A 72,089-nucleotide genomic window follows, 5' to 3' on the forward strand; every position below is an offset into this window, starting at 1 on the left:
GTGACTTTGAGAGACATTTCTGAAATCATTGAAAATAATGACACTCTAAATCTTATTGCAGCTAATGGCGAAGACATACCATATTTAGGATGGATAGAGGTCACGTTTAAACTAGGTGCAGATGACGTCCCAACAACAGAAGTTGTTGTTCCTACACTAGTAATTAGAGGTAACAGTCTTGCTCGTCCTATTATTGGTTCAAATGTTATTGGCCTGATAGTGGACACTGAGCTACAACAAAATAAAGACACCAGCAAACAGCAGTTAATCAAGGCTGTTCAAGCATCCTTTTCTGATTTTGAAATGGATGACGCTGAAGTGTTTGTGGCTAGAGTTGTTGCTGAACAGCAATCCATGGAGTTTAACGTCAAAACCACCAGAGGACAAGTGCGTATTCCAAAACACACATCAGTAAAGGTAGAATGCCGCATCATGACATCCCCTTTTTCGGAGGACACGACTCTGATCTTCGAACCTAGTGTTAATCCACAGTGGCCGGAAGGCCTGGAGTTCGCTGATACCCTCATGAAACTACAGAAAGGTGCAAAACCATTCATGATTGTGGATGTGCAAAACCCAACAGACCATGACATAGAACTCTCTGGGAAGACTGTTATTGGGACAGCACAACCAGTCCAAGCAGTTTACCCAGCAACAATCTTTGAGCAGCCCAGCTCTAAATCTCCAGTGACAGTAAATACTGTGGGGGTGAAGGAACAACAAACCTCAGGTAGTGACTGGGATCCCCCAGTGGACTTAGACCACCTCAGTCCCCCTGAAAGAGATTTAGTTAAAAATATGCTAAGGGAAGAGTCGGGCTCCTTTTCACGTTCCGATGATGACATTGGCTGCATTGAGAATCTGCGATTGTCCATCTCATTAAAAGACACGGAACCTGTGGCTAAAACTTACCTCTCCGTACCAAAACCATTATATCAAGAAATGAAGAGTTATCTACATGATCTTATCACACAAGGTTGGGTGCGCAAATCTACTTCCCCCTATGCGTCCCCAGTGGTGTGTGTACGCAAAAAAGATGGAAGCTTACGCCTGTGTATAGACTACCGTGAATTAAACCGTAAGACTGTACCAGACCGCCAGCCCATCCCCAGGGTACAAGATATTATAGATGGCCTGGGAGGCAATTCGTGGTTCTCACTGTTAGATCAAGGTAAAGCTTATCATCAGGGTTTTATGGCAGAACACAGTCAGCCACTCACTGCTTTTGTAACCCCCTGGGGTTTATACGAATGGATTCGTATACCATTTGGTTTAATGAACGCACCAGCTGCCTTTCAGCGGTGCATGGAAGAATGTTTGGAGGGGATCAGAGACGAAATTTGCATTCCATACCTTGATGATATCCTTGTGTTTAGCAAGTCTTTTGAACAGCATGTTGAACATGTCAGGACTGTGCTTAGACGATTGAGAATGCATGGCATAAAGTTGAAGCCGGCTAAATGTGAGCTTTTCCGACGCGAGGTTCGGTATCTCGGGCGTGTCATTTCATCAGAGGGTAGTAAAATCGACCCTGCTGATACCATCGCGGTCAGGGCCTTGAAAGACAAGCAACCAACCACAGTGGGAGAATTAAGAGCCGTTATGGGTCTCCTGAGTTATTACCGTCAGTATATCCGGGACTTTTCTCGGATCGCTGCACCTCTTTATGACCTCATGAGCACTCCGGCAGATTCAAAGCAAAGTGATAAACATCTTACAAGAAAAAGGCGGAATAACAAAAAACAAACTGGAACCCCCTCCAACCTTCCCATTGTGTGGACAGAAAAACACCAGCAGCTGCTAGAGGAGCTTTTGGACCACCTGGTGGAACCACCAATCCTGGCCTTTCCCGATTTTAGCAAGCCCTTTGTTCTGCACACAGATGCTTCCAACCTGGGCCTGGGGGCAGTTTTGTATCAAGAACAGGAAGGAAAAATGCGTGTAATAGCGTATGCCTCCCGAACTCTCACTAAAGCTGAAAAGAACTACCATTTCCATTCTGGAAAGTTGGAATTCCTGGCTTTGAAATGGGCTGTCTGTGAAAAATTCAGAGACTATTTGATCGGCTCGTCATGCACAGTATATACAGACAATAATCCGCTCACTTATGTCTTGTCCACGGCGAAGTTAAATGCAACTGGGTATAGGTGGGTTGCTGAATTGGCAGATTTCCACCTCACCATCCGATACCGACCAGGGAAAGAAAACATCGACGCCGACTGCCTCTCAAGGCTGCCAGTGGATATTGACACACTGATGAAACATTGTACTGAGGAAATGTCATCTTGTTCAGTTCAAGCGGTTGTACAGTCAGTTGAGGACCCAAGCTCTCATGCAGTATGGTTCATGGCACTGTCTGCGCAGTGTAAAGAAATCAGCAGTTCACAGCATTCACCTCTCTCGCTGGGAGAGATTTGTGAAGCCCAGAGGGAAGATAAGAATATCGGCCCAGTGCTTAAGTGTCGTCAGTTGGATAAGAAACCGGAAAACAAACAGTTGAAATCATTCAGTACAGAGAGTAAAAGACTGTTACGTGAATGGGAAAAACTCTCTTTGGATGATAATGGGATCTTGCAACGAAAGACAACAAAACGGACACAACTTGTTTTGCCTGAAAAGTACAAGGCAATTGTTATGAAGGGTCTGCATGATGACATGGGTCATCAAGGAGTTGACCGGACCACGTCACTGGTTAGAGAACGTTTCTTTTGGCCGTATATGCAGCGTGATATTGAACACTATGTGGCTCGCAGCTGCACATGTCTAAAACAAAAGAAACCGAGCCGTGACACTAGGGCGCCACTAACTAATATTGTTACAACCCAGCCTTTTGAGTTAGTGTCTCTTGATTTTCTGCATGTTGACAAGTCTTCAGGCGGCTATGAGTACATATTGGTTGTGATTGATCACTTCTCAAGATTTGCTCAAGCTTATGCCACAACATCCAAGTCAGCAAAGACTGTAGCTGATAGACTTTTTAATGATTATGCGTTAAGGTTTGGATTCCCCCAACGTATTCACCATGATCAAGGTGGTGAATTTGAAAATCAGCTCATGTCACAACTGAAAAAGACTTCTGGAGTTTTAGGCTCACGGACAACACCATACCATCCTGAGGGTAACGGACAAGTTGAACGTTTTAACCGTACACTCATACAAATGCTGAGGACGCTGACAGAGAAAGAGAAATCTAATTGGAAAGATTCTCTGAACAGATTGGGTTTTTGCATACAATTGCACAAAATGTGAAGTCACTGGCTTTTCTCCCTTTTATCTCCTCTTTGGAAGGACCCCAAGACTGCCCATTGATGTACTTTTCCGCTTGAGACCAGAAACAGGTACAACAGATCACAGGGAGTACATGCAAAAATGGCGAGAAGGGATGCAACAAGCTTATGACATAACAAGGAGCAACGCAAGAAAATCAGCTGAAAGAGGCAAAAGGAACCATGACCGTAAAGTAAAGAGCTCTGAGTTGGAACCCGGAGACCGTGTCCTGGTCAGGAACTTGACCCCAAGGGGCGGGACCGGCAAGCTTCGTAGCCATTGGGAAGACACCATCCACAAGGTTGTGCGCCGAGTAAATAAAGATGCTCCAATATACGAGGTGGTACCTGAACAAGGAAAGGGGAGACAAAGCCGGATACTACACCGCAATCTTTTACTTCCCTGTGACCACCTACCTCTGGAGGTTCCCCTGAAAGTTGCCAGGTCACAGAAGACAAGAACAAGAGAGACAAGTAACATTGGACCCAACAGTCAGCAAAAAGATGACAGTGATGAGGACTCAGAAGATGAATGGTTTTACAACCCATGCCCTGAGCCACCCGAGGATGCATGTTCCACTGCTGAGAAGGACCATGTTGACCTGTCAGAAAACCCTAAACCAACAACAGCACATCACGGACAAGGAGAAAGACAAGAGAGTGTGTTGCACCTGGACGAGGAGCAGATCACGACTGATATGCAAGCGAGAGATGGAGATAAAGTACCTTTACAACTTGACAATTGTGGAGATGGCCCTTTACTGCCACCCATGTCACCTCCTTCATGTGAGAGCCACCAAGCCAGCGAGCAAGAGCATGATAGGCATGTAATGTTACTTTTGTAGCTATGGTTGTGTTTAGCACTTGAAGAGTGTTGCCTTTTCAGAATTTATGTTTTAAGCGTTTATCTGTAGATCTTGCCTCGATTGGTTAAGTCTGAACTGAAAAGGGGGAAGCGCGTTACTTCTGCTCGTTCATTACGGCATTGGAAACGACAGCAGTAACACCGTGTCCGTGTCGGTTTTTTCATTATTCCCCTTTTCAGGTAAGAGTTTTGACTGTTACAAGTTTTACTAACTATATGTGTGTTTACTAAGTTTGGAAGGTGAGCAGGGAATGTTTGTAATGGCTGGAACAGCTTGAAGTAAATATGACTTTGCTTAAAAAGTTATACTAGCTTAGTTTTCTGGTTAGCTGTGTCCCAGGTCATAGTTGCTGCCACTGTTGCGGGGCATAAATGTTTGGGTGAAATGTGGGGCATTCAGGGAGGAAGCATGCTGTGATTTATGAGGACATTATATTGTTTTAGTTAAAACAGAAATGTTAATGACTGTAATTTTTGTCAGAAAACAGTCCCAATTGACATGACTAATGTATTTTTCCAATGTAGCATATATATACGTGGCCTGTATATGGTATTGTTGTCATATAATTTTGTGTAAATATGAAAACATGTACCAGTCTTACTGTGAGGCACAAAGACATGTTTAGTAGCTTATGTGCTGTATTTTTTCCTCATTGTATTATCATTTCTTTATTTGTCCATGTAAATTGTTTTTTTTAAATAACATTACGGCATTGGAAACGACAGCAGTAACACCGTGTCCGTGTCGGTTTTTTCATTATTCCCCTTTTCAGGGGCGTAACATATACACACATATATATATATATATATATATATATACATATATATATATATATATATATATACACATATATATATATATATATATATATATATATATATATATATATATATATATATATATATATATATATATATATATATATATATATATATATATATATATATATATATCGCTGTACCGATCCGTTGTGGTGAAGAGAGAGCTGAGCCAAAAGGCGAAGCTCTCGATTTACCGGTCGATCTACGTTCCTACCCTCATCTATGGTCACGAGCTTTGGGTCGTGACCGAAAGAACGAGATCCCGGATACAAGCGGCTGAAATGAGTTTTCTCCGTAGTGTGTCTGGGCTCTCCCTTAGAGATAGGGTGAGGAGCTCAGTCATCCGGGGAGGACTCAGAGTAGAGCCGCTGCTCCTCCACGTCGAGAGGAGCCAGTTGAGGTGGCTCGGGCATCTGGTCAGGATGCCTCCTGGACGCCTCCCTGGTGAGGTGTTCCGGGCACGTCCCACCGGGAGGAGGCCCAGGGGAAGACCCAGGACACGCTGGAGGGACTATGTCTGTATATATATATGTATATATATATATATATATATATATATATATATATATATATATATATATATATATATACACACAGCTTACTGCCTTTTCGGTCCGCCATCTTCCCCGCGGCCAGGAAGATCCCTTGTCTGCTAACAGACTACAGACAAACCACCTGATTTCCTGTAAATGGGTCTGCGAGGGGCAGGCTGAGCACTTCCTGGTTCTCGTGTTTACTCGTAGCAGGAAGAGAAGCTCAGGCTCCATTTAGTCGCTGAAGAACAAAAAGAAGAAATTGTGTCAGAATTAAAGGTGAAATTGTTTTATTCTAACTTTTCTTTTGCTCACTGAGTTTTCTTTGGGAAAACAAACTTTGTTTCTCTGCAGAAACAAAGGTTGTTGTGTTGATTTCTGTCCTGCCTCTGGTTCCAGCAGCCAACCATAAAACAGTTTATCAGAGTTCCTGAGAACAGGAACAGACTTTTTAGTGATGGTACCTGAGCGCTGAGCTATTATACTAATATGGTTTATGTCTTATATCAAAAGAAAAAGATCATTTCTCCCTTCTTTGACTCTTAAGGTGCATTTCTTCACTTCTAGCCCTGCTGTAGGCCAGTCTGTCTCCTGATCTGCATCCACTCTGCAGGTCATGCTCTGTGGATACAGGAACCGCGCTTCCTGCCTTCAGCCTGCATCGTCCACTCATGGTTTCCGTTTAGGAAAAACTCTGATTGCCCCTGGTGTAGGACTGCATCAGTTCAGAAGTGACTATATGACAACACAGATGATGGGAAATCTTCCAGATCAGCGTCCTCTGTGGACACTTTTCAGTCCCTGTGTTCAATACAGGCCTGTAATCATTTCTGTTTCTGTCAGAGTTGGACCTGGTCTGCTAAATAAAATCTTAAGCAAAGGGTTGTGAGCAGAAAATGTGGAGGAACTGTTAAAAAGAGGTTTTTAGATAGAGATGGAGGCTATGATCTCATATGGAAATCTTAAGATTCTTTATTGTTAGAAGAACTCTGGAAACTTTTTGTTTCCATCTGTGGAGTGAAACTGTGGATGAGACGCAGTGTAGAAATGTCCAGCATTTTTATATTTAGCTAAAACTGTGTTTAATTAAGGGTGCCCTGACTAATTTATGGCTCATGTGTTTCAGTCTGTTGTATATAATAAATGAGAGGGATGTTTGTTTTGCTGTGTATATATTCATGTGTATGTTTGCATGTATAACCTCTTTTCTGTTGCCACTGAAAAGCCTGGAGCATTCAGATCCCTGGTAGCTTTTCATTCACATTTACCGACTAATTTCACTTTCTGGGGCTTTGGTCCCTCAGCTGACCCAGTACTTGGGGCTTGTTGAGGGAACGGGGTTGGCTGGAGCCAGAAAACTGTCCACCACAAGGGTGGAGTAAGGAGGAGTAAGGAGTTGACTAGTTTACAAACCCTTCATTTATGAAAAATTTAGTTTTAAAAAGAGTGAAGTTATGTTAAAAGTTGCCGGTGGTGAGAAATTGAAAAAGTTGTGGCACACAGAAAACGTCAAGTGTATAAAACCATACGTAGGTAAATCCAGATGGAGTAAGCTTTCGGCTTTACAGGACTTTTATTGGACCTGAACCACTGGGAACTGACTGGTTCTGGTTTCTCTCAGACTGACTGAAGTCCAGAAGATGGAGAACAGTCATCGAAAGAGGAAAAGAGCAGAACCTCCAGGATCCAGCTGTCCGTCTATGAGGACTGACCGGTCCAAAGATTACCATCCAGGCTTCAGTGAAGAACCTGGACCCTCAGACTCAGAGTAAGAACCCAGTTTCTAACTGATCCATGTGACTCCACAGAGATATAACATCTAGAACATTAACTGGTTGATCTTCAGCGTCTCATTGGTTTCAGCTTTGTTCTGATTCTAAGGTTCTGCTCCATGGTCCGTTCATGGGTTCTGTTCTTTAATGACGGCCACATCAGCTCCTCATTATTTAATGAACGCATCACAGACCAAACACCTTGTTCTAGCCAAGTATGTGCAACGATTGATTTATTATTCATTTTTATGGAACGGCAATTCCACAAGGGAGTATTGTGTGGGCTATAGTTATATTTATAGATCAATCTCCAATATAATGAGACTTGCTGGTGAAAGAAGGAAAGTTTAACAGGCAGTTTTTTAACGTCAAAGTTACATCTAAGAAGAAAACTAACTCTGCCCAGATTTGAAAATATTTTGCATGGAATATGGAACCATAATTTATTTTGATTTGTTAAAAACGACCAGAGCCAATTTATTTTTAAAGTGCCGTTCAAACTGTCAAATTCAATAGCTTGCAGTCCTCCATCTTTAAACTGTTTAATTAAATTACCTTTTCTGATATAGTGAGTTTTCTGTTTCCATATAAAGTCAAAATTCATTCTGTTGATAGATTTGATTGCTAAATTGGGTATTCCTAATGTATATGCAGGGTAGATAAGTCTAATATACTTTCCATTTTGGTGAGAAATATTCTTCCCAGAATAGATAAATCTCTGTGTGACCATTTATTTAAATGAAGCTTGAGCGGAAGTTCAATTGAAGAAACTGAATTACTTACATTCATCCAATCAGAGGCTCATCCGCCTCCCACACAAGCCAATCAGCTTTGAACCAGACCTCCACGAAGCCCAATCAGCATCCAGAGTTCATTTTAAAGGTCTTCAAATCACGTCTCAGCCTGCTACCCAGCCAAAGCTCAAGCAGTGGTTGCCCAATGTCTGATTAGGACTCAGATGACCCTGATTCAACCCACCTCCATCTCTTCTCCACCATGGTAGCCAAGCTCCATCTGGCTTTCCATGGTGCTCCTTCAACCTCGTCCTTATCAGAGTGTAATTCCTCCTGGACTCTGACTGCATTCCCTGTCACATCTCAATGGGTCCGGCAGAAGACCGCCATATTGGGCCTGGTTCAACATGGCGGTCTAAGTCCAAAATGGGGCGAATGTTATGTATAGAGCGTCATTTTTATAAATCCAGATTGAGTGTCAGAAATAATTTCGCATATGCCTGATTTTAATCTGTTAGCAAAGATGCGTGTCAGAAGCTTGTAATCATTATTTAACGGTGTTATCGGTCTTAAATTAACAAGAAGAGTTGGATCTTTACCGGGTTTAGGAATGAGCGTGATGACACCTTGTTTCATAGTGTGGGTTAAACAGCCGTTTTGTAATAGTTCTGTAAGCAGTCCAAACACAAGGATTCTGATGTGAACCCAAGAATGTTTATAAAAGTTACTCGTTAAGTCATCGCAGCCCGGAGCTTTGTCCTTGGATAAAGCTCCCAAAGCTTTATCCAATTCCTCTATGGTGATGTCTGCCTCACAAATCTGTTTAAAATTGTCATCCATCTTTGGAATCAAATGTTGAACAGAATGATAGAATGTTTCTGTCATTGAGTTATCGTATGTGGAAGAATATTATAAATTGCTATAAAAGGTGAAATTTTCTTTGAATATTAATTTTGTGTAAGTGCATGGTTTATCATTAATTTGCAAGCAATTTATCGCATTTCTTTCTTGTCTAATTTTTTTCTAGTCTACAGAAATATGCAGTTCTTTTCTCACCATCTTCAATCCACTGAGCACCGGACCTCAGATATGCTCCTTTGGCTTTTTTAGTATAAAAAAAATCTAACTCAGACTGTAGAATTTTTTTGTCATCATCATTAAAAAAAGGTTTAGAGCAGATGTGACTAAGTTCTTGAATGATTTCTAATTCCTTTTCCTTGTTTTGAATAGCTATTAATTTACTGTATTTCATTGAGATTTGGCGGACTTTCAATTTAAAAAAATTCCCATTTTTTTGTGTAAGAATTCAGATTTTTATCACTACAAATTAAATTGAGATGCTCCAGGATTTCGTTATTAAACCTTTCATTGTTAAGCAGGGTTGAGTTAAACTTCCAGTAACCTTTGTTATGGGATTATTTCAATTGAGTTGTGATACTTTTTCAGTTGAGTTGTGATAGTGAGTTGTATCAGGCAGTGATCAGATAAAGGTGCAGGTGAAATTCCAGCATTAACACTATTTTGCATCAGATTTCCTGAAATTAGCCAGAAGTCGATACGGGACTTTGCTGAGCCATCAGATTTAAACCAGGAGAAGGACTGACCGCGCTGATTTGCTTCTCTCCAAGGATCCAGCAGATTAAGGTCTAAGCAAAAGTTTTGTAAAACCACATTTATATGATGAGATTGGGATTTAGAGGGTGATCTATCAGACCATTCATTATACACTATATTGAAATCTCCTCCCAATATGAAATTGTTTGTGAAATTTTTGTGAGCTAGTTCTTTTAAATTACTTGTTATTTCAGACAATAAGCGTTTATTCTGAGAAACACTGTTGTAACCATAGACGTTACAGAGAATCAGAAAACTAGTTTCCATTTTGAGCACACAAATAATCCAGTGGCCCTGGGTGTCTTTCCTATGAGTTTCTAGTTTATTCTGAAAATTGTGAAATAGTAAAGCAACACCAGCATATTTATTAGTACCATGAGACAAATTTATTTTTCCCTTCATTGATTAGACCAGAAGTTCTCATCTGCCTCAATAGAGTGTTTCTTGTAAAAATATGCAGTTAGCTTTAGCATTTTTACAAAAAAGAAATATTAATTTTCTTTTAATACTATCTCTCAAACCGCTAACATTTAAAGACACACTGTTAAAGTTAGAAATAAACACAGACATAAAAGGGAAGCACCAGAAAAAATAGGAAGAAGGTAATTAAACCTCTAGTGTTTAGGAAAAGGAACGAATGAAACACTAACTCCCTTAAACTGAGTTCAGAACAGAGTAACTGACCTCTAACCAAATAACAAGATTAGAATGTATTTATCAAAAAGATTTAGCAAATCTCTGAATAATTAACTTTGCCTTTTTTAAATAGCCCTATTTATTGAAATTGGCCTATTTAACCAAAAGGAATTTTAGAAATAAAAGAATGCAACTTTCCTTGAACCATAATCTAGCACCTTGTGTTCTTGAGCAATAGTGTGTGGTTACTGACCACTAGCACTGGATCTTCAGTCAATCAGGGAATACCCGAACACCGCTGATGTAGCCGACATGCCCTCGGTAGTAGACACTTTTTCCCTCGTTCCTGGCTCACTCCATTTTGGGCCAGACTGCAGCTCTTGCCTCCCGATCCAGTTTGCAGAGATCTTGCTTGAAGTGGATGCCCAGCTCCTTCTTGGAGTCTTTAGGGAGTTTCCAGAAAGCATCTCTGTATTGTCGCATGCTGAACTGAATAAGTATTTGCCGATGTCTTCTGTCTTCTTTTTTCCCCAGACGATGCGCGATGTCCACTGCGTTGCCAATGGACGAGGCCCAGTGCCGTGCTATTTTGGTTAAGATGTCGATGACTTCTTTGCGGGTATCTTCGTTATTTTTTTCTCTTAAGCCCTGAATTTTTAAATTCCAGCGGCGTTTATAGCATTCTAGTTCCATCAATCTTTCCTTTTTTTGATGAGCGCAGGAACCTCTTTTTCCATGTCAGATAGTTTGGTGTTGCAGTCTTTTATGTCAGCTGTGTTCATTTCGGCTAGCTTAGAGATGTTAGCAACCATTATCATGTTGTCACCTAGCTGTACGCTGAAGTTATCGATCTTGTCTGTTAACTTGTTAATGGCTTCCACCATCGGGTTGATGACTTCCTCATTTTGGGACACAATTACCTTGCTGGGTGGTGTCGGTGTTTTAATAGGCGTCGGGGCAGATTTCCTTTTGGTTGTTGGCAGCAAAGTCTCCATAGCATACTCGTGGTCAGGGACTGGAGAGCACGTCTTGGAGGCTGTCGCTGGCTTGGCCACAGTATCAGCTTTTTCTAGTTTCATATCTTTTGTTGTTTGAAGATTGGTAAAGAGAAATAAACTGGAAAGAAATAAACTGTATAGATAAGTTTTGTAACCTTTTGGGAGCTCAAAAACAGAGGTCTTAACTATCAAATGGGAAGTAGTGCATTAGAGCTTAAAGGAAGCTGCGTTTTCGGTCCGCCATCATCCCAGCAGCCAGGAAGATCCCTTGTCTGCTAACAGACTACAGACAAACCACCTGCTTTCCTGTAAATGGATCTGGGGGGGGGCAGGCTGAGCACTTCCTGTTTCTCATGTTCACTCTCAGCAGGAAGAGAAGCTCAGGGTCCATTTAGTCTCTGAAGAAGAAACACGTCTGTGTCAGAATTAAAGGTAAAATCATTTTATTCTAACTTTTCTTCTGCTCACTGAGTTTACTTTGGGAAGTCAGAGTTCAGTTTGCTCCTCTGTTGACACCCAGGTCTTTGTTCCAGAGAGTACTTTCTACCTGTGTCAGCAGCTGTGTTCAGTGTTTGGTGTCAGCAGCTATAAATGTGTTTAGAATTATGGTTTCTGGCTGTAAAGGAACAAGGACACTCAGATCTCTGCAGAAACAAAGGTTGTTGTGCTGATTTCTGTCCTGACTCTGGTTCCAGCAGCCAACCATAAAACTGTTTATCAGAGTTCCTGAGAACAGGAACCAACTTTTTAGTGATGCTTCCTGAGCGCTGAGCTATTATACTAATATGGTTTATGTCTTATACCAAAAGAAAAAGAAAATTTCTCCCTTCTTTGACTCTTAAGGTGCATTTCTTCAGTTGACTTGTAGCCCTGCTGTAGGCCAGTCTGTCTCCTGATCTGCATCTACACTGCAGGTCATGCTCTGTGGATACAGGAAGCGCGCTTCCTGCCTTCAGCCTGCATCGTCCACACATGGTTTCTGTTTAGGACAAACTCTGACTGTCTCTGTGGGTAGGACTGCATCAGTGCAGAAGTGACTATAGGACAACACAGATGATGGGAAATCTTCCAGATCAGCGTCCTCTGTGGACACTTTCCAGTCCCTGTGTTCAATACAGGCCTGTAATCATTTCTGTTTCTGTCAGAGTTGGACCTGGTCTGCTAAATAAAATCTTAAGCAAAGGGTTGTGAGCAGAAAATGTGGAGGAACTGATAAAAAGAGGTTTTTAGATAGAGATAGAGGCTATGATCTCATATGGAAATCTAAAGATTCTTAGTGTTAGAAGAACTCTGGAAACTTTTTGTTTCCATCTGTGGAGTGAAACTGTGGATGAGACTCAGTGTAGAAATGTCCAACATTTCTATATTTAGCTAAAACTGTGTTTAATTAAGGAGGCCCTGACTAATTTATGGCTCATGTGTTTTAGTCTGTTGTATATAGTAAATGAGAGCGATGTTTTTTTTGCTGTGTATATATTCATGTGTATGTTTGTATGTATACCCTCTTTTCTATTGCCACTGAAAGGCCTGGAGCTTTCAGATCCCTGCTAGCTTTTCATTCACATTTACCGACTAATTTCACTTTCTGGGGCTTTGGTGCCTCAGCTGACCCAGTACTCAGGGCTTGTTGAGGGAACGGGGTTGGCTGGAGCCAGAAAAACTGTCCACCACAAGGGTGGAGTAAGGAGCAGTAAGGAGTTGACTAGTTTACAAACCCTTAATTTATGAAAAATGTAGTTTTAAAATGTTTTTAGGCAGAAAGTACACCTCCAAGCTTCATGTGTGCAGTCAGTTCTTGAGGATGATTAGCCGATGCTAATTCTGCTGGGACTTGCCGGGGCGGCAGAGACCCGCCAACAGGCTGGTGTCTCCAGGGAGGCTGCAGGGAGAAACCCCCGTTGATGCTGCTGCTGTGTTATTACATATACTGACCTTGAAATAAGATAATTAGATATACTGACCTTGAAATAAGATGATGGAGATGAGTTGATCCTGTATTAAGTGCTAAATCATATTCAGTTGGCAGATAATCCTATTTAGCTGCTCAGATCAAGGGCAAAAACACTCATTTCAATACAGTTTTACGTCCTTTTAGTTCCTTTTAGCAGTGGAGCTGCAGCATTTTTGTTCATCTTTGAGGGCCGCTGTGTTCAGAACCAACACATCAGAACTTCAGAGGAAATGTTCCCTCCTTCATTCACTCTGGATGTTTCTACAGACCTGGAACAGGATTCCAGTTCAGACCTGAAAAGGTTTCACCCTCAGTTTTAGCTTCATTTTCTGAAGAAACCAGAACTTCTCCAGATGGTTCTGAGGAGATCACCCAGCAGACATCAGGAGGTGCATGAAGTAGTGAAGGAGAGGACAATCCAGACCCAGATGGTACCTGCTGAACTCAGGTTCCTCTGGTCCTCTACACACATGATGGGAACCAGCTTTCTGCTCTACAGAACACTGACTGGACCTGAACCACTGGGAACTGACTGGTTCTGGTTCCTCTCTCAGGCTGACTGAAGTCCAGGAGATGGAGAACAGAGCAGAACCTCCAGGATCCAGCTGTCCGTCCATGAGGAGTGACCGGTCCAGAGGAGAACCTCCAAACTACAGTGAAGATCCTGGACCCTCAGACTCAGAGTAAGAACCCAGTTTCTAACTGATCCTTGTGATTCCACAGATGTTATAAAACATAATATTTACTCAGTCTTCAGTTTTTAAAGTGAAAGTAAATTAGTTTAGAACTTTAACTTAACTTAAAGCTCCATAATCATCAGCTGTTAGTCAATAAAACAGTAGTACTATTCACTGAAGAAACATTGGGCCTGGTTATACACACAAGTACAATGGTCTTAGTCACATTGGCTGTATGGAGAAGTGTTGGCATGTAAATGTGTAAATATATGTTTAGAAGCATATTCATTCATTTGTTTAAAAATGGACCTTAGAGTTTTATAACCTCGTAAATAAAGCATGAATTGGGAAGACCATTTATGTTAAGATCGAAAGGAAGGAGAAGGGGTGTGATTACTTTTGTTTTGCTTCTTCAGACCAGGACCTGGACTGCTGGCAGCCAATCAGAGCAGCTGTGCTCCAGGTGAGACTGAACATCTCCAATCAGAACTTCCTTCTATCGTCTCTGTTGGACTAATTCCTCGTCTTTAGTTGGCATTTGGGAATCTAAGTGTTTAAAGTCTTTCTGGGATCGATTATTTGCCCTGAATCTCTGGATTTCCAGCTGCTGTAAATGTAACGTCTGTGTTCAACCCAACAACCTATTGGGTTTGCTTTGAAGTGGTTCTGTTTTCAGCCCTTTGTGCTAAATGCATTAAAACTGAACATCTCCTTAAAGCTGCAGCTCATTTTGATGGAAACAAAAAGGTGGAGAAAACAACCTGCTGCACTGCTGCTTTACAGAAAGAGGGAAGGAAAGTCTGAGAGACAGAAACCTTTATTTCCTCTGACAATAGATCCCAGATTACAGCAGATATATTTGTAGAAACATGGAATATTTCTATCTGCTGTTTACTTCTAAAGGACCAAATCAGTCCCATGTCATTTCTAATCTGTAATTATTCTCTAAAAACATCCAATCCAGTCTCTGAGGGAAAAAAGCATCTGAAATGTGAACACTACCTGATCCAAGGAGCTGTTTCTCTGGCAGATTAGAGCATTTCCTCCAGATTTCCTTCATTAAGGTTGAAAATGCTGCCAGGAAACATTTTCTGTCTCTCTGCCTCTTCTGTAGTTGCTGTGTTTGTGGGAGAAGGTCAGATAGAAGCAGAGAAATGAGGACAATGGTGACCTGATGCTAAAGAGTTGATGTTGCTGAAAGCTGCTGCATGTTTCTGTCAGCATTTCTTCATCTGATCTGCTTTGTGAATCAGATCCTGACAGTGAACAGATACTGGCCACAAAGCAGAGGCAGAACTCTGCTGTCTGACCATCTAACAAGGTTCTGCTTCTAAGGATGGATCCCATTGGTTAGCATCACATCATGTGAACTAAGAGACCTTCTAATGATGACACCTCCTGATGTTCCAGATGTTTCTGCTCCAACTTCATCACTAAATCAGGTTTTTCCTTCAGTTGTCTCTTCTTCTCTGTTCCAGCAGATGTTGGTCTGCAGGAGGTTCTAGAGGAACATAAGATCAGTCTGAGGAGGAGATGTGAACGTGTGACTGAAGGAAGTGATGAACCAGGAAGTAGAACCCTCCTCAACAGGATCTACACTGATCTCTACATCACAGAGGGACAGAGTGAAGAGGTTAATACCCAACATGAGGTGAAGCAGCTGGAGAGAGCTTCCAGGATCCAGAACCTCCATGACTCTCCAATCAGGTGCCACGACATCTTTAAAGCCTTACCTGACCAACATGGAGCCATCAGAGTGGTTCTGACCAACGGCGTCGCTGGTGTTGGAAAAACCTTCTCAGTGCAGAAGTTCACTCTGGACTGGGCCGAGGGCTTGGAGAACCAAGATGTCCGTGTGGTGGTTCTGCTGTCGTTCAGGGAGCTGAACCTGATCAGAGGTGAGCAGCACAGTCTTCTCACGCTGCTCCATGTTTTCCATCCAACCCTCCAGAAGCTCCCAGCAGAGCAGCTGGCTCGCCACAAACTTCTGTTCATCTTTGACGGCCTGGATGAAAGCAGACTTTCTCTGGACTTTAAGCACAGTCCGCTGGTCTCTGACGTCACACAGAAGTCATCAGTCGACGTTCTGCTGACAAACCTCATCAAGGGGAACCTGCTTCCCTCGGCTCTGGTCTGGATCACCTCCAGACCTGCAGCGGCCAATCAGATCCCTCCTTCATGTGTTGCCAGGGTAACAGAGGTACGAGGCTTCAGCGACGCCCAGAAGGAGGAGTACTTCAGGAGGAGGTTCAGTGATGAAGAGCTGTCCAGCAGAATCATCTCCCACATCAAGACCTCCAGGAGCCTCCACATCATGTGTGGCATCCCAGTCTTCTGCTGGATCACTGCTACGGTTCTGGAGAACATGTTGACCACAGAGCAGAGAAGAGAGCTGCCCAAGACCATGACTGACATGTACTCTCACTTCCTGCTGGTCCAGACCAGGAGGAAGAAGAACAAGTACCATGGAGGACATGGGAGGAGTCCACAGGAGCTGATGGAGGCTGACAGGAAAGTTCTCCTGAAGCTGGGGAGGCTGGCGTTGGAACATCTGGAAAAAGGAAACATCATGTTCTACCAAGAAGACCTGCAGCAGTGTGGTCTGGATGTCACAGAGGTCTCGGTGTACTCAGGAGTTTGTACAGAGATCTTCAAGAGAGAGAGCGTGATCTTCCAGAAAGCAGTCTACTGCTTTGTTCATCTGAGCATTCAGGAGTTTCTGGCTGCAGTCTACATGTTCCACTGCTTCACCAGCAGGAACACGCAGGTGGTGAAAAACTTCCTGGGAGATAAATACAGTGAAACATCTGTGGATGACTTCCTGAAGAGAATCATGAATAAATCCCTCAGAAGTGAAAATGGCCACCTGGACCTCTTTGCTCGCTTCCTTCATGGCCTCTCTGTGGAGTCCAACCAGAGACTCTTAGGAGGCCTGCTGGGTCAGACAGAGAACAGTCCAGGAACCATCCAGAGAGTCATCAACAACCTGAAGGAGATGAACTATGGTGGAATCTCTCCTGACAGAACCATCAACATCTTCCACTGTCTGATGGAGATGAAGGACCTCTCAGTTTATCAGGAGATCCAACAGTTCCTGAAATCAGAGAACAGATCAGAGGAGCTCTCAGAGATCCAGTGCTCAGCTCTGGCCTACATGCTGCAGATGTCAGAGGAGGTTCTGGATGAGTTGGACCTGGAGAAGTACAACACATCAGAATGGGGACGACGGAGACTGGTTCCAGCTGTGAGGAACTGCAGAAAGGCTCGGTGAGTCCAGATGTCTTCATTGACTGATGCTGATTCAGCATTATTGCCGTCCGGTTTATTCTTCATTATTCAGTCGGTTCTGGACATTTCTGGACCTTTAACTACTTCCTTTATACTTTGGACTATTTCAACCATCAGATTTCTAAATCTTCAGCTCATTCAGGTCAGCTCTGCTGCAGCTTTTGGTATTTAGAGATTTTGATCTTTTAGAAAGATACAATCATCCAGAGACACATTTTAAACTTTAAACAGCTCTTCACTCATTGGGCTGTTACCCATAATTCACCTCTTTAGAAAATCACTCTTTAGGTCAGGGCTATTGAACAGATGGTCTGTGGGCCACTTCTGGTCCACTGCTGATGGTAATCTGGGCCGTAAATGACTTTTTTGTAAAAACTAAATAAATCAGAGAAGATCAGAAACATTGTGTGAAAAACAGCCCAGATGAGCGGCATGGTTGAACAGCCTTGGTTTGTCTGCTGTTCAGTTCCTAACCTCTAAGTAATAGGTTAGCTTTCATTGTTCTCTGAAACAGTCCACAACTATGTTTGTCTCCCAGTGTCTACGACTGTCACTGACATCTTTAACCCTTTGAGTAAGCCCCCCCCCCCCCCACACTGTGTAAAGCCACAAAGGTGAGCGCACAAGAAGAGACATTTGGCTTTATTTGCACTTCAACTAGGGGTGGGCGATATAAAGAAATACTAATATTACGATACACGATATATATCACAATATATATCATGATACGTTCAAATAACCTTGAATAACATAGTGCCTAAAGTTGCACTGGTATATCTCATACTAACAAGTCAATTTTTTTTGTTTGAAAAATTGATTGCAAAATTAAAATGAATTTAAAATGTTTTATTTTAGCCATTTTTCCCACCACAGCTGCACATAGAAGCTTTTCACAAATTACAATATTGTCACATTAAAGCTCTTTCATGGTCAACACTGGACCTTAAAAACAGAATATCCCAGCGGCCAAAAGGAACAGCAAGGAAAAATCTGACACAAAATAAACCTGAAATAAAAGGTATCATAAAAATGTGACAATCCCAAAAACAAAAGCTTGTATAGCGACTATAAAATCAACTGACCAGTTGCAGCTACATATTCAGAGCATCTCATAAATATTTCCGTTGCTCTTTAGAAGCTGGGAAATTTTAAACAAACGTTTTTTTTCTGTCATATGGGATTTAGCAAAAGAAGACACCAGTTTCATCAGTTTTATGGCTGGTTTAATTAAATTTCCCTTCGGTGTGTGTGTGTGTGTGTGTGTGGGGGGGGGGGGGGGTCGACACGCAGAGTTTACAAGAGTCTTCATTTTGCACTGGATGACGTTTTAGGTAGAACAAATTTGTGCTACTGCTACCTTTTGTGGCAATGGTGTCACGGCATGTTTGGCAAATTACTGCGTTTTGTTCGATATCCTTCCACTGCCTGAAAAGCTGTCGCTGTAGTTCTAGCTGTCTCCATAGTTCTCGCTGTCTCCATAGTTCTCGCTGTCTCCATAGTTCTCGCTGTCGCCATAGTTCTCGCTGTCTCCATAGTTCTCGTTGTCTCCATAGTTCTAGCTGTCGCCATAGTTCTAGCTGTCTCCATAGTTCTCGCTGTCGCCATAGTTCTCGCTGTCTCCATAGTTCTCGCTGTCTCCATAGTTCTCGCTGTCTCCGTAGTTCTCGCTGTCTCCATAGTTCTCGCTGTCTCCATAGTTCTCGTTGTCTCCATAGTTCTTGCCATCTCCATAGTTCTCGCTGTCTCCATAGTTCTCGTTGTCTCCATAGTTCTCGCTGTCTCCGTAGTTCTAGCTGTTCTCCGTAGTTCACAGTTAACAGAACGCCAGACCAGGTGTACCTACTATGAAGATAAAAGAGAGAGAACAGAAAGTTAAAGCAGAAATGACAACACATAATGCATAATTGAAGAACAGTAGAACTCAATAGAGTGAGAAAATTAGATCCTGATATCCTCCGGTCGCCTAAGCCTATAGCAGTAAAACTATAAAGGTAGCTGAGAGTAACATGAGCCACTAGTTAAAATTTTTGTTAAAAAGAAAAGTTTTAAGCCTAGTCTTGAAAGTAGACAGGGTGTCTGCCTCATGGACCAAAACTGGGAGTTGGTTCCACAGGAGAGGAGCCTGATAGCTAAAGGATCTGCCTCCCATTCTACTTTTAGAGACTCTAGGAACCACCAGCAGACCTGCGGTCTGAGAGCGAAGTGCTCTGTTAGGAACATACAGGGTAATCAGAGCTCTGATATATGATGGAGTTTGATTATTAAGGGCTTTATACGTTAGAAGAAGAATTTTAAATTCTATTCTTGATTTAACAGGAAGCCAATGAAGGGAAGCTAAAATTGGAGAAATATGATCCCTCTTGTTGATTTTCATCAGAACTCTTGCTGCAGCATTTTGGATCAGCTTAAGGCTTTGAACTGCATTTTGTGGACTTCCTGATAGTAAAGAATTACAATAGTCCAGCCTTGAAGTAACAAATGCATGGACCAGTTTTTCAGCATCACTCCTGGACAGAATGTTTCTAATTTTGGCGATATTCCGGAGGTGAAAAAAGGAAACTCTGGAAACCTGTTTAATATGGGATTTAAATGACATGTCTTGGTCAAAAATAACACCAAGATTTTTTACTTTATTACCAGAGGCCATGTTGCTCACAGAGGTCAAGTGAACGCTGCAGCTTTTCAAGCTCTGCGTCTCACTGGTTATTAAGTGACTGTAGAACAAAAACACTATTTGGTAACGTCTGGCACCAGCATAATTTATACTTAATGATAGCGGTGGGGAATTATTGAGGTGGGAGGATTTCCCCCCATTTGTGCGCTGCGTGTCATAAATAAACAGTGAGGAAAAATGCATCAATAAAGAGTGTAAAGGACTCCTTTAGAGGGAAGAGGAGGAATGACGGTCTGAGCTGAAGCCCCTTCAGTTACAAGTCCCTTAAAATGAGCCTTAAAAGTGGGCACCTAAATTACATGTAAGGTAATTATGTGCACCTGCATTCAAGCACAAGGTGACACATCAACCCCCCCAGACTAAGTGGAGTTAACGGAGCTCAGAAAGCGTTCATTTAGAGCGTATAGACCCCTTGCATCTGACGTCACAGTCACGTGATCGGGGGTGCGCGCCTCCATCTTGGTGGGCACGCTAGCCTGACAGCCCATCTACTACATGACAAAACGGGTGATTTAGAGCGTACTTTTAGTTCATTTATTTTTGGAATCTAAGCAATGCCTACGACTTGTGCTCCCGGTTGCACAGAGAGGCATTCCAAATCGTTGGATGTACGTTTCTGTACATTTCCCGCAGAAATACGGAGGAGGCGGAGAGGATGTCGGGGCGGGAGGACGAAGCGGAGGAAAGGTTATTTACCATCGGTTGTCACGGGAAACGTTAGATCCTTACGGAACAAGATGGAGGAACTCACAGCACTAACCCGTTTCCAAAGTAAGTACAGAGACGCTAGCATTATGTGCTTCACGGAGACGTGGTTAGATGGATCTGTCCCGGACTCAGTGATCTCCACGGACGGCTTTAAACTTATCCGCGCGGACAGAACTTTTGCGGGGAGCGGAAAAAAGAGAGGGGGAGGGCTGGCGGTGTTTGTGAATGAGAGATGGTGTAACGCGGCGCATGTTCACGTGAAGCAGCAGATATGCTGCTCGGATGTTGAACTTCTCGCAGTGAGCTTAAGACCTTATTACTTGCCGAGAGAGTTCGGCCATGTGATCATGCTCTGTGTTTACATCCCTCCCTCCGCGGACGCCGCCGCCGCGTGTGAGCGGATCCACGCCGCTGTAAACAATCTGCAAACACAGCACCCCCGCGCTCTCCTGCTGATCACAGGGGATTTCAACCATGCCTCCCTCCGCTCCACCCTCCCCACGCTCACCCAGTACGTCACGTGTAAAACAAGGGACAATAAAACGCTGGACCTTTTTTATGCTAACGTTAAGGACGCTTACACCTCCGCCCCCCTCCCCCCTCTGGGACGCTCAGACCACAACCTCGTCTATCTGCTCCCCCATTACATTCCACTGGTGAGGAGACAAAAGGCACAGAAGAAGTCAGTGAAAGTTTGGTCAGATGAAGCCAGTGAGAGACTGAAGGACTGTTTCAGAACCACAGACTGGAGCATGTTTCAAAGCTCTCATGGAGAGGACATCAACAGCCTGACTGAATGCATCACTGACTACATGAACTTCTGTGTGGAGAGCATTGTGCCTACACGACGGCTACGATGCTTTCCAAACAACCCCCGCTGGGTGACCCCTGAGCTGAAAGTCCTCCTGAACCAGAAGAAGAGGGCTTTCTACTCAGGGGACAGAGAGGAGCAGCGTAGAGTCCAGCGGGAGCTCCAGTGGAAGATCAGGGCAGCAAAGAAGGACTATGGGAAGAAGATGGAGGAGCAGCTGGCACAGAACAACGTCAGGGATGTGTGGAGAGGTCTGAAGAACATCTCCGGCTTCGGGCAGAGGACCAGCAGGGCTGCAGATGGAGACACCAAGACTGCAGATGAGTTGAACTCATTCTTCACTCGGTTCGACTCCCCCCACACTGGCCCCCTCCTTGCCCTCAACTCTCCACATGTCTCCAACCACCAGCGCTCCAGAGACCTACCATCCCCCCCACCGCCACTCCGATCAACGACTGACCCATCCACACCTTCAGCCCTACCTTCCTCCCCCCTCACAGTCACACCAATGCAGGTGAGGGGACAGCTGACGAGGCTGAAACAAAGGAAAGCCTCAGGACCGGACGGCATCCCCCCCAGGCTGCTGAGGACCTGTGCAGATGAGCTCTGTGAGGTCCTCAGCTACATCTACAACCTGAGCCTCAGCCTGGGGGTGGTGCCCACCCTGTGGAAGACCTCCTGTGTGGTACCGGTTCCCAAAACACCGCACGCCAGGGAACCGGCCCACTTCAGACCAGTCTCCCTGACCTCCCACCTGATGAAGACCATGGAGCGCCTCATCCTAGCTCACCTGCGCACTGTGGTGAGCCCCACCCTGGACCCGCTGCAGTTTGCCTACCAGCCCAACATTGGAGTAGAGGATGCCATCATCTACCTGCTGCAGCGGGCGCTAACCCACCTGGAGACCACCGGGAGCGCTGTGAGAGTCATGTTCTTTGACTTCTCCAGCGCTTTCAACACCATCAGACCGGAGCTGCTGAGGGGGAAGCTGGAGGACGCTGGGGTGGACAAACATCTGGCTGACTGGACCATGGACTACCTCACTGACCGCCCTCAGTACGTGCGGCTGCACGGCTGTCAGTCAGAGGTGGCACTCTGCAGCACCGGGGCCCCCCAGGGCACCGTTCTGTCTCCGTTTCTCTTCACCCTTTACACCTCGGACTTCACCTACAACACGGACAGCTGCCACCTTCAGAAGTTCTCTGACGACTCGGCCATTGTGGGCTGTGTGTCTGAGGGGAACGAGCTGGAGTACCGGTCGGTCATCAAGGACTTTGTGGACTGGTGTGAGAAGAACCATCTGTGCTTAAACACCAGTAAGACCAAGGAGATGGTGATCGACTTCAGGAGAAGACCCCCACCTCACTCACCTGTGAACATCCAGGGGGAGGACATAGAAACTGTGGAGAGTTTCAAATACCTGGGTGTTCACGTCAACAATAAGCTGGACTGGACACATAACACCGACGCCCTGTATAAGAAGGGCCAGAGCCGGCTCCACCTCCTCAGGAGGCTGAGGTCCTTTGGAGTGAGCCGGCCTCTGCTAAAAACTTTCTATGACTCTGTGGTAGCCTCAGCCCTCCTCTACGCTGTCGTCTGCTGGGCTCCTGGCAGTGCAGAGCGGGACAGAAAGAGACTGAACAAGCTGGTGAGGAAGGCCACTTCTGTCCTGGGCTGCACTCTGGACTCTGTGGAGGAAGTGGCTGAGAGGAGGGTGTTGTCCAAGTTCACATCCATCATGGACAACACCTTCCACCCCCTGCACCAGACTGTAGAGGAGCTGAGCAGCTCCTTCAGTGCAAGACTTAGACATCCTGTCTGTAAAAAGGAGCGCTACCGCAGGTCATTCATTCCTGCTGCTATAAGATTTTACAATGCTGCACTATAACTGTGACCATAACTGTAATAATTAATGTGCAATAACCAAGGTGCAATAATCTATTTAATACACTGTCCTACAACCCGTGCAATAATCCTGATGTAGTGACTTCTGCTGCTATCATCACCTGAACATAAGTCAGCCCACATGTATGTATGTATGTATGTATGTACAAATGTATACAATGTATATGCACGTACATACGCGTAGGTGCGTATGTAAGTAGGCGCATAGATATATGTATATATTTAAGTATATAGATATGTTTATATATATATATATATATATATATATATATATAGACCACTAAGAATGTAAATGAGACATCATATGCCCATTCCTATTTCCTTTTTTTTTTTTTGTATTTTTTTTTTTTTTTTTGTATTTTTTTTTTTTTTTTGTATTTTTTTTTTTTGGTATTCTTTCTGATCCATTGTATATATGAAGATTCACTGTATATAATTGAATGCACCTTCCCTACTCTGCACCTTCTTGTATGAGCCGATGTGACGAGTGAATTTCTCCATTGTAAGATCAATAAAGACTATCTTATCTTATCTGTCGTTTACCGAAGGAGGAAGGAGGAAGAAAGAAATTGATATTTTCAATGAAAAGAGCGCAGGCAGACACTCCCAATGGACTGGGGGAGCCATCATACTACGAGAGAATTTGCAGTCTACACTTCATCTCCAGTAAATACAACTTAATTCTGCTCTAGTCATTGTTCTACTTAAATAGCGGCGGAGGGGAGGTGGCGATCGCTACACGGGCCGGAGAAGCGGCCCGTGTAGCGATCGCTAAAGCAGCCACTACACAGCTGCCACTACACAGCTGTAGCGATCGCTATACGGGCGGAGGGGAGATGGCGATCGTTACACTGGCCGGAGAGCCGGCTGTCTGGAGCAGTAGGAAGCGGGTGCTGCTCCAGACAGCGGCGGCTACAGCAGCAACAGCGGCTTCTCCGGCCAGTGTAGCGCTACAGCAGCCGCCGCTGTCTGAAGCAGCAGACAGCGGCGGCTGCGTAGCGATCGCTACAGCAGCCCGTGTAGCGATCGCTACAGCAGCCGCTACACAGATCGCTACACGGGCGGAGGGGAGGTGGCGATCGTTACACTGGCCGGAGAGCCGCCGCTGTTGCTGCTGTAGCCGCCGCTGTCTGGCAATCTGATACCATCAACCATCAACTTACTCTTAAAACGATCTTGTGATACGTTATCTAAAGAAGAAAAATACCTGGAGAACTCGTCATTTCGTCAAATGGCGTGCCAACCATTATGGCCGCCACGCAAGGGGTTCTGGGTAACGGAGTCACGTGGTTGCAAGGGGTCTATTTGATCCTGTCTACAGACACCAGGCTACAGACTTCAGCTGAGATGCTTTAGCTGCTGTCTAAGAGCTACTGGATGATTTTGTGGAGTTGGCTTTCATCATCAACCATGATTGACTATTTAATCATGTTCACCATTAGACTGATTGACTGAAGGTTGTAACTCAGGAAATAAAACCCGATTACTGAGTTACTAATTAAAAGGAAACAGTGATTTTATCAAGTAGCAGCAAACAGAAACAGAGCAAAAGTAAAGCCACCCTCAGCAGCGGTAGCAGCAGCAGCAGCAGTTGCTGCTACCGCTGCTGCTGATAGATTTAGTTAGTTCTGTGGTTTTACTCTAGATGATCTTTCTTCATCTTTGTGGTTAAATGAAGCTTTTAACCAAAGCAGAGACACAGCAGCTCTGCAGTAGAACCAAGACCTGAAGAGACTGAAGAGATTCTCTGTGTGGGTCAAACAGTGTATTATGAAATGTTTATTTCAGGATCGGGAGAGATCGGCAAACACAAATAAGGACTCAAACACTGTTTCTGTTAGAATATAAGGCACACATTTATTATTATTCCCCACAGAATACAGCACATCAAAACAATTAGCTCTTCACACACGCAAAGTAGCAAGCATTAAAGCAACAAGCTTTCAAACAAACGTGACGCTCAACAGATTCTCAGAATCAGCTCTTACCATTGACACGAACTGGGAGCCCTCAGTCCTAGGTTAAGATCAGCGTTCACAATGCCGGTATTCCACACACGAACTCACGGCAGACTCCCCGGGCTGAGGGCAGTCACCTCTTTATATACTTGTAAACAAAGAGTCAGATGTGGAGCGAGAGTGGCCATCTCACTCCACAGCTGCCCTGCCTCCCTAAGCATGTTTCCCAAAACATCAACCGTTCCCAGCACCTCAGCAGTGTGCGAAGCAAAATAATATTGCATACAACAAATCAAACAAAATAAGAATACAGAATCAGTCTTTCCCACAACACATTGTCATAGGTTCCCACCACAAGTTAAAACAAGTTATAGCACAATAACACATGTGGTTCTTAGTTTTATGTGAGCAACATAACAGGCACGAGCATGTATGTTGCTCTTAGTTTAAAACTAACCAGTTTTTCCCAAAATACATAGTCAAAGAACAAAAATAACTCTTTAATATATCAAACAGGACATTGATGTGAAGAACAGATGTTCATCTGATGATGACATTACTGTTTAGTCATCATCTTTTAGTCTGTTTATCAGTGTTTATTAAACTGATTTAACAACAACTGATCTGATTCTTTCTCTCATCACAGACTAGTGGGCGGTAGTCTCTCAAAGACAGAATGTGAAGTTGTGGCTTCAGCTCTGAAGTCCAACCCCTCCCTGACTGACCTGGAAATAGATCAGATCAGTGATGTAGAGAGAACCTTTGGAGACTCTGAGATGAAGCGTCTCTGTGACTCCATTTTGTAAAGTAAAGAAGCTGAGGTTGGTTTTATCTTCACTGCTGCTTTAAAACTTATTTTAATTAATAATTTTTCTTTACAGACAACCTGCTGTCCAAATGTTTTGCCTTGTCAATTATTTATTTTCTTCTTTGATATTTTCAGTCTTGAACATTTAACACTTAAAATGTTTTGGACTTAAGAACAAAAATTAGGAAAATAAGTCAAATGATGTGAATTATTGATGGAGAAGTTTTAATTTGATTTGGGAAAGATTTAGATAACCAGATCAGATCATTTAGCTTTATTTTTCATTTCTTTGTCACATCTTTACATGAAACATTAATTTTTGTTCCTCCAGAGTAGTGCCAGGATTACATTCATACACATAAACAAGTAAAATAAAAATAATACAATAGCATTATCTAAAAAATGAATGTTTGAGAAGAACAAAGAGAGAAAATTTAAACTAAATCAAAGCGACGGCACCAGCAGGTTGCATGTTCTCCCTGTGCATGCGTGGGTTCTCTCTGGGTACTCCGGCTTCCTCCCACAGTCCTAAAACATGACTGTTAGCTTAACTGGCCTCTCTAAATTCTCCTTAGGTGTGAGTGTGTGTTTGTGAATGTTTGGTTGTCCTGTCTGTCTCTGTGTTGTCCTGTGATAGGCTGCTTACCTGTCCAGGTGAACCCCGCCTCTCAGCCACTGACAGCTGCAGATAGACACCAGCAGCCCTCAGGACCCCAGCAGGGATAAGCCTGTTGGAAAATGGTTGGATGGACGGCACCAGCAGGTTCCAGCAGCTCAGCTTTGTCCTGAAGCTGCTGTTCTGTTGGTGCGGCTCAGAGAGGAACCGTCCTCTTCAGTCTGACAGCTCAATCAGACAGAACCAGGACCCAGCAGTGTGGCTATTAAAACTACAGCACAATATTGAAAAGTAAAAAGCTCTACTGCAGCAGACGCTCTCTGGACTCAGCGGTACCGTTCAGCAACAAGCCAACAAGTTTGAGCACCAAGAAGGAAACCAAAGAAAAACTGAAGAATCATCATTTCTATTAGTCTCCACTCCTCCTTCTCTCCTCCTCCTCTCATTTCCTCCTCCTCTTCTCCTCCTTCTCTCTCCATTCCTCCTCATCCTCTCCTCCTCTCCCCCTTCTCTCTCTATCTCTCCTCCTCCTTTCCTTCTTCCCCTATCCTCCTCTCCGCCTTATCTTTTCATTCTCTCCTCCTTCTCTCCTCCTCTCCTCCTCTCCTCCTTCTCTCCTCCTTTCCTCCTCCTCTGTCCTTCTCTCCTCCTCCTGGTTCTGATCACAGAGAGACGGTTCCACATGCTGACAATCAGACAGCTGCTGGAGAACGTTCACCAGAACCACTGGTTCTCCTCCATAGATCTGAAGGACTACTTCCATGTTCCATCATCCACAAACAGGAAGTATCTGCGCTTCTCCTTCCAGGGGATTCCCTGTCACTACAACCGCCTGCCGTTGCGTTCCTCTCTGGTTCCACGCACGTTCTCCAGATGCCGCTGCGCTCTGCAGGGATGAGAATCCTCTTTTATGTGGACCACCTGCTCTTGCTGGCTCGGTCCAGAGAGAAAGCGGCGGTGCAGACCAGAGCTCTGGCTCCACAGCTGACAGAACTGGGTTCTCCATAAAGTGCTAAAAGGTTCTGTTCTCCGTCCCAGCTGCTAGTTTCTCTGGGCTGGAGCTAAACTGGGCCACCATGAGAGCCCAGAGCAGACGCTGTCAGCGCTGCTCCGCCGGGTCACACCTCCACACAGTGACAGCTCTGTCCGTCATGCGGCTGCTGGGGATGACGTCAGCGGCCCACCTGCTGCTTCCGCTGGCTCTGCTTCATATGAGGCGCCTGCCTGCAGAGATGCTTCACCCGCCTGCGCAGAGACCCTGTGGCCAGAAGAGGTAGAGGATGACTGCAGTCCCTCCGTCAGTGGAGCCCACCTGGCCCACTGGGGAAACCCCCCCCCCCCCCCCCCACTGTGTCAGAGGGAGTTCCCGGTGTTCACAGACGCTGTCAGGCTGGGAGGAACGTGTCTGTCCCAGGTAGTGGCAGAGAAGTGGCCAGACCACATGTCTCTCCACATAAAGGTGCTGAAGCTGACTCAGCATTTTGCTCCTCTGCTGCGGGACCAGCAGCTTCTGATCCACACCGACAATGGCTCACAGCAGCGGCATAAAGGGGGCGTGGCTCAGCTCAGCTGCTGAAGGTGGCCAGACGGCTGCTGTGCTGGAAACGCACCAATCTGCTCTCCAGATGGAGTTTGTTATATAATGCTTAAACATTTAAATGATAGATCTCTGACTGTTATTTTAAAACTGTTTAATCTGGTGTGGGAGATGGGGATTATTCCTGCAGCATGGAAACAGTCAGTTATAATTCCTGTGTTGAAGCAGGTAAAAATACAGCAGAGCCTTCAAACTATAGGCCTATAGCTCTGACATCTCAATTAGGGAAAACAATGGAGAGAATTGTAACAGAATATCATCTTTTCTAGAAAGTAAACATTTATTCTGTCCTTTTCAAAGTAGTTTTCATAAAGGGAGAAGTACGATGGATGCGGTTCTGTGCCTGGAGTCAGAAGTAAGGAAAGCTCAAAGAAACAAAGAAATAGTGATAGCTGTGTTCTTTGACATAGAAAATGTGTATGAGATATTATGGAAAGAGGGATTATTGATTAAATTAGAAAAACTTGGCATAAGTGGTCAAATTTCTAACTGGGTTTTAGATTTTCTATTTGGTAGAGAAATAGAAGTTAGAGTTGGGGCTGATTACTCTACTAGATATATTGTTGAGAATGGTAGCCCACAAGGCAGTGTGTGTAGCCCAATTCTTTTTAATATTATGATAAATGACATTTCTGATGAGATAGATGGTAGTATAAGGTAATCTTTATTTGCAGATGATGGGGCTCTGTGGGTGAGGGTCAGAATCTGATATATTTGCAGAAAAAGATGCAGGAGGCCATTTTGAAAGTGGAAGGTTGGTAAATAAATGTGGATTTAGAATGTCAGCTGCAAAGTCCCAAGTTATTTCAATTCAATTCAATTCAATTTTATTTATATAGCGCCAAATCATGAAACATGTCATCTCAAGGCACTTTACAAAGTCAAGTTCAATCATATTATACAGATTGGGTCAGATTATACAGATTGGTCAAAAACGTCCTATATAAGGAAACCAGTTGATTGCATCAAAGTCCCGACAAGCAGCAGTCACTCCTGGGGAACCGTAGAGCCACAGGGAGAGTCATCTGCATTGTACATGGCTTTGCTGCAATCCCTCATACTGAGCAAGCATGAAGCGACAGTGGGAAGAAAAACCACCCATTAACGGGAAGGAAAAACCTCCGGCAGAACCGGGCTCAGTATGAACGGTCATCTGCCTCGACCGACTGGGGTTACAGAAGACAGAACAGAGACACAACAAGACAGACAAACAAGCACAGAAGCACACATTGATCTAGTAATCTGTTCTACATTAGATGGTAGTAGCGGGTGAGCCGTCTTCTCCGGATGATGTCACAGTTAACAGAACGCCAGACCAGGTGTACCTACTATGAAGAAAAAGAGAGAGAGCAAAAAGTTAAAAGCTGAAATGACGACAGTCATTTCAATGTAATACAATGCAAAACTGGAGAACAGTAGACTGAAGAACAGTAGAAATCAGTAGAGTGAGAAAATTAGACCCTGATGTCCTCCAGCAGCCTAGGCCTATCACAGCACAACTATAGAGATAGCTCAGGGTATGAGCCACTCTAACTATAAGCTTTGTCAAAAAGGAAAGTTTTAACATTAGTCTTAAAAATAGATAGGGTGTCTGCCTCACGGACCAAAACTGGGAGTTGGTTCCACAGGAGAGGAGCCTGATAGCTAAAGGATCTGCCTCCCATTCTACTTTTAGAGACTCTAGGAACCACCAGCAGACCTGCAGTCTGAGAGCGAAGTACTCTGTTAGGAACATACGGGGTAATCAGAGCTCTGATATATGATGGAGCTTGATTATTAAGGGCTTTATACGTTAGAAGGAGAATTTTAAATTCTATTCTTGATTTAACAGGAAGCCAATGAAGGGAAGCTAAAATTGGAGAAATATGATCCCTCTTGTTGATTTTCATCAGAACTCTTGCCGCAGCATTTTGAATCAGCTGAAGACTTCGAACTGCATTTTGTGGACTTCCTGATAGTAAAGAATTACAATAGTCCAGCCTTGAAGTAACAAATGCATGGACTAGTTTTTCAGCATCACTCCTGGACAGAATGTTTCTAATTTTGGCGATATTCCGGAGGTGAAAAAAGGAAACTCTGGAAACCTGTTTAATATGGGATTTAAATGACATGTCTTGGTCGAAAACAACACCAAGATTTTTAACTTTATTACCAGAGGCCAAGTTAATGCCATCCAGATTAAGGGATTGATTAAGAACTTTATTTTTTGAAGACTCTGGCCCAAAGATTACAACTTCTGTCTTGTCAGAATTTAAATGCAGGAAATTTAAAGTCATCCAGCTTTTGATGTCATCAAGACATGACTGCAGTCGAAGTAACTGATTGGATTCATCAGGATTTATGGATAAATATAGCTGAGTGTCATCAGCATAACAGTGGAAATTAATCCCATGCTGTCTGATAATTTTGCCAATCGGAAGCATATATATAGTAAATAGAATTGGTCCAAGGACTGAACCCTGTGGTACTCCACAAGTGACCCTAGAGTTTGAGGAAGATTTATTATTAACATGAACAAACTGGAATCTGTCCGACAGATAAGATTTAAACCAGCCTAATGCTTTTCCCTTAATCCCTACAGTATGCTCAAGTCTTTGTAGGAGAATATTGTGATCAACTGTATCAAATGCAGCACTGAGATCTAACAGGACAAGTATAGACACAAGTCCATTATCTGAGGCCATGAGAATATCATTAGTGACCTTCACCAGAGCTGTTTCAGTGCTATGATGAGCTCTGAAGCCTGACTGAAACTCCTCAAGTAGGTCATTACTTTGTAAATGTTCACATAGTTGATTAGCAACTACTCTCTCAAGAATTTTAGATAAGAAAAGAAGATTAGATATAGGTCTGTAATTTACTAACTCATCTTGATCAAGAGATGGTTTCTTAAGTAAAGGTTTAATAACAGCTACTTTAAAAGCCTGTGGTACATATCCATTTACCAAGGATACATTAATCATGTCTAAAATAGGACCACTGATCAGAGGGAATACCTCCTTAAACAACTTGGTTGGGATTGGGTCTAACATACAGGTAGAAGGTTTAGATGAAGCTAAAATTTTAGATAGCTCAGAAAGCTCTACTGCTTTTAAACAGTTCAGACACTGCGCAGGTTCTAAGGATTCCTCCAATGCTGCCTCACTTACTGAGGATGAGGTAATCATGTTTGGGAGGATGCCAATTATTTTATTTTTAATGGAATCAATTTTATTTATGAAGAATCCCATAAAATCATTACTGCTAAGAGCTAAGGGAATGGATGGATCAACAGAGCTGTGGCTCTGGGTAAGTTTGGCAACTGTACTGAAGAGAAATCTAGGATTATTCTTATTCTCCTCAATTAATGATGAAAAATATGCTGCTCTAACTCTGCGAAGGGTCTTGTTATACAACAATAGACTGTTCTTCCAGATTAAGTAGGATTCCTCTTGGTGTGTAGAGCGCCATTTTCTCTCCAATTTCCTAACATTGTGCTTCAAGGAACGCAGCTCTGAATTAAACCAAGGAGCCAGCTTCCTGTGAATAATCACCTTCTTTTTCAAGGGAGCTACATTGTCTAATGCAGAACGCAATGACGAAGTCATACCGTTTACAAAGACATCTATTTGTGAATTGGAAGAAACAACATTGCTGCCATCTACAGGGCATGTCTGCAATACGGAGGATATTAAAAAGGGGACAGACTCTTTAAGTTTTGATACAGCATTATCCGATAAAGATCTACTATAATGGAACCCTCTTTTAGGGGTGGAGAACTCAGTTAGATTAAACTCAAATGTTATTAAAAAATGATCAGATAGGACAGGGTTGTGAGGAAATACTGTTAATTCTTCACAATCAATGCCATATGTCAGAACAAGGTCTAAAGTATGGAGCCGAGAGTGCGTCGGTTCATGCACATTTTGAGCAAAACCAATTGAATCTAGGATAGTTTTAAAGGCTACACTAAGGTTATCACATTCTGTGTCAACATGGATGTTAAAATCACCCACTATAATAGCCTTATCAGTATTTAACACCAAATCAGATAAGAAATCTGACAACTCATCCAAAAACTGAGTGTAAGGGCCTGGTGGACGATACAAAACAACAAACAGAAGAGGTTTTATTGCTTTGCAGCTTGGATGAGGGAAACTGAGGGTTAAATGTTCAAAAGAACTGTAGTTATTAATTGGCCTGGGACTAATTAATAAATCAGACTGAAAGATAGTTGCCACTCCTCCTCCTCTTCCCACAGATCTAGGAATGTGGAAATTTGAATAATTGGAGGGAGTTGACTCATTTATACTAACGTAGTCCTCTTGTAGCCAGGTTTCTGTGAGACAAAACAAATCAATCTGTTTATCAGAAATCAATTCGTTAACTAACAAAGTCTTTGGAGGGAGAGACCTTATATTTAATAGACCACATTTAATTGTTTTATTTTTAGGTTCAAGGTGAACCGTATTGATTTTTATTAGGTTTTTATGATTTGTTCCTTTTAGATAAGTTTTTGATCTGTTAAGTTTTGGCCGTGGGAAAGACACCGTCTCAATAGGATAATGGATGGGTAACAGTACAGAAGCTGCAGAGAGGTGTGTTAAACTACGGCTCTGCTTCCTGGTCTGGACCCTGGGTTGTCAGCATTTAGGAGGACTAATAAATCCGGCCAGATTTCTAGAAAGAAGAGCTGCACCATCCAAAGTAGGATGGATGCCGTCTCTCCGGATCAGACCAGGTTTTCCCCAGAAAGTTCTCCAGTTATCAATGTAGCCCACGTCGTTTTGTTTTTATAGAAGACATAAGGAAGTTAATTTAAATCTTTATAATCAGAAGCTTGAACAGGTGAATAAAGTAAGGTTTTTAGGGGTCATCTTTGATGAAAAGTAAACCTGGAAACAGCAGATAGAATTAATTCAAAATAAATGTAAAAAGTGAATAATTTGTTGAGATGTCTTTCTGGACAGGAATGGGGAGCTTCAAGAAGTGCTGTTGGCAGTTTATCAGCCTCTCATGAGATCTTCCTTGGATAATGGGTGTATAGCATATATGGCAGCTGCTGACAGTCATTGGAGAAAACTTGATAGTGAACAAACACAAGGGTTACCAATATGTTGTGGAGCTTTCAGATCATCTCCTTTAGCTGCTTTACAGGTTAAACTGGTGAGCTTCCTTTAAGCTTAAGAAGATTGAAGCTAATGTATGTGTACTGGGCCTTAAGTTGGTTGCCATCTGCCAATAAAAAACAAAAACAAAAGAAGAAGACTTTTGACTTTTAACAAAAAGTTCAAACAATTAACCAACTTAGTTAAAAACAAGTATCATTTATATAAAATACTTAAATCAGGAACTTGTTAAACTTAAGTTCTCCTCCCTCAGACACTTCACATAAAATCTTGTTAAAACCCCACAACTGCATAAAATCCTCCATGTTCTGCGTGGCTCTGTGGAAGTGAAACTCCAGCCTAATCCTGGCTTTAACGTTTCACTTTCACAGAGCCACAGCATCAAGGTGAGGTCCTCCCTGCAGTCTGTCTCTGCGGGACAAATAAATAGCCATCTTTGCCTCACTGATTAAAAAGTTCAAAAGTCTGGCCTTTGGCTTATTACTTTTATTTTGGCACACTCCTTCAATAAAAAAAGAAGTAGTAAAAACTGTGACAAAAAGACTAAAAACATTTGTTAAAAGGCTAAAAACGGTCTTTAGTCTGGTGCAGTCCATAAAAAACATGAAAAACATTTTCAGACAGACTGCAGAAAGGACACTCGTTTAAAACACCCCGATGAATAACTAATAAAAATGAGTTTGTGGTGATGGCACCATGTAAAATCCTCCATTGGAGATCACCAGTTCTCTTTTTAATTGGAGGCTTGTATAAAGTCCTCCACTGGGGTGCTCTACCAGCAAGTCTATCAGTCCATAGACAGACTGCGCGGTTCTGGAGGTGTCTTTGAGTCTTTACTTTAGAACAAACTCCATAAACAGTTTTCTGGTCCATAGTGGATTAAACCATCTTCTGTGGGTCCAGGCTGGAGAGCAGAGGTCCACTTTGCTCCAGGAAACCAGGATCAGGCCAGGAAAGGAGTCCATGGGGTCTGGTTGGCTCTGTCCCTCACAGTAGTCACAGAGCAGAGCGTTTCTGTTAGCATTATTATTCATCTGGACCAAGGTTCCTTTTTAGTTTATTATTTGCTCTTTGAGTGAAGCCACCACTGAGTTTGGTCTCCATGTTCACAAGCATAGAAACAGGCCTGCAACGTAGGGTTAGCTTGGCTTTTACCGCCTTTAGCTTTAATTAATAAACATTTAAGCAAATATTATAGAACTGGGATCTCAGATTGACACCCTGAGGGTTTTTATTTTGCTGTTGTATGCAGAGAAGTGATTGTTACTTACTTATTTAAAGGTCCTAAAGTACATTTATTGTATTCACCGTTTTATTTTCCTAAATAAAGGGGGGGGGGTGTTAATACTTTATAACTTGTGTCAAATGGTGATTTAGTCTGTGCCTCATTATTCCAGTGTTCAGTGTTTAGTGCTACAACCTAATACCATGCATAGAGCTGTAGTCCACGTTTGCACTGCAAGTTTGCTGGTTCAAATCCCACAGGCTCCTGCCCTGGGTCCCTGAGCAAGACCCTTAGAGCCAGAATGCTCCGGGGCGCCACCCAGTGGCAGCCCATTGCTCCCTGAGGGACGGGTTAAATGCAGAGGACACATTTCATTGGTTTCCAAAGATGTGCTGAAAAATGCAGATGATTATTATTTAGTCCAAAGCTCTGAGCTGCCCTCAGGTCTTCAGGAAGGCTGATCCACAGCTGAGGGCCGCAGGTGGAGAAAGTCTCCTCATGGTAGGTTTTAGTTCTCACAATGAGCCAGCAGACACACAGAGACCCACTGAGAACAACTGAGCCAGGATGATGGAGAACATGTGAGCCCAGCAGCAGAACATGGGACCAATGTTCAGTGATCAGGGACTGAAGGAGCAGAACTTTAACCAGACGCCATGTTTCCTTAGAGAAAAGCCTCCATGCAGGCTGCTGCTTTAGCTTGAAGATGAATCCAGATCAATGTGAGCTGAAACTCTGTTAAATGATCCATGTTTAGAACATTGTGGCTCTGAGAACCACTGTTCTAGCAGAACCCTCAGCCAGACTAGAACACAGCAGCATTTTAAACAGACGCCAGAGCCATCAGACTTAAATATCCAGCAGCAGCAAGTGATCATGGATGGATTTATGTTCAAGTAGTTTGTTGTTGGCTGCTAATCTCCAAGCTCTAGTGCCGCCCCAACCCTAAGCCCAGAACATCTTTATCACCAGCCGCCACTACTGAGAACCACACCTTGATCTGGACCTTCACACGTCATGATAACATGTTCTGGTTCTGCTGGCTTTAACTCTTTAAATCAGTTCTACTGGATCAAATATCAGACATCAGTTTATCATGTTTCTGGGACTTTTACATTCAGGGACATTCATTTTCTACATTTTATCATTTATTTGTTCATGTTTCAGTTTTAACCTGCATCCTAGTGGCTTCAGCTCACATCTTTGATTCTTTATTCAGATTGTATAAATGCAGTTTGTCAGAGATCAGCCGTGATCATCTGGTATCGGCGCTGAAGTCCAACCCATCCCATCTGACAAAACTGGACCTGAGTGGAAACGACCTGAAAGATTGTGGAGTGAAGGAGCTCTGTGGTTTCCTCCAGACTCCCCTCTGCAAACTACAGACACTGAGGTCAGACTCCATGTTTTAGTTCTGATATCTGTGATGTGAAAGTTGTGTTGACACTAAACTGCAGACATCTGGCTGATATTCTACTGATCCACACTGAGGATCTTCATGGTAAAGTCTGCTTTCTTCTTCACTGCTTTGCTCCACTTAAAGTTTCTTTCTTTTTCTAACTTCCTGTCAGAATTTATTCAATAATCAGCAGAAAACATGAAACAATTAGCTGAATTTCAGTTTAGAGTTGCAGCTTTTATCCAGAACTGAGGAAGAGGAAGAGAGGGGAAATAAAATACTGATGTTTCATTTATTTGAAGGTTTTTAATCTCTTTAAACCTTCATCAGGTCAGTTTTTCTCCATTTTCTACATGATGATGTTAAAATAATTGAATAAGTTGATGTAACTTTGAAAAACAAAGTTCAGATCTTCTATTGTAATAAATCTTTGCTGAGTTTGTTCCTGGACTTGGAGCCAGTTTTTAATGTTGTCTCTCTGTGTAACTGAGTCTGAGCCCTGATCTCAGGTCAGAAGCGGACAGCATTGGGACCCCCAGTGTGTATAAATGCCCCTCATGTGAAGCGGTTCAGAGGGGATTCAAGCCAGTTTAGAAAAGTGAATTTCAGCTCCTGGAATCTGTCTGACAGGAACAAATCTATAATCCCTGATTGATGCTTCAGCACTTTTAGAAGCTCTGCAAGGATTTTACTGACTAAAACACTCAGACACAACATGTCACAGTACCAGGTTCTGCTTCTGGGAGCTTCAGCTCCTAAAGTCAGTTTACATGAAATATTCTCTATGACATCATGTTTTTATGGCTGTGGAATCATTAAAATAGTTCATTTATCTGCATTAATCTCCATTTGTTCATAGTTCCTCCACAGTTGCTGCTGACTTGTTTGTTTTCTGTGAAACTTGAATAATTTGGCTGCAGAAGCTGGGTTTGTATTGATGGAGCTGCTGGTGGAGCTGACAGAGGTGAAGAGCTGAAGTCAGCAGGTCTGTCATTTAGAAAGCTTGCTGACATTAAATGGAGCTGAAATGTGCGTACGCCACTTTCCACCAGAAGTTAGGATCTCTAAAAATGAACTTAGCGGAAAATGTGTGGTCCTCATGCCAGCTCTGACCCAGGCGTACGCTCATTTTGGAGACGGGGAAACTGGAGACGCAGATGGTGAAGTGCTGAATTACAGCCAATCTGCATGAGGATTCCTCTCAGACGTTCACTTTCACTCCATATCAGACTTTAATCAGAGATCATCTTGATCAGAAGCATTAAACCTCAGTATTATTCATTCTGCTGCTGGTGACTCTTAAATCCATCTGGGACATTTCAGATAAATCTAAATGCCCATAAGCCATCTCAAATCTTAAATCAAAGTCTGCTAACATCTTCTCTGGGTTTTCTACCTTCACATTCCTCTCTCCAATCATCACCAGGGTGACGTGTTCCACAGATTATTGTGACCAGGTGAGCAGCAATCACTTTAATTGCTGCAAACAGTCAAACACACTCGTGCGTAATGCTGCTGGCTGGATGCATTGGCACTGCTGGAAGACCATGCAGATGGAGAATTGAGGAAACGCGCTTTCAGGGATCAAAGATTTCCTGGCCAATAATGAGGACTGGCCAATATCCTGCTTCTGACTCCCAGCATGCATTGTGCTGTTCCCCACAGGGGAAAGTTGCTCCACCTCCCTGTGAGGAGCTGAAAGGCAGCTCTCCAACCCCCAGAGAGCAGAGAAGGAGGCTTTCTGCTCACACCCAGGCAGTGCTCACCTTTTTTTTTTTGGGGGGGGGGGGGGGGGGTTAATAATGGTGGGGGAACCTCTCTCCTCTGAATGTGGATCTGAACCCACCGCCACAGGGGAATTTCAACACGGAGCACAGCGTGGTTTACTCTTTAACAACTTATTTTAACAGCTTATTAACAACTTGTTTTAATGTGGACAACATCTGAGCTTTTAGCTCTGATTTCCACATTTAATAAACGCCTCTCTGGGGAATTTTCCCAACGTTTCTTTGCTTTTTCTCCGTGGCTGCCACGTCACCATGATGAAAAAATTATCAGCTGACACATTTTCTACACATTAACATTCATGAGGGGCTTTGCATCGACCGTTTCTGCTTGAATCTGGGCATGTAGAGGGCAGAACCTGAGCCAGAACCTGGTACCAAATGTATCGCTACAGCTGGGATCTAGAAAGGAAAATGACTGCTGCTGTGCCTGAGCATGGTTTGATTCATCTGAATATTTTTACCATACTCCATTTTCTTTTTCTTGGCGTTCACTTTTAGTACGGATTCCACACAAAGTTTCTAAATGAGAGCCAGGACTGTAAAAACTGCTAAACAAGTTTTAACTGTTGAAAGTTCTGATATTGTTGATTGTTGAAGAGCTGAAGTCGGCAGGTCTTTATTTAAGCAGCAGCTTGTTGTCATTAATATTAATGAGAGTTCTTTAACTGGTTCTGTTGGACTGTTAGAACCTGCATCCTGGTGGCTTCAGCTCACATATTTCATTCTTTATTCAGATTGATAGGCTGCAGTTTGTCAGAGATCAGCTGTGATCATCTGGTATCGGCGCTGAAGTCCAACCCGTCCCATCTGACAGAACTGGACCTGAGCTACAACAACCTGGAGTGGTCAGATGTTCAGCAGCTTGAGGATCTTGTAAAGAGTCCAGACTACAAACTGAAACGTCTGTAAGTAGATGGTTGGAGTGAGTCCAGCTGCTGTCAGCAGAACTGTTCTGAACCAAGTTGGTACCAAAGCAAAGATCCAGTGTTTCCAGTAAAGCTGCAGCTCAGTGGGAGGAGAATGGTGACAGGCTTCCTGATTGGACACAAAGACAACAATGAGCCAATCAGAGGAGCCAGCAGCTTGTTGTGTTCTTGTGTGTCCATGTGAAGATGACTGTTGTTGTTGTGTTCATGTCTCCAGGAAATGCAGCTGGATTCCAGCTGACAGCCTTCCACCATGTGTAGAGACAGTGGTCCTCATTCATCAAGCTGTGGAGCATCAGATCTGATCTCAGACTCTTTGTTCTCTCGTTTCAGCAGCAAACAGCTGATCAGTTTCATCTTAGTCACAGCTCTGAGATCAGTCTGACTGCAGCCTGCAAATCACTGATTTCACAGCCCATCATTACATTTAGTCACCATGTGGTCTGGACATGTGTCCTTCTCTCACTAGTTTCATCCAGATGTGTTCAGGGACAGCCTCCATGTTTCTTAGTCAGCTGATGTTTCAGGAACAGATGTTCATGTTCAGCTTCCAGAGGTTGAAACACTCACTGATCTCCTCTGTTGCTCCTTCTTCTCTCTGCAGGAGGTGGGAGTCCTGATGATCTTAGTGGAGGAGAGAAGCTGAGCTGTTCTGATGATCCAGAGGTTGAAGCTGCAGCAGTTAAAGAGACTCTGACTGGATCCTGATGATGAACTCTGACCTTAGAGATGTTGATCCTGTTTATCGGATCATGTCTGTCATTTATTGTCTGATATAGGGTAGTTCACGCGTGACGTCAGCGCTACATCCGGGTCACGGTGGTTGGCAAAAACAGTACTGTTCTCGTCTACTACATGAGAAAACGGGTGATTTAGAGCGTACTTTTAGTTCGTTTATTTTTGGAATTTAAACAATGCCTATGACTTGTTGTGCTCCCGGTTGCACACAGAGGCATTCCAAATTGTTGGATGTACGTTTCTGTCGTTTACCGAAGGAGGAAGGACGAAGAAAGAAATGGATATTTTCAATGAAAAGAGCGCAGGCAGACACTCCCAATGGACTGGGGGAGCCATCATACTACGAGAGAATTTGCAGTCTACACTTCATCTCCGGTAAATACAACTTAATTCTGCTCTAATCATTGTTCTACTTAAATAGCGGCGGAGGGGAGGTGGCGATCGCTACACGGGCCGGAGAAGCGGCTGCTACTCCAGACAGCGGCTGCATTACGCCCCCATTCACGGGCGCTAGTACTTCTGCGTTTACGCTGCAACGTCGCCGACACCCCCACCCATTTTAATGAGACAAAAACACTAAAATAATCCGTAGTGAGTCATGTTTTTTTTAACCTACCAGGCGGGTCTTCCTCACTGCTGAGACGCGGCCTGTGTCCGACGCCGCTTTGTGCTGTTGCACAAACGTGTGAACATCCATCCATCCATCCATCCATTTTCTGACCGCTTAATCCCTCATGGCGTTGCGGGCGTTGCTGGAGCCTTTTCCCCGATATAAAATAATTGTAGCCGTCCAGTGGTTTCAGGGGCTTTCATGCTGTCTCGTGTGTACTGGACTGCCGTGTTTATAAGGCAGCTGTATGTCGCGGTACGGAACACTTTGCCAGCATTTCACAGACTCGCTCCGTCCCTTCAGGCTTTTGCTGTGTGGATCTGGCAATCTGATACCATCAACCATCAACTTACTCTTAAAACGATCTTGTGATACGATATCTAAAGAAGAAAAATACGTGGAGAACTCGTCAGTTTCTCTGTTTGCATTCGCCATTGTGTTCATCTTTTGCCAACCAGTCCGGCGCGCATGCGCGAAAAACCCGCATCAAAACAATAACAATGAACTGGTCTATTGTTTGTCTCTGTGAGGATGAAATGAAAACTAAGCTGCATTTAGTGCCTCCATGGAGTTTTGATCTGAATCTGATGAAACTGCAAAATTGATCTTTTTTCTCTCTGCTTCATTTTCAGCCTGTAACCCAGAAATCTGAAATAAAGCTCAACTCTAAAGTTTTCAGGCTGCATGTTTGCTTCATTGTGATGCAGTTTCTGGAGGTTTTTTAGCATATTTCATTTGTTTTCTGCAAATGTTTGAGCAGCTCTGGTCCTTTTTATCTGTTGCTGCAAACAGCTCAGTGGGTAAATGATGGTTTATTCAATCAGAGGATGAAGCGTTTCTTCATGATTTTACATCAAATCTTTTTATTTCCTCCTTTCTGAAGGTAAAATCTAAAAGTGAGTAAAGATAAAGTTTGATCTGCTCCAGCTTCTCCTTTGGTGAGCATGGAAACACTTTCTGCAGCAGCTCAGAGACTTTTAGATCTTCTTTGGAGGATTTTCTCTGTTCTTCCTGCAGAACGGTTCTGGTTCTGTTGGATCTGAGGCTCATCATGCAGCTCTGCTCTGCTGAGGTCAGAACATAGATTTTAATCCTGTTTAGGGACTGTGGGGGTAAAACCTTCACCTGCAGCTCCTCATGAAGTCCACTGTGGACGTTGGAGAAGGAAAAGAGATTTTCTCTTTTCATCAGAAATTCAAACATGAATCATTTCCTTTTTTTCTCGTTTCCTGGACATTTCAGACGGACCAGAACCAGAACCTGTTCTACGGAACCTGGATCCTCAGATCGTCTCCCTGTTACATAACTAACTTTATAACCTGAGAAAGACGACATCTGGCATCCAAGCAGACATGCAGAAAGATAGAAAATAATTTTTAGATGTGTTGAATTTTAAAGTTAAGTTGGGTTAAAATGAGGAATTATTAAAATGATTCATGCATCAAACAGGGATTACTAGATTTATCCAGAACTGAGTTTAAAAGCAGAAGTTTAACAAGTTATCTGGATCCTTTGGTTCAGTTTCAAGCTTTAAAACATCCATTAGAACCAAAGATCAGCAGGTGGTGTCTCACTTGATTCCCATTAAAAATCCCTGAGTGGAAATGAAAAGCTGGACTGTCAGTGTGGTTCAGTCAGAGCAGCTTTAGAGACCATTCATCTGATGGAAACGTGGGAACCTTAGAAGAACATTTCTCTGTTCATTTGTTCTGAAACATTTGTTCTCTGGATGTTTCCTCTGGTTTCCAGCCTTCATTCTGTCTCCATCAGGATGGGAGACCAGCAGGTGGCGCTGCTGAGCAGCCTCAGCTTTCTATGGAGCCACATTAGCAGTTCTATTTCATCCCTCCTGACCGCCAGAGGCGGTGCTGAAAGCACTGAATGTTCCCTTCGGGCATGCGCAGTTTGAGTAATTATACCAACAGAGTCACACCTGTGACGCCGGATGACCACTCGGAGGCTATATAGCCTGCTGTCATCCTTGGCTCTGTTCCTTTTTTTCTTCTCGCAAGCGGTTCGCTAACTTCCCCGTTGTGTGACGCCCCAACGCGCGGAGTTGCGGTTTTTCCTCCGCCCTCCCAGGGCTGCAACGGGTTGATTGTGGAAGTTCTTTGGAAGGTAAGTAAGCTGTTTGTTGGTGACGGTAGCGTTCGCGCCCCCTCTCCCAGCTCACGGCTTTTCGTTACCCTGTTACCTACAGCTGGGGCTGTTGATTGTGTACGGCTAATGTTGTTAGCCTATTTCGGTTTACCAGTTTATACCTGGTGACGGCAGCGTGTTCGCCCCCTCTCCCAGTGTGACTAATAAGTTAATTTACCGAGGTCTAAAGATGACTAACGTTGTTAGTTCTTTGGTTTATCAGTTTATACCGGTGACGGTAGCGTGTTCGCTCCCTCTCCCAGTACGCCCAACATCATTTACTGAAGTTGTGTACGGCTAATGTTGTTAGCCCATTTCGGTTTACCAGTTTATACCTGGTGACGGCAGCGTGTTCGCCCCCTCTCCCAGTGCGACTAAGTTAATTTACTGAAGTGTAAAAGACGGCTAACGTTGTTAGCGCCTTTGATTTTTTGGTTTTATACCTGGTGACGGTAGCGTGTTCGCCCCCTCTCCCAGTGTGACTAATAAATTGATTTATTCAAGTGTGAAGTACGGCTAATGTTGTTAGCCCATTTCGGTTTACCAGTTTATATCTGGTGACGGCAGCGTGTCCGCCCCCTCTCCCAGTGCGACTAATAAGTTAATTTACCGAGGTCAAAAAAACGACTAACGTTGTTAGCTCCTTTTGGTTTACCAGTTTATACCTGGTGACGGTAGCGTGTTCGCCCCCTCTCCCAGTGTGACTAATAAGTTGATTTACTCAAGTGCGAAGTACGGCTAACGTTGTTAGCGCCTTTGATTCATTGGTTTTATACCTGGTGACGGTAGCGTGTTCGCCACCCAACTCCCAATATCAGCCTCCTTGTGTTTGCAGCCTATTTCTTGGCTCTGCCATAACTGGTGACGGCTGCGTTCGCGCACCCTCTCCCGATTTTAGCGCATTTTCATTTAATTGGGTTGAGCCTTGCCGACCTTAGACATGGATGGCTTCCATAGCTGCAGGGATTGTGGGGCTGCCCTCCAGGCAGAGGATGGCCACGACCTGTGCCCTACCTGCCTTGGACATGAGCACCTTGTGGAGGCGTTGTCCGAGAACCCCTGCATGAATTGCAGTTTTATGCCACATGCAGTGAGGGTGGCCCGGTTGGCACAGTTGTGCCCCCAGGAGGGTTCTGACCTTCCGCCCTCTGGACAGGTGGATCCCCCCAGGCGTTCTAAGCGCCGTGGTGGGTCTGCGGTCTCAGCACCCCCTCCTCGGAGGAGACGGGCCAAACTTGACCAGGGCCTGGCCACAAGGGTGGAACAGTTGTCAGCGGAGTTGGCAGGGATGAAGTCCTTGCTGCAGACACATCGGTCTGATACCTCTCTTCCAGTGGCTGGGCTCTCCTCCCCACCCATGCCTGAACTAGTTGCGGAGGAGGACGTCATATCTCTGGCTGCCTCTGCTTCTCATTTCAGAGATGAGGAGGAGGCAGGGTCCTCTCAAGCCTCTGACAATGGGTCGTTTTCATCCCGGAGTGCAGTTGGGGAGGCCAGTGACAGTTCCATGCGGGATGTCATGTCCATGGCCCTGAAGCAGCTGCAGCTAGAACTCCCGCAAGGAGAGGTGTCCGACTCCGGGAGTGCCTTTTTCAGGCGCGGACGGGCCCCTACTCCATTTTCTGTACCTCCATCAGAGGAGTACCTTAAGGAGTTGCACGCTTGCTGGCGGGACCCGAGAGCGTTATCACGGCTCTCCTCAGACGGTCGAGTGTTGGCTGCCATGCACGAGTCGGTGAAAGCCGGCCTGGACCGTATGCCAGCAGTTGAACCAGCTGTTGCTTCACTGATTGTGTCACCAGATGAGGCCCTGCGTCCTGAGGTCAGGTGCCCACGGACTCAATGCCGGGTTACAGATGACCTCTTGTGTAAGGCATACAATGCAGGAGCGCGTGCGGGACGTCTTGGCAACTCCCTGGCGCACCTCATGTTCGCCCTCTCTACATCCGTTCAGGACGCTGGTGGTGCAGCTGCAGCGGTTGGCTTTAGTGATGCAGCGTTGCAGGCCTTTGCGCTGATGACCAGAGAGCTCGGTCGAGTCATGTCATTCCTTGTCCAAGCTCGTAGACAGGTCTGGCTTGCACAGTCTCCTCTCACGGAGGCTTGCCGTAGGACCCTCAGGGGTGTCCCGGTCGTGCCAGGGGAGTTGTTTGGGTCAGCTGCCCTGGAGGCACTGGAGCGGACTATTCAGGCGCGTCAGACCAGCCAGCAGCTTTCTGGCCTTCGCAGGAGCGTACCCCCCTTTCCTCAGCGTTCAGAACGCCCTGCTACTACCCCCAGCGTTAGGCCACGGCCTCAGACTGGTGATGGATCTGGTGGTTCCTATCCCCGTGATCTGCGGCAGAGACCCAGCAGGGACTTTCGTAGGCCAGTCGGCCGCCCAGCTAGACCGACCCGGGCCTCAGATCCTGGACGTCCTCCCCCCAGGGCTCCCAGAGGCCGAGGGGATAGAAGATGACGCCACCGGGCCAGCCGTCGGACATTTTTCCCATCAGCAGCTACGTTTCTGGGCTGCTCACTCTGTGGATCCATGGGTGGTTGCCACCCTAACCCATGGCTACAGACTCCAGTTCCGACGGCGGCCCCCTCTCTCACGCCGGGTCAAAATGACCATTATTCAATTCAATTCAATTCAATTTTATTTATATAGCGCCAAATCATGAAACATGTCATCTCAAGGCACTTTACAAAGTCAAGTTCAATCATATTATACAGATTGGGTCAGATTATACAGATTGGTCAAAAATGTCCTATATAAGGAAACCAGTTGATTCCATCAAAGTCCCGACAAGCAGCATTCACTCCTGGGGAACCGTAGAGCCACAGGAAGAGTCATCTGCATTGTACATGGCTTTGCTGCAATCCCTCATACTGAGCAAGCATGAAGCGACAGTGGGAAGAAAAACCACCCATTAACGGGAAAAAAAACCTCCGGCAGAACCGGGCTCAGTATGAACGGTCATCTGCCTCGACCGACTGGGGTTACAGAAGACAGAACAGAGACACAACAAGAGAAACAAAAAAGCACAGAAGCACACATTGATCTAGTAATCTGTTCTACATTAGATGGTAGTAGCGGGTGAGCCGTCTTCTCTGGATGATGTCACAGTTACCAGAACGCCAGACCAGGTGTACCTACTATGAAGAGAAAAGAGAGAGAACAGAAAGTTAAAGCAGAAATGACAACACATAATGCATAATTGAAGAACAGTAGAACTCAATATAGTGAGAAAATTAGATCCTGATATACTCCAATAACCTAAGCCTATAGCAGTAAAACTATAAAGGTAGCTGAGAGTAACATGAGTCACTAGTTATAATTTTTGTCAAAAAGAAAAGTTTTAAGCCTAGTCTTAAAAGTAGACAGGGTGTCTGCCTCACGGACCAAAACTGGGAGTTGGTTCCACAGGAGAGGAGCCTGATAGCTAAAGGATCTGCCTCCCATTCTACTTTTAGAGACTCTAGGAACCACCAGCAGACCTGCGGTCTGAGAGCGAAGTGCTCTGTTAGGAACATACAGGGTAATCAGAGCTCTGATATATGATGGAGTTTGATTATGAAGGGCTTTATACGTTAGAAGAAGAATTTTAAATTCTATTCTTGATTTAACAGGAAGCCAATGAAGGGAAGCTAAAATTGGAGAAATATGATCCCTCTTGTTGATTTTCATCAGAACTCTTGCTGCAGCATTTTGGATCAGCTGAAGGCTTTGAACTGCATTTTGTGGAATTCCTGATAGTAAAGAATTACAATAGTCCAGCCTTGAAGTAACAAATGCATGGACCAGTTTTTCAGCATCACTCCTGGACAGAATGTTTCTAATTTTGGCGATATTCTGGAGGTGAAAAAAGGAAACTCTGGAAACCTGTTTAATATGGGATTTAAATGACATGTCTTGGTCAAAAATAACACCAAGATTTTTTACTTTATTACCAGAGGCCAGGTTAATGCCACCCAGATTAAGTGATTGGTTAAGAAGTTTATTTTTTGAGGACTCTGGCCCAAAGATTAAAACTTCGGTCTTGTCAGAATTTAGAATTTATCACCGACCCGGTGAAATCCTTGGCACTAGACCAGGAGCTTTCCGCCCTCCTAGCCAAGGGAGCAATCGAGGCTGTGGATCCTCTGCGGCAACCCAGGGGCTACTATTCCACGTACTTCCTCGTGGCAAAGAAGACTGGCGGTTTTCGCCCCGTTCTAGATTTAAGGGGACTCAATCAGTACCTGAAAGTCCTTCCATTCCACATGCTCACCACAGCAGAGGTCCTTCAGACTGTCGTGGCAGGGGATTGGTTTACGTCAGTAGATCTGACAGATGCCTACTTCCATGTACCTATTGCGGCAGAACATCGCCGCTTTCTCAGGTTTGCTTATCAGGGTCGCCATTGGCAATTCCGGGTGCTCCCATTCGGGCTCTCCCTTTCCCCGAGGGTGTTTACTCGTTGCGTGAAAGCGGCCCTCTCTCCTCTGCAGGCCTCCGGAGTCAGGATTCTGCCATACCTGGACGACTGGCTTCTTTGTTCTCCCACTCAGGTAGCTGCCTCTCGGGATACGTGAGGTATCCCGAGAGGCAGGTGTCACGGTTGGGCCTCAAAGTCAACCTTGCAAAGAGTTGTCTGGTTCCATCTCAGACAACCACCTTTCTTGGGATGCATCTGGACTCCACTACCATGAAGGCCCGTCCGTCTGTTCGCAGGGTGGACGACATACTCCAGTTTGTCGGTCGATTCAGGCTGGGCAGGCAGTTTCCTTACAGCATCTTCCTGCGAATGCTGGGCAAACTGACATCGGTCACTCGTGTCGTGCCCTTGGGTTTGCTCCTTCTGCGCCCTTTGCAGCGGTGGCTCAACAGCTTTCACCTAGATGCCAGGCTGCACAGACGTCACAGGCTCATGGTGACGAGGCTGTGCCTCCGTGCCCTAGCTCATTGGCAGGACAGGACCCTTTTGTCCTGTGGTGTTCCAATGGGGTTAGTGGTGTCTCGAAGGGAAGTGGTCACCACGGATGCCAGCCCCAAGGGCTGGGGCGCCGTGTGGCAACACAGAGCAGTTCGGGGTCTCTGGGGACCAAGGGAGCGCACCGAGCACATAAACGTGCTGGAGCTGCGGGCTGTGCACATGGCCCTCAGGTGCCTTCTGCCCCACCTAGAAGGATGGCATGTGTTGGTTCGAACAGACAACACCTCTGTTGTTTACCATATCAACCACCAGGGAGGCACCAGGTCAGCACGTCTCCTGGAGGTGTCCAGGGATCTCCTGGAATGGGCGTTTCCCCGTCTGTCCACCCTGCGCGCAGCATATCTACCAGGGCGGCAGAACCAGGTTGCAGACTCTCTATCCCGCCAGGCACCTGCTCCGGGAGAGTGGTCTCTTCACCGCGACGTAGTGCGCAAGATCTGGAATCTCTTTGGCCAGGCAGAGGTAGATCTGTTTGCCACAGAGGAGTCAACCCAGTGCCCCCTATGGTATTCCCTGACAGGGGTCGGGGGCGCACTGGGCCAGGATGCGCTGGCTCATCCATGGCCACAGGTTCTCCTGTATGCCTTTCCACCCCTCTCGCTGATTTAGCCTACTCTACGGAGGGTTCTCGAGGGAGGCCACAGGGTGTTGCTGGTAGCTCCGTTCTGGCCAGCACGCCCGTGGTTCCCGCTGCTTCGGAGTCTGTGTCTCAGTACTCCATGGCGTCTTCCAACAAGGAGGGACCTGCTGTCTCAGTTGGGGGGACAGATATGGCACCCCAACCCTCAACGTCTCCAGCTGTGGGCCTGGCCCCTGGGAGGCTGACTGGGTGTTCAGAACCTGTCAGACACACCATTTTGAGTGCTAGGGCGCCCTCCACTAGGCTGCAGTATGACAACAGATGGCGTCTTTTTTCTCAGTGGTGCTCTGCCCACAATGAGAATCCGGTTACCTGCTCGGTGCCCACAATTCTGGAGTTCCTCCAGTCTCTCCTTGATAAGGGCCGCTCTCCTTCGACCCTTAAGGTGTATGTTGCGGCAATTTCATGTCGTCACCTACCTGTCGACGACCGTACAGTAGGGCGCCATGATCTGGTCTCTCTTTTTCTGCGCGGTGCTCGTAGGTTACGCCCGCTGCCGGCTCCACGAGTGCCCGATTGGGACCTACCATTGGTTCTTGCGGCCCTGTGCCATCCTCCATTCGAGCCTTTGGCACAAGCGGACCTCAAGTGGCTTTCTTGCAAGACCGCCTTTCTGTTGGCTATCGTGTCGGCTAAGAGAGTCAGTGAGTTACATGCTCTCTCTGTCAGCCCTACATGTATCAGGTGGGCTTCAGATGACTCCGGTTATACCCTGTGGCCTAATACAGCATTTGTGCCTAAGGTGTTGTCTCCTTTTCACCGTAACGAGCCATTGCAGTTGGCTCGGTTTCAGCCCCAGTCAGGTGCAACCGAGGGGTCTGAGTTATTGTGCCCAGTAAGGGCATTGGAAGCATATATTTCTGCCACCGCAAGTCTAAGACGCTCAGACCAGCTTTTTCTGTGTTATGGGGGTCCGAGGTTAGGCTACCCTCTTTCCAAGCAGCGTCTGTCTCATTGGATAGTGAGTGCCATCTGCCACGCCTACGCTGTAGGTCGCCGCTCCCTGCCAGTCAGGGTGAGGGCACATTCCACCAGGAGTGTCTCTGCTTCCTGGGCGGCTTTGAGAGGGGTCCCTCTGGAAGCAATATGTGCTGCTGCATCATGGGCTTCCCCGACCACCTTCACGAGGTTCTACAACGTCAATGTGACTGTCCCTCATTTACTGGGTCAGGTCCTTTTACAAGGTTCTGCTGGGCCCTCTCAGTGAGGTATGTGCTCAGGATTCCTTGTGACATAGTTGGCATTAGTCATTCAGTGCTTTCAGCACCGCCTCTGGCGGTCAGGAGGGATGAAATAGAACGAAAGTTACGTATGTAACTACGGTTCTATGAATCCCGGATGACCGCCAGAGCTTCTCTGTCACTCAGAATCCTTGCTTCTGCGAGAAGATTCTGTAGGAACAGAGCCAAGGATGACAGCAGGCTATATAGCCTCCGAGTGGTCATCCGGCGTCACAGGTGTGACTCTGTTGGTATAATTACTCGAACTGCGCATGCCCGAAGGGAACATTCAGTGCTTTCAGCACCGCCTCTGGCGGTCATCCGGGATTCATAGAACCGTAGTTACATACGTAACTTTCGAACCTTAATGGATCCAAACTGTTAGGCCAGATCCAGGCAGCCTTCGTGTTCTCTACATGATCTGGAATGAAGAGAAAAGCTCGGAGCACACTGTTGGAAACCGTGGCACAAAGAATGGAGTGAATCATTTCTTCATGTGCAGGTATGTACCTAGGATGAAACATCTGCTACAATTTGGCTAAATAGTTTTAGTGCCAGCAAATAAAAAATAACCTGAGACAGCAGCTTATGTCCGTAAACATGAAATGCCACTACAGCCATGGAGTAACCTTTAGGAAGAGCTTCTCTGGTTTTCTAATCAACACAATACAGTGAGTTATTAATATGAACAGAAATATTGAGTCAAACATTCAGGAAGATGCTCACATGCATCTGTGAGAAAAGTTCCCACGCAGCGTCGTCTATGAAATGCAGATGAATGTTTTTGTCCTGACATCTTTTCAGCAGCTCACTGATGACACATTCTGGATCTGCAAGCCTGTTTCAAGAAGAAAAAACTGATAAATGCAAGAGAAAATATGAAAACAACAAAGAATTCAGCATTTGTGGACAGCATCTGAGGGTTTTCCATCTTTAACCACAGGTAATGACTTCTGCTCAGATTAATGAACGCACCTTTCTCCACCAGTTCAACAACATTAATGGTATTTCATGGCGGCAGCAGCTCCAGATCCACCAGTTACGTCACGTTTGCTTTGCTGATTCTGGATCAGAGTAAATTTGCAGCTTTGAAGTTGCTACAGTCCTGATCAATGGAGAAAACAGAGGTCGTCAGTCAAGCTATTAGAACTGGAACAAAATCCAGATTATGTCAAAGAAACTCAGGATCCCAACACTGAACACCTTTGAATGCAGAAATCAGTTTGTTCTCTATCAGAAACATAATTTAGAGGCAATGAGGACTAATGACAACAATGACAGCAGAAATATGACAATATTTTCTCCCTTCAGTTGGTTTGGAGCCATCAGCATGTGACAGCAGGTCTTCTTCTCCATCTTCATCACCCTCACAAACATGCTGCTACCATCAAGGCCTCTGTCCCACTTCTTCAAGTATGCAACTATGTGGCCTATGAACTGATGTGGGAAGTGACTATGAAGCTGTGAACTATTACCAAGTCCACATCTGCTCAGAATCTTCCCTTCTTTCCTTCTGAGGCAAAGCAGCAGTTGCTGTAATCTTTGTTCAGCTCCAGGCTGTCAGGCAGCAGTTTGTGGATGAAGAGCTGATGAAGACGCTGGTTGGACTTTGGAGACCAGAGGAGCTCTTTAGTCCATGGAGCTCTTTGCTGTATTTTGTTGCCTCCAGGTTAGGGATGAGTCTCTGCCTCCAGCCAAGGAGTTCACATGATCTTTGGTGTCTTGTTCCTGTGTGATGGCAGCATGGAGCAGGATGAAGGGCAGACAGCTGGAGGCTTCATCCGCACTAATCAGAATCAGCTGCTTTACTGCCAACCTTTGAGCAACAAAGCAGCAATCTGACTTTGCTTCCACTTTCTCTCAGTCTTCAGACGTTTTCAACAGAAATCTAAAGAATTTGTTGGATTTCTTCCAGTTTTTGTCACATGGAAACTTTTCAGATCATCAAATGAATTTTATTGTCAGACAAACAGAACCTGAGTAGATCCAGAAAGTAGTTTTAAAGTCACTTTTGTATTTCTTCTGCTTCAAGCCTTGGCGGCAGCAGCTGCCATCAAGTGGTTCTGATAACTGCTAATCAGTCTTTTCCATCAGCTGGACCAGTTTGGACCCGCTCTGCTTTGCAGAACTTTTTCATTCAGACACATTGGAGGCTTTTCCAGCATGAACAGCCTGTTTAAGGTCAGGCCACAGCATCTCAGTCAGCTTTAGCTCCAGACTTTGACTAGGCCACTCCACAACCTTCATCCCTGGCTTTGCTGCTGAGCTTTGGATCATTGTCCTGCTGCAGAACCTCAGTCAGCTTGAGTCTAAGGTCCAGAACTGCTTGCAGGACTTTCTTCTCCAGGATTTTCTGTCAAAGAGCAGAATTCATGCTTCCTTCAGTTCTAGCAAGTCCTCCAGGTTCAGAAGAAGCAGAAGCACCCAGACCATCACACTGCCACCACCGTGTTTGACTGTAGGCCTGATGTTGTGCTTCTGAAACGCTGTCCTAGTTCTTCAGCAGATGGAACGGAGCCACACCTTCCAGAAAGGTCCAGTTTGTCTCATCAGTCCCAGAATATTTCCCCAAAAGTCTTGATTATCATCCAGATGATTCTGGCTCTTTTGGCTCTGGTCTTGGACCTCTCCCATGGAGGCCATTTTTCCACTTTCTCTCTAATTGTTGAATGCTGACCTCTGACCTTAACTGAGGCAGTGAGTCCTGCAGAGCTTCACATGTTGTTCTGTTTCCTCTGGGACCTCATGGATGAGTCCTTGTTAAATCTCTCAGTCATTTAGATGTGACTCAGATTTTTATGCTAGATGTGCTTCGTTCCACCGCCTCCTTTTGTACCTCGGCTTTTTTCACTTCATTCCACTATCCAGTTTACAACATTTTAGGATTCTACATTTCAGACTAAAGACAGCTGACCACATGGACAATTGGCTTTTTCTGCTTCAGTTTCATGTGGCAAACCTTTCCAAATGTGCTAAAATTGAAGCTTTTGGCCTCTTTTAATGTTTGGTGTTAAAATGACTGCTATGCTGCTTAAGGCTAGTGTCTGGTGTTCTGGATTAAACCATTGCCTTTCTCCTTGATCTGACTTTCTAGCTTTATTCATGTGGATCTGTCTGCTGATTTCTCCATGGATGTCTAGTTTTTACAGGAACCAACAATCTACTAATCTGCTCAGCTGCTCAGTGCAACTGGAACTGACTCCTTTTTTTCTCTTCTCTCTGACTTTAGAGGCAAAAGTGCAGATGAGTGTCCGCTGCAGGACAAACAGGATCAAAGTGGAGCAGAAAAGCATTGGTGGTGGCCTTAAATCTTCCTCTCTCTCATCACATCCCAGCTCAAGTCATCCAGACTCCCCTGTGTCCACACCAACTCCACTGTGGTGGATGGGTGTGGTATTGATCACGTGGTGTCAGCAGTGATTGTAGTGTTCTCATCCAAAAGTGTAACAACTCCGACTAAACACCGAGGTAAACCACAGCCAATTGATGAGAGGGAGACGTGTAGTAAGATTGAGCATTTACTGTTGACTTCCCCTTATCATAAGCTGGGTGAAAACTGTAAACAGAACAAATACACAAACAATACAAACTTAGTTATGTGTCCAAAGAAAGTTACAGCACATACATAAACTCTGCAGTTATATGCAATTCACTATGGATGGTTAAACAAGAATATCCGCCCCATAACTAAACATTAGCATCTTAACAAAATGATATCTGATACATCTTAAACAACATGTCTTTTATCAGAAAATAACACTTACAGCATTGCTTCAACTTAATTTCTAGCGGATGGCACAGGATTAGATGCTGAAGACAAAACACATTCAGCCATGTTTGTTGCAGCTCACGGAGAAAACCGGAAATGATCAAACAGGAAGTTCGTTGCGAACAACACAGTAATCCTTCAAAATAAAAGCCTTCGAACTTATTGCAATCACAAATAACTTACAATGCCATTAACGCAATATCCTTAAAATATCAAAGAAAAAATGCTGTCAAGGCAGCACAGTGATTGTAAGATCACCAGGGGTCCGTTCTTCGTACGTCGCTAACTCAGTTAGCAGGATTTCGTTGTTGACGATTTGGCATGATCTTGGATCGTTTGGTTCTTCGAAAGACTTCCTGCACTCGTTGTCATAGCAACAAGTGCGCCAGCTTGAGCCTGCTCCAGAGCAGGCTTATTTCATGTAAACAAGATTAGATCACGGCTGTATAAGCGGAGGAGATGGGAAGTCTGACGTAGCCATGTCCATTTTTACGACTGCAACCTGTTGCGGAAGGTGCAAGAATAATTTGCAGAGTTTTTCGAATTAATCGCGTATTGCGCAATAGACAGGATCCTTTAGAGCAGCGCGACAGTGTAGATATTTTTCTTGGTGGCTGTTATAAACAGACAAACACATCATTTAACATTGGCTTTTAAAGAGGAAAAAGTGGTGTTGGCGCCATAAATCTAAAATTTTAAGTTATTTGTATGGTGGTTTGCTTTTTATTATATTTATCCTATTCAGTAAGAAGATTTGTTCAGGCCATTTTATTGTGAAGTTTAGTTTACTTTGAAAGGCTTGCTTCCTGTCGAGCCGTATATTGTATTAGAAAAAACTATGGTTGGATTATCTAGACACGGAGCAATACAGTTTTACCGTGTAAACTGTGGATGACTTGGAAAAGGAAGATTTTCATTTTTTATGGATAAAGATTTTTTTTGTTAAAATTCCCAGTTTGCACATGTCCTTACTTCCCGTATCTAAGGAATGACACTGAAATTTGGATCTCTTGACATAACAAGTGCCTTTTTAAAATACAGTATAATAATTAAAGGCTACCATTTTGTAGAATATTCTTGTATTTCACTTTTACTTGTCCCCATGTTCTAGTGGGTCCCGTGGAGGCTCTGACATAAAAGAACAAAGTAAATATGAGATTATTAAAATGCAAAAATTAATACTGTAGAAAGTGATAGAAACATCTACCATGGACGGTATTTACACATTAATTTGTCTGCTGCTTTTTGCCAGCCCTCTCTCCTGGCCTTAACAGATTTTTAGGTGTTTTAATTAATGACTCAAATTCGGCATAACCTTCCATTAAAAGCTTTTGTTCTGCTGGGAAAAAAACTGTGGGCGTTCTTTGGCCATGCTGAACAGCCAATAGCAGCGTTGCTGATCAATGTTTCTACTATCGATACATTTCCCCTTTTAAACAAACGCATGAACGCGCAGTTGTCTCAGATAACTCAATCCAGTGATACTAATCGTAAACAACAGGTGTGTTCGAAGAACCCAGTTAGCCGGATCATGATTAGCCGGATGAAATCATCTTGGATGTCTCATTTGATCTTGGATGTTTTAAGCAACGTACGAAGAACGGACCCCTGTTTTGCTCACCTGAGTAGTTGTCAGTGAGTGGGTGATGGGGGATGTCTACTTTTTGCTGACCGCTTTAAGCATTGGATGCCTTTTGTACTTTTTGCCTTTGATCACGGCTTGAACCTGTGGATTAATTTTTTTGCTTTATTGCAACTGGTGTTTTGAAGATCAACAACAATAAAAGGATCTTAACCGCAGCTTGGACTGAAGTTTTGAATAGCGAGCGCGTCAACAAGAATTCCCCTATTCACCCGCTCGGCGACGCAGAGTTTGTTTGACTGTCGCCTATATTTGTCAGCAAAAAATTCGACAGCAACGGAGCTTCTCGCACATCAGGAACTGTGACGCGAGCCCGCACAACCCCGCCATCCTACACCTACGAAAGCGGATCACTTGAGACGGAGAAGGAGAAGACAACGGGGGTATGTAACCGGCGCGTTTTTTGTGCCGTTTAAACCCAGCTTGGTTCCGCCAGGTGAAGCTGTTGTTGTGACACACCCCGCCCCCGCTACGTTTTGCTGTTGGACTGTGGCTGCGGGATTTTGGTGTGCGTGTGTGCGTGGCTCTGCGTGAGTTCAGCAAGCTGATGCTTTGAAGTTTCCTTTCATTTGAATTTTGGCAAATGACATAAAATGAGTGGATCATCTGCTGCATCTGTTGGTGAAAAACCTGAAAAGGATAAAAGAACTATCGTTCTTACTGAGAAAGCTCTCGCAAATAAAATTGAAACGATCCAAACAGAGCGGAAAAGGCATGTAAATAAAATGAAAGGTGTAATTGTGTCTCTTAAAGATCTAATGAAAGATGATGAAAATTATTCACAAGTAATGTTACAGTTGGATGAGTTAAGACACCTCTCCAAGGATGCCAATGCATTGCATGACTCGCTGCTGACTTTAATTCCACTTGATGAGAAACATAAGCAAAACACATGGTTCTCAAGCATCACTAAATACAACAAGGGGTTTATTGAAGATGTTGAAATATGGCTTTCTGAAAACAATAAATGCTCAAGCAGGCCATCCTCCGGCATGTTACAGTCAGAGAAAACTCGAGTAGACAACCATGAGGATGTGTTGCCATCTGATAGTGTTTCAAATCAAGGGAGCAGGTCAAGCTCTAAAGTATCATCAACTTCATCTGCACGTCTCAGGGCAGAAGCTGAAATGGCCGCCTTGCTCACGCGTCAAAATATGCTCAAAGAAAAACACGCTCTGGAAGAACAAGAGGAGCAACTGAGGAAAAGGAAAGAACAGCTTCAGCTTGAAGCAGAAATAGCTGCAACTGCTGCAAAAGTAAAAGTGCTGAAAACTGGATCTTCAGTGCAAAGCACAGCTTCACGGAAATCCAACGGAATGGAATCCTATTTCAAAACAGAAGGAAATGCTCTTGAGCTCCTTAAAGCAGATTCAAAGACTTTTGTTTCACAGACACTTCCCAGGAGAAGTAAAGATTTTGGAAATGCAGAGCTACAAGTAAAAACAATGCAACAGAATGCGACAAGGGAAAAACCTGCACCTCTTCTTATGGGGCCTGATCCTCTAACCAGGACAGCTTCATATATGCCTCTGCAGGAAGCAGCTCAACCAGTAGCCAATGAAACCCTGTTGTCCATCATGGAGAAACAAAACGAGTTAACTTGTATGTTGGTACGTCAGCAAGGTCTTTCTTCGCTGCCTAGAAGAGAAATTCAACCCTTTGATGGCGATCCTCTTCATTTCCAGGCCTTTATGCGTTCATTTGAGCAGGTTATTGAAGGAAAGACAGACGATCCGGATGATTGCCTGCATTATCTTGCACAGTACACTAGGAGTCAGCCCTGCGAACTTGTCAAAAGCTGTCAACGTATGCCTGATGGTGCTGGATATGTAAAAGCTAAGACTATGTTGTATGAGCACTTTGGAAATGTGCATATTATTGCATCTGCTTATCTGAATAAAATTCACTCATGGCCTTTGATTAAATCAGAAGATGGAAAAGCTCTTCAGGCATACTGTTTGTTTCTACGTGCATGTTGCAATGCGATGGAGGAGGTTTATGATCTTTCTGAATTAAATACACCTGCCAATATGCTTGCTGTGATTAGAAGATTGCCTTATAAGTTGAAAGATAAATGGCGAACAGCAGCATGTGACATCCAGGAGAAGCAGCATCGCAGAGCTACATTTATTGACATCGTTTTCTTCCTTGAGCGTCAAGTTAAAATTACTACAGATCCTGTCTTTGGAAATCTATGTGACGCTCCATCAACATATTTAACAGTCAAAAAAAGTGATGGAGAGAAATGTTGTCCTCGTCCAAGAACTAGAGGAAGTAGCTTTGGCACAACCATCTCTGCCGTCGAGAGAAATAATTCTTCAGAGGCTCAAGAACATCAGACTGCTGTGAAGATTTGTTTGTTTTGCAAAGGTGGACACAAACTGGATTTATGTTCTGTGTTTGATAAGAAACCTCATAATGAGAAGATTTTATTTCTTAGGAAGAATAATGTGTGTTTTGGTTGCCTGTGCACAGGGCACATCAGCAAAGAATGCAGAAATCGCCTTTTATGTAAAATCTGTGGTTTCAGACATGCAAGCATACTTCATATCCATCACAAGAAGAACAAGGTTAAACTTGACACTGAAGCAGATAACACTCCTGTCACAGTCCAGACTAGTGGTCTTACTGGGGCCGGGGAACAAGACTGTAAGCTTTCCATTGTGCCAGTCAAAGTAAAATCAAAGAAAGGTCAAAGAACAGTGGAAACATATGCCTTTCTAGACCAAGGGAGTTCAGCATCCTTTTGTACAGTGGGTCTTATGGACAAGCTGAATCTCACTGGGAGAAAAACAAAGATTCTTTTGCGCACCATGGGACAAGAGAAAGTGATGGACAGCTTTATTGTACCTGAACTGGAAATCACTGGATTGCACAGCAATATGTATTGTGACATGCCTGACCTCTTCACTCAGCACAGAATGCCTGTAGACCTGAGTAACATCCCAAAGCAACGCGACCTGGATAAATGGCCACATTTGAAGGATGTTCATTTACCAGAGATAAAAGCACAGGTGGAGCTTCTGATTGGCATGAACATGCCCAGAGCTCTAGAACCTTTGGAGGTAATCAGAAGTGAAGGTGACGGACCTTTTGCCATTAAAACGATGCTCGGTTGGACAGTGAATGGGCCACTTGAACAAGAATGCTGTGGAAAACCAAATTGTCCATTAACAGTCACTACCAACAGGATATCTGCTGTTACATTGGACAAGTTATTGAAACAACAGTTCAAGATGGACTTCCCTGAGAGCAGCTATGATGAGCATGTGGGGCTGTCACAGGAAGACTCTAGGTTTCTGGAGTTGGCTAATAAGACCGTGACCTTGAAGGATGGACACTACAGTATTGCCCTGCCTTTGAAAGACAGAGACATAAGAATGCCTGATAACCGTGTAATTGCTGAACAACGTGCCTTAAGCTTGAAGAAAAGGTTCATCAGAGATAAAGACTTCCACAAAGACCACACTGTGTTCATGAAAGATCTTATATCCAGAGGTTATGCAAAAGGAGTGCCAATTGCAGACTTGGAGCGACATGATGGGAAGGTTTGGTATATCCCTCATCACGGGGTTTATCATCCTACCAAAGGGAAGATTCGGATCGTATTTGACTGTGCGGCATCATTCCAGGGCATTTCTCTTAATGCACAGCTCCTAAGTGGTCCTGATTTGACAAATAATTTGGTTGGTGTGCTGACTAGGTTCCGAAAAGAGCCTGTTGTTTTGATGTCTGATATTGAAGCCATGTTCCATCAGGTGTACGTACCAGAGGAAGACGCTGACCTATTGAGGTTTCTCTGGTGGCCGGGAGGTGACTTCAATCAGAGCATGCAGGAGTATAGGATGGGCGTTCATTTGTTTGGAGCAACGTCCTCTCCGAGTTGTGCTAACTATGCTCTGCGGAAATGTGCGGAAGACAACAAAGCACACTTCAACCAGCAGGTGATTGACACCATTCTACATAATTTCTACGTGGATGACTGCCCTGCTTCAGTAGGCACTGAAGAGGAAGCAATCTCTCTTTACACAGACCTCAGACTCATCTGCGCCAAGGGAGGCTTCCATTTAACAAAGTGGATAAGTAATAGCCGCAGGGTCCTGGCAGTAATACCTGAGGAGGAGAGAGCTAAGGAAGTTAAAAATCTAGATTTGGATTGTGACCTATTGCCTATTGAGCGAGCATTAGGAGTTTGGTGGTGTTTACAGTCAGATGCGTTTAAGTTCTCCATTTCCGTCCCAAACAGGCCATTGACCCGGAGAGGAATTCTTTCTATGGTCAGCTCCTTCTACGACCCTCTGGGATTCCTTGCTCCTGTCATTTTCACAGCTAAAAGGATACTTCAAGATCTGTGTCAGAGGGGGATTGGATGGGATGATGCTATTCCATCAGATGTTGCTCAAGAGTGGCAAAGGTGGGTGGAAGAACTGCACCTGTTGGACAACATCAGCATCAAACGATCTTTAAAACCTACTGAATTTGGAGAAAAAACTACTGCTCAGTTGCACCACTTTGCAGATGCGAGTGAGAAGGGGTATGGTGTTGTTACCTATTTGCTGCTGCACAACAGTCTCTTACAGGCACACAGTTCCTTCATAATGGGGAAGTCCAGGGTGGCACCTTTAAAACCAGTCACAATTCCCCGTATGGAATTGACAGCGGCTGTGCTAGCAGTTCGCATGGACAGACTTTGGAGAAGAGAGCTGAGGCTACCTCTTTTGGACTCAATGTTTTGGACAGACAGCACCTCAGTGTTGAAATACATCAATAACAAAACTACGAGGTTTCGTGTTTTTGTGGTGAACCGAGTGTCTGAGATTCTCACGTCTTCTGGAATATCACAGTGGATGTATGTGAATACAACGCATAACCCTGCAGACCTTGCCTCCAGAGGTATGAAGGCAGAATCTTTTCTGCGTGACACTAAATGGTTATCTGGTCCTGCATTCCTTACACAGCCAGAGACAGAATGGCCTGTTAACCCAGAGAACTTGCAGGAACTTTCACCTGAAGACCGTGAAGTCAAGATGTGTGCCTCTGTGGTTGTCTCACCCACACATGATCACGACCATCCATTGGATTCCTTGATTCATCGTACCTCATCCTGGACTCGTCTTGTCAGGGTGATGAGTTGGATTTTGAGATTCAAAACATTGCTCTTACATCGCAAGAAGAACAAGACACATTTCCAGCCTGCATCTAATACAGCTCTGTCTAAATGTGCTCATCCTAGGGTTGAGTTCTGTAATGAATTTCTCTCATTGGGAGAGATTGAGGATGCTGAGATGCAGATAATCCAGTTTTGTCAGAGGAAAAGATATGCTGAAGAGATCTCCTGTCTCCAAAAGGGAAAGAGCGTGAAGCGAAGCAGTCACATATACAAGTTGAATCCTGTTCTAGAGGATAATGTGCTGCGTGTTGGAGGACGTCTCAGCAAGGCTGTCATGTCTGAAGATTCCAAACATCCTATCATAATTCCTAAGGACTTTCACATTGCTGATCTCATTCTTCAGCATATCCATAAAAGTGTGGGTCATGGTGGTAGGAACTACATGCTCTCAAAGCTGCATCAGAAATATTGGATTCCTGGTGCTGGAGCCTTGATTAGAAACATCCTGTCGAGGTGTGTGACCTGCAGACGGCTTCATGGAGCTACAGGCCAGCAGCAAATGGCTGACTTGCCTGAAAGCAGAGTGACTCCTGAGAATCCCCCTTTTAGTTTTGTTGGAGTTGATTATTTTGGTCCATTTGAAGTCAAGCGTGGGAGAAGTCTTGTGAAGAAGTATGGAGTTCTCTTCACGTGTTTAGCAATTAGAGCTGTACATATTGAGGTCGCCTCATCTCTTGACACAGACTCCTTCATTAATGCCTTACGCCGTTTTATTGCAAGGCGAGGCCAAGTTCAAGAGCTGCGGTCTGATAATGGAACCAACTTTGTGGGTGCGGAGCGTGAGCTGAGACAAGCCATAGAAGAGTGGAATCAGGAAAAGATCACTGATACGCTGTTGTTGAAGGGAGTGAAATGGATCTTCAATCCTCCAGCTGGATCGCACCATGGCGGAGCATGGGAGAGATTGGTTCGTTCCATCATATGAGGGATTGCAGCAAAGCCATGTACAATGCAGATGACTCATCCTGTGGCTCTACGCTTCCCCAGGAGTGAATGCTGCTTGTCGGGACTTTGATGCAATCAACTGGTTTCCTTATATAGGACATTTTTGACCAATCTGTATAATCTGACCCAATCTGTATAATATGATTGAACTTGACTTTGTAAAGTGCCTTGAGATGACATGTTTCATGATTTGGCGCTATATAAATAAAATTGAATTGAATTGAATCAGAAAGGTCCTTAATTCCACCCTGCAGACACAGCATTTGGACGAAGAAGGACTTCAAACTGCTCTCTGTGAAGTGGAGTCAATCCTCAACGGTAGACCTATTACATTGGAATCTACCAATCCAAATGATCTGGAAGCTCTAACACCAAACCACCTCCTTCTGCTCAAGTCTAACCCGTGCTTACCACCTGGTTTGTTCCAGAAAAGTGACCTTTACGCACGCAAACGATGGAGACAGGTCCAATACATATCTGATCTGTTTTGGAAACGATGGATTAAAGAATATTTGCCACTGCTTCAACAGCGCCAAAAATGGATGAAAATTAAACACAACTTTGTTCCTGGAGACGTGGTCCTTATAGTGGATGACTCTGCACCTCGTGGTTCCTGGATCATCGGCAAAATCACAGAAACTGTACCAGACAAAAGGGGGCTTGTACGCCAGGTCTGGGTTAAGACTCCAACCAGCCATTTATGCAGACCCATCACAAAGATATGCCTTCTTCAGGAGAGATCCGACCAAAAAGACAACACTTTTTCGACCTGGTTTGACATGACTCTTTGACTTGACTTTAATACTACTAGATGTACATCGCAGACTGACTATATTAGGGTAAGTGCTGGTAACCTCTGGCCTATGACTGACTGACTACATATGGACAAAAGAAGAAAAAAGGAAATGAGTTTATGGACTATTTCAATGTGTAATGTCTCATTCAGTGTTCTGATATAATGTATATGGTGTTGGATGTGTAATTATTACTGTGTAATGATGTAATAATTAGGGGCCGGAATGTGGTGGATGGGTGTGGTATTGATCACGTGGTGTCAGCAGTGATTGTAAGATCACCTGTTTTGCTCACCTGAGTAGTTGTCAGTGAGTGGGTGATGGGGGATGTCTACTTTTTGCTGACCGCTTTAAGCATTGGATGCCTTTTGTACTTTTTGCCTTTGATCACGGCTTGAACCTGTGGATTAATTTTTTTGCTTTATTGCAACTGGTGTTTTGAAGATCAACAACAATAAAAGGATCTTAACCGCAGCTTGGACTGAAGTTTTGAATAGCGGGCGCGTCAACAAGAATTCCCCTATTCAGCCGCTCGGCGACGCAGAGTTTGTTTGACTGTCGCCAATATCCACCTTTCCCTGAAAACACTAAGAACACCATGTGGAAGTCTTTGGACCAACAGACAGCATCTAGTCAGGCAAAGAGAAAAGAGCTGAGCTGCTGGCATTCTCTGAAAGATCACTTCATGCAAGTGTGACCTCAGCACCTTCCTCTAACATCTGCAAAATCTGCAGAGAACCTGCTGATTATCTGTCTGCAGCGCAGCTGGACGCTGCAAAAAGCCAATTAAAAGGAAGTCACATTTTCTAGAAATTAGTGTATTTGTCCTTGATCTGATCAGGTAAATCAGATGATCTGCCAATGGAATGAGTATTTTTATCCCTAAAATAAGATCAGTAGATATATTCACTTGAAATAAGGTGATGGAGATGAGTGGCTCCTATTTTAAGAGCAAAAATCTGATTCCATTGGCAAATCATCTGATTAACAGGCTTAAATCAAGGGCAAATCCACGACTTTGGAGAAGTATTCTCTTCCTTTTAGTTCTCTTTTTGCAGTGAAGCTGAGACCCCTAATAGCGTGGCTGCAAGATTCTGTATACACAAGATGGCTAAATATTGAGAAAGGCACATGCAAACGGTCCTTACAGTCTCAGCTTTTTTTGGATGTCCTGCTTGGAGAGATTCAGATGAGCGAGTTGACTAGGACCACATTGAAGATCTGGAGGAAAATAAAGATAACCATTGGACTGCCTAAAGCGATTTCAGCACTAACCAACATTGGTTTTATAAATGACTTTGTCCCCTCACAGATGGACATTAATGTATTAGATACATAAGTTATCTATGTATCTATGGATCGATTGATCGAAATATTTATATTTGCAGATGCTCTGTGAAGGCATCAGGGCTTTGTTAGACATTAGCGAATAAAAAAAAAAAAAAAAAAAAAATATATATATATATATATATATATATATATATATATATATATATATATATATATATATATATATATATATATATATATATATAACAATGTCTAACAAAGCTCTGATGCCTTCACAGAGTAGATGCAATTTTGGAAAGATTAAGTCACAAAGACTTGGACGTGTAGACCTGTATCCCTCTATTATTAGAAAAATCACACTCTAATATAAACAATATATTTTAATCACATGTGAAAAGCTATCCCTGACGTCAATAGTCCGTCGATTTAAACAAAAATACGCCCCACAGTGCTGAGGTATCATTAGTGTGTTCAGCTTGAATCAGCAGGTTAGGGTAGCAGGTCGACCGCCCCAAGATGACGGCCGTAATTCCTGCGCCACGACAGTCAATGCGGGGTCTACTCTTGTATTATGTCTATGCTAGCTAGCTACCTGAAAGAGCACCAGCTAGCTAACCATTATTAATAAAACTTTTATTCATTAATAAAAGTTTTGAAGTTATTCCCCCCTGTGTTTTTTTCCAATCGCACACTGTGTGTGTGTGTATGTATATATATATATATATATATATATATATATATATATATATATATATATATATATATATATATATATATATATATATATGTGTGTGTGTGTATGTATGGCCTGCTTTTTCCACTACACCTCCAGAACCTCCTCCTTCCGCCGGGCTTTCCCTGCCACCACCATCTCACTCCTATCTGCCTCCTCAGTCGACCCTGAGGAGTTCTGGGAACAAGGGAGACGCAGACATGATCTGAAAGGAAGCAAGCAGAAAAACAATGTTACTGGTAGAAATATCATCTGAAATATAAAACAATCATTCTATGGATTTCTGTCACTTTTTAACATCATTCAAGGATTCAAAGAAGTTAAAATGAGCATTTATTCACTATTTACTGCTGCTATGAAGCAGCATTAAGTCACAGTAGCGCTTTTTTGTTCTACTCACACTGCAAATAAAAACGCTTTGTTTTAGGAGGGAATTAAATAAAATTAATTATTTTAGGTCATTAAACATTTTGTAATATATTAAAAACGAAAATAACACTTGTTGGAATTGTAGCAACAAAAATATACCTCTATTTGTTTTTAAAACTGCACTGATTTAGGTGGGAATTAAATAAAACTAATTATTTTAGGATATTACATTTTTTTGTAATGTATTCAAAACAAAAATAACACTTATTGGTATTGTAGCAACAAGATTATACCTCTATTTGTTTTTAAAACTGAGCTGTTTTAGGTGGGGAATAAATAATATTAATTATTTTAGGCTATTAAATTATTTTTTTAATAAATGTATTAAACAAACAAACAATTGGTATAATCTTGTTACTTGTTGGTATAATGTTGTTGCTACAATACCAAGTGTAATTTGTATTAATTTCTTGGTGGGAGGTAGACAAAAATCAAATGAGCCCACATTTATAATAATTCAAAAAATTATGATAATTGTAATAGAAATAGCATTTAACTGACAGTATTCAGCGCGGATTATTACAGAAGCAGCTCAGCGTGATCAGGTTTGATCAAGATAAAAACCAAGTCACTTTCATGTAAAACAAGCTGTAATATTATTACTGGATGAAATAGCTTGACGGTGGCTAACTGGCTAGCTAGTCACACAACGGCTAAAAGTGAGACGTCACACAAAGAGTTTGTATCAGTCTACTGTCTTTGCTGCATACTCGCTATTTGTAATAAACTAAGAGAGAATATTTCTATAGATTCTAAAGTCAGCGCTCGCCAAAGTAGTCCAGACAGTTATCAACGACCTGATGACGGCTGAATGTATTCCTCCGCGGGCCGACGAAGGGATCCGGCTGCTGGAAGCTGATTGGTCAAAACAAAGTCAGCCCACCAGCTCGGGACGTGATTGGCTGAGCGGCGCTTGAGGCGCAGCGATTGAGGCCAGAAGCGGGAGTGTTGGTGAGGCTGAAAGAGAGCAGCAGCTGCTGCAGGTGATAAAGTCTGGAAAGAAGTCCAGCAGCTGGAGGCACAGCGGAGAAACTGGAGGGAAGCAGGAGCTCAAAGAGCGGCAGGACGCAGCAGAGGAGACACCAATGATGGGGGATGTTTTCCAGCCCAGAGTTCTGCTGCACCCATCAGGTTTGGAGATTTCCTTCTTCATGCTAACTGTGTGGATGGAGCTAAAGTTTAGGAGCCGTTTTCAGCAGCTGATGGATTCTTCCTCTTCATCAGAACTCGTTGCAGGGTTTCCCCCAGAAACTCCGGAGGACAGAGTAGCTGGACTACACTGGCCTGTTTCTAGCATCAGAGCAAAATAAACGTAACTTTATATTGAATTAACCTGCTAGGTTTATTGCTGCTAGCTCTACTCTGAGCCGCCTAAAGGCTCCACATATCCGCGCTGACTGGGAGCTTGGCAGACTCCGCGCTGACTCTCCGCGGACATTTTACCTTCATAGTCGAGCTGTTGCCTAAATTTCTGGTGGAAAATTCCTACAATGTCCACTATTTCTGGCAGTGGGACGAAGCGCAACTTTATTATCCTAAGACTTTTTTCTGTTATTAGTAATTTTATCTCTTTAATACTCCCCCAAAAAGTCTGTACCCAATTTGTGTCTCTACCAGAACTCAAAAGGTTCACACGGATTTATGAAATAATGAAGACCACAATATTAACCGATTGATTTTTATATTCATTACACATACCTCTCTCTCTCAGAGCGTTATGTTAGCTTTTAACTTCGCACATGAAGTGTTTTACAATATCAACAAAACTAAAAGTACAAAAATTGGTGCCAGGCACACATCTAGTAAATAGTCATTACACCGTACTTGTCTAAGTTAGTAAAAAAATGATGTTTTATTATGTTGCTAACACTTTTCTACTGTTAGCAACTCAGCTCTCTGCAGCTTTCACAGACTGCCACTGACTACAGGGGCCAGCAACACATAACCAAGCACACAGAGAGGGGGCGCTATTTCCCCATTGCACTGATACATAGAGAGCAAGTGGGATTCTACAACTTAAAGCTAAACGCTGTTACACACAGTTATGCTGAGACATAGAATACTTTGTATGGAGCTGAAGTGTTGCCTTCATTGTTTGGATTTGGCTACTTCTGCCACGGATACAGTAATGGGGGGTGCAGTGGTCAGGGTGATGAACAGTGGTGGTGTGGAGCCAAACGTTCAGCTTTTGCCATCACTTTTAGTCTCATCTGGTGACATTCTGGAGGAATCTCCTACATGCTTGTAACAAAGTCCAACAGGACTTCCTCTGGCTTTCTTCTCACCACTTGTCCATAAAATTCCTAGTTTTGGAGACGCACCAGAAAACCTGTCCTGCTGTCAGATTGTCCACCTGAGCTGCTGATCTCTGCAGCTCCTCCAGAGTTTCCATTGTCACCTTGACTGCTTCTCTCATCAAAGCTCTCCTTGACCATCACCTTCTGGCAGAACTCTGCTAACTGTGGCTTTGGAGCAACAAGAGGCTCTTTGGACCTTCAACAGTGGCTCTAATAACTTAACTGGCTAAAGAAGATATATTTTAAGATAAATATAAAAACAGATGCAGAGTTTAGCAGTTACTAAATGCTTTTGTAACGGGTCCCAAGCTGGGCCGGGTACCACATCACAATATTGAAAAAGATGAGTGTTCAGTGTCTCGCTGGCTTTGGGCTCTGAAAAACAGAGTGAATGATTACAGGATCAAGAACACCGAAACATTCTCTTTCGTTCCCAAAACTCCTCTCATTTATTCACAATTATATAACAAAACAATCAATCAAGCAACCAATAAAATATTCCCAAAATCTGAAATAGTGTCTCTTTCAGTGTCCTCTTCCAGGTACAACGTGCATACGAACGTGTATACAGTTCTTATTCCCTTTTTTTCCAGGTAGCGTATGTTTCAGGTAAGTAGGTGAGTGTGTGTCACTGTCAGGTAAGTATGATATGTGTGAATGTAGGTGAATGTGCAGTGTCCAGTGTCCATTAAACAGGTGAGTATGTAATGTTGTTGTTTGTTCTGTTCCCATAGAACACAGACATACAGTATAACCACACTCTAAAAACTAATACTAGGATTAACTCAATTTTATTGGTGAAACATTTTTACACTTAAAAATATTGAGTAAATTTAAAAGATGGGAAATCAAGTAAATGTAACTTATGAAATTGGTAAATCTAAGTTAAAAAATTAAGTACATCTGAATAACTAAATATAGTATAATGACAGATAAAATTGAGTAGATCTAATTAAAATCTTAAGTCAATATAATAGTAACCCTTGGTGAAAACCAATAATAAAATTGTGTTGATATGACCAAAATGTTAAGTAGATATAACTTAAAACATAACTATAATTTAACAAAGGAAATGTGTTAAATTTACTTAATTATTTACCTTAATTTAATTTATATTTTACTATCAATTATTTAAATAAATATGTTACATGTACTTAATATTTTAACTATATTTATCCTTTGTCTTCAAAACTACAATACACTTGACATCCATATCCTAAAAAAAAAGTGAGTGCACAGATATGAAATTTTAGACATTTATTTGTCAAATGTTTACATGTGTAAAGATGTCCACAATTCTTACACAACAGAATAGTCGTAATTGCAATATTCTTGAGTAAACAAAACAATACTTCAGCTGACTCGTGTGTGTGTAAACAGTAAAACAGCTCAGCAAACTTTTCTTTGTTAACATTAAAGGAGAACTCCGGTGCAAAATGAACCTGGGGTGTAATAACACATTGATACCATTGTGAACCGTTCTCTGGTATTTATTTTCATGATTATCGAATGTAATGAGTTTTACCTCTAAATTGTTTGGCTTATAACACGAGCATAGGGGGCATATTATGCCTGTACACGTGATGGTACTGTCTTATAAAGTATATTATTATTATTATTAAACTGTCTCTACACTTACACAGTTCTCAATGCTTCGGTTTGCATCTAGGGACCCTCATTATGCTACTGTGTTAGCGTGGGGCTATTTTGAGCCTTGTTAGTGGTATTAACTAGTGGTTTCTTTTTACTTATAATATGCCCCCTATACTAGCATTACAAGCTAAACCGTTTAGAGATAAAACTCTTTACATTCAATTATCATGAAAATAAATACCAGAGAACGGTCGTCTCAGTACAGATGTGTTATTACACCCCAGGTTCATTTTAGACATTACATCAGCTGACTTGTTTGTGTCAAGAGTAAAACAGTACATCAGCTAAGTCTTACACCAGGTTAGGAACACGTATACCTTGCCAATAAAACATTACTGCATTAACAGAGCATCTTGTCGGACAATAGTCAGCAAGTTAGGTACACAGATAATTCTTTAGTCTCTGTACCTTGTTTGAAAGGTTTCCAGGATCCAGCTCCAGCAGTACCTTTTGGAAAAACTCAAAACTGTATTTGAGATTCTTGGGGTATCTCAGATCCAAGGCATATGTTAGTCCCAACAAATAGCAGCAGGCTCTGCTAGGATCTCCAAGACTGCTAAGAACAGTGATGCCCTCAATCACAATTCCTACATCTGTAGGTTCATTGACTGACACATCTTCATTCCGCAGCACGTAAATCTTCATAACTTCGTCAGCCAACTCCTCTTGAACATCAATTGGTGCATTTGCAGCATTCTGCAAACGTAGAGATTAGTGGTTAGAGCTCACTTTTTTGTAATAACTTGAGTGTCAACGTTAAAAAATTCACACAGGAGTTCAAAATATTTGGTAGTTTATTCGAAAAAAAAATTTCATGGAGAGTAATTTATAATATATATAAAAATAATTATACACACACACACACACACACACACACACACACACACACGTGGTGGATAACAATTAATTTTTTATCGTGGTTAATCACATGATTTTCTTGCGCTGCCAAATGTGAATTGTCTTGAACTTTGAATGCGACGCACAGCACAAATCATTGGAGGATAGACTGATCCTTACTGTTTGTGAGTTTCCATAATCTATTACTGTTTACTACATAGTAAATCAGCAGGAGTGAATTTGCATTCGCATGGCATAGCATACCAGCAAAACTAGATGAAGGCCTATCAGGTAAAGTTATGTGGCCTATAATTTTGACTTAAGCTAAATAGGCTACAGCTAAAGCCATTGGCATGGTTACTATCAATAGAGTGCCTGACCTTATCTCGTATGATCACTGGAGCAAAGGGCAAGCAACCCCGCGGGGCCATTCGTCAATAAATAAATTAGTAAAAACCTACAAAGCAGCAATTAAAAATCCTAAAAACTATTTTACTAACCTGAAAGTCCTTTATCAAGGAAGATGCATCTTCTCCAAGATGATCAATAAGACATCGAATGATGACCTCTCGTTTTTGCTGAATGGATACCCCACTCTGCAGAAAAGAATTTTTTCTAAATAACTAATAAGATTTGTAAAAAATTCAATTAAATCAACAATAAATACTTGAAACATTGGCAGAAAATAATAGTATTTATGGAGTGGTGCAAAGTAGATGCAAGTAGCAAGAATACAAACAAAACAAACTCAGTCATGGTGTAGAAGAACATACAGATGCAGACATAATTCTAGTATAGTTGTTTTTTCTATACAATTACCTAAGCCTCGCTCACACTATACAGGAGTTTTAAAATCCTAACCGATTTTGAAATCTGGTTGCAGCACACAATAAAGGAGAATCTTTGCAGATTTTCTTACCTCAAATCTTAAACAAAATAGGAAAATAGTGGCGCATCACACACTACAAGATATTCTTAAGGTTATCTTGCAAGATTTACCACCTCATGTGATGCAATGTCACAGGGAACCGCATGTATACAAAATGGATACTGTGTTGTGGCAACTTGCTGTAATATTATTTATTCCTTGTAGGAATAAAAACTAAAAGAAAATCAAACGAGTGTGGACGGGAAAAGGGTTGGGGATTGTCTGTTCTACATCTAGAGGAATGTTTTTTTAACTGTTTTGAATTGTTTGCAGTAGTGTTCTAGCAAGGGCTAGATTGTTTACAGTTGTTTGGCAAAATGTTAGAACTAGTTTATAGCGCTAACTTACTGTAGTGTGGAACTGTGTTTTAGTAAAATTTAAATCAAATAGGTTATTGTATTCCAAGATAGACGCAGGAAATGTAGCAACCTTATGCCTCAGGTCTGATCACCAGAAATGCAGCTGTAACAGTAGTTATCATCAAGTAACGTTCTTTTCTATCTCCGTTGTCCACCTAACGCGTATAGCTGAATTTGCGGTTGACATTTTCAAAATTTACGTCACCTTGTAAGAAGACCTGTCTCTCTTTGGCTATATTGTGAAAGATTTGATGTTTGAACGCCTCACATTACCAGATAATCTGTGCTAAACATCGGAAACCGATCAAGGTCCTCGACAAGATTTTTTCTTAGATTCTTGGGAGGAGATAATCAGGCATAAATCGGTGTAAAACTCCTGTAGTGTGAGCTAGGCATTACTGAAATAGAGTCATTAAATACTTAAGAGTAGTACAGGACACAGATAATCTGGAAATTAAATCAGTTTCCTCTGGCTCACTCCACTCCAGAGGGAATGCAATGAAAGTACCTGTAGTAGAATACTCATGTGTGCCCGATGACGCTCGCCTGCAGCACCCTTCTTTGCTTGGAACAGGGACAGCAGTTTGGGAGAATACAAGTCCAACATTGACATGAATTTCGGCTCCAGATTGCGTGTGGTGATCCTTTGGAACTCTGCGCTGACCTAAAACACAAAGATGAGAAAAGACAAAGAAAGAACTGGTAACACAATCTATTGTCATTTCAATTCAGCAAACAGTAAAACATGCAGGTTTTCTGTATTTATTTGTGTTAACCTCTGCACAAATTCCATTTACTCACTTGCAAGACGTCAAACAAGGCTGGCCATCTGTCCATGATATCTTTGATGCTCATCTGTAGGCTGATGATATCTTGTCTTCTATGTGCAAAGGTTTTGCACATCAAGTTCTTAACGGCAGTGCAGTCTTTCTTCTGTGACTCGGCAATTAGCAGTTGTCGGTCCAGCTCTTGTTGTTCCCTGCTGTCTCCTGCTGGATAATGTGGGAGAAAACTCACTTCTCCTTTCCGCGCTTTCTTTATATTCTTTGCAGGTGCCCTGTCTTCATGGTGCTTGTTTTTAAGGGAATTGCAGGTAACATCAGGAAATCCAAGACTTCTGAGCTTTGACCTGTAATTTCCCATTTTGTATTTGAGACTATACATCCATCCAATCCAGCCATTACGACTCCCTGGTTCAGTCAGACATGGGTGCTTTTTGACTAAAGCCTCGGCCACCTCACCGATCTGAAGGCCTGTGGGGTAAGCTGTGTAGCCGTACATGTAGTCTGCTAGTTTTTCCAGAATCTCAGACTTGATCCGAGGATTATTCAGCAAAGTGCCATTTTTGCCAAATTCTTCATTGGCATTCTTCAGTACTGCCTCTGTTGCCACAGAGAAAAGTGGAATAATAATATCATCTGGCCACAATGATCTATGAGGGCTTCCACGAGGGGTTAGTATTACAGTGTCTTGGGAAGATGATGTGTCACTATTCTGGTAATCTGACCTTGTATCAGAAGCAGAGCTTGAACTGCTATTCAAATTGCTTACATCAGTCTGGTTTTCAGTGGGAGTACATGTAAGCACGATTGAGGGAATAATCACAACTTTTATTGTCCCCTTGTGTTGAATCTGGTTGGTAGAATGGAGTGTGAAATAATCACCAAAGTCCTCATCCAAGTAATGGAGGGTAAAATCGTCAATGATTCCAAATGTATCCTTCACAGTCTCGTGTAAGCCCTCCACAGTGCTGGGTATTCCTGAGGATAGAGTAAGCTTCTCACTTCGGTGTTCTATAATAACTTTCAAGGCAATGCAATCCATCTGGACCAAAACAGAAAAATAAACAACCCAAATTAAGGTTGGTGTTACAGATACAAGAGTCTCAGTCTTTTAACCTAACATTGGCAAACAATGTGACGTTTCAGTGTCACCATGTGTTTGCCTCCCACAAAATATGCTGTCATGGGATACGTGTCACCAAGTTCATAATGCTGCAGCAGGGTCATTTTTCCAGTGTGATCCAACACAAATGCCCTGAAATGTTCGTCATACCAGCTGTTAAGTAATTTCACAATAAAACAAACATTATTGTCAACAATTACAATTTGTGAAATCTCAACAAAATCAGACAGACCACCAGTTGACCCATAAGGCAAAACCATCCCAGCAGCATATTTAGTTCCATGGTACATCACAACATTGGTCAAGTTCACAGAGGTTTGTGTTGGATAAACCTTCTTGAAAGACTGCTGTATTT

The 72,089-nt window shown here is 43.4% G+C and overlaps 3 protein-coding genes across 3 annotated transcripts in view; 2 read left to right on the forward strand and 1 right to left on the reverse strand.

Moving 5' to 3' along the window:
• The first annotated feature begins 15,107 nt into the window (after window positions 1-15,107).
• LOC118559322 (NLR family CARD domain-containing protein 3-like) lies at window positions 15,108-26,018 on the forward strand. Its single transcript, XM_036129991.1, has 3 exons — window positions 15,108-15,217; window positions 15,350-17,135; window positions 25,859-26,018. Exons 1-3 carry the CDS (start codon window positions 15,205-15,207, stop codon window positions 26,016-26,018), a joined length of 1,959 nt encoding a protein of 652 aa, XP_035985884.1. The 5' UTR covers window positions 15,108-15,204.
• A 1-nt stretch (window position 26,019) lies between these two features.
• LOC118559319 (NACHT, LRR and PYD domains-containing protein 14-like) lies at window positions 26,020-39,487 on the forward strand (the record flags this gene model as incomplete). Its single annotated transcript, XM_036129990.1, has 4 exons — window positions 26,020-26,033; window positions 35,786-35,959; window positions 38,487-38,657; window positions 39,283-39,487. Coding segments are annotated over 4 exons (375 nt in total), but the record flags the coding sequence as incomplete, so codon positions are not given.
• Window positions 39,488-67,294: 27,807 nt separating this feature from the next.
• Window positions 67,295-72,089, reverse strand: part of LOC118559324 — an 8,676-nt gene continuing 3,881 nt past the window's right edge. Inside the window, exons 3-6 of the mRNA XM_036129992.1 lie at window positions 70,631-71,653; window positions 70,338-70,493; window positions 69,043-69,138; window positions 67,295-68,401 (exon numbers count right to left, since the gene is read on the reverse strand). Of these exons, the coding sequence (XP_035985885.1) occupies window positions 68,081-68,401; window positions 69,043-69,138; window positions 70,338-70,493; window positions 70,631-71,653 (1,596 nt within the window). The 3' untranslated portion in view covers window positions 67,295-68,080. The remainder of the gene's footprint in view (window positions 68,402-69,042; window positions 69,139-70,337; window positions 70,494-70,630; window positions 71,654-72,089) is intronic.

Source organism: Fundulus heteroclitus, unplaced genomic scaffold (assembly GCF_011125445.2).
Source record: "Fundulus heteroclitus isolate FHET01 unplaced genomic scaffold, MU-UCD_Fhet_4.1 scaffold_274, whole genome shotgun sequence".
Taxonomy (NCBI): Eukaryota; Metazoa; Chordata; class Actinopteri; order Cyprinodontiformes; family Fundulidae; genus Fundulus; species Fundulus heteroclitus.

What these genes read in the sequence shown, in the direction of transcription:
- LOC118559322 (XM_036129991.1), top strand. An exon ending in AGGAACTGCAGAAAGGCTCG is followed by an intron (nt 17,136 to 25,858) that starts GTGAGTCCAGAT and finishes CTCTCATCACAG; the next exon opens with ACTAGTGGGCGGTAGTCTCT.